General features: G+C 38.0%; 1 protein-coding gene across 2 annotated transcripts; it reads right to left on the bottom strand.

The window, feature by feature from the left end:
• Positions 1-18,972: 18,972 nt before the first annotated feature.
• LOC146005208 (uncharacterized) lies at positions 18,973-58,190 on the bottom strand. Of its 2 annotated transcripts, none has more exons than XM_083144269.1 (3): positions 57,178-58,190; positions 26,957-27,105; positions 18,973-19,637 (listed from the first exon to the last, which is right to left on the bottom strand). In XM_083144269.1, exons 1-3 carry the CDS (start codon positions 58,037-58,039, stop codon positions 19,530-19,532), a joined length of 1,119 nt encoding a protein of 372 aa, XP_083000395.1. In that variant the 5' UTR covers positions 58,040-58,190; the 3' UTR covers positions 18,973-19,529. The 2 variants fall into 2 exon arrangements, with proteins under 2 accessions (XP_083000395.1, XP_083000396.1); XM_083144270.1 differs by lacking the exon at positions 18,973-19,637 and adding an exon at positions 35,304-35,418 and having other exon boundaries at positions 26,982-27,105.
• Between the last annotated feature and the right edge of the window lie 13,899 nt (positions 58,191-72,089).

Raw genomic sequence — 72,089 nt, 5'->3', positions numbered from 1 at the left:
TTTCAAGATGAACCCAATCCAACAAAAGTTGTTCGCGCTCGAAGCACATCGAAACAAATGGTCGCCTGTTTTTTCGGGAAAACTGGTCATGTGGCAACTGTGCCTTTAGAGGAACGTAGAACGGTCAACTCTGAATGGTACACAACAATTTGTTTGCCAGAGGTCTTCGGTCAAATACGGAAAAGAAACAAACGCCGTCGGATCATTCTTCATCAAGACAATGCCAGCTGTCACACATCTCGTCTAACAACAGACTTTATGAACAGTCAAAAAATCGAATTGATGGGTCATCCGCCGTACAGTCCTGATTTGGCACCCAATGACTTCTTCTTGATCCCGAATGTCAAGAATAAATTGCGTGGACAACGATTTTCGTCGGCGGAAGACGCCGTTGATGCGTTCAAAAACCATATTATGGAGGTGTCTCAAGAAGATTGGAAAAACTGCTTTGACAAATGGTTCGAACGAATGCAAAAGTGTATTGACCATAAAGGAGAATACTTCGAAAAACAATAAAGCAGTTTTCAATGCCAAATTCCTGTTTTTTCATTCTTAGGCTCAAAATATAAATAGTGACCCTCGTATTACCCCACCTTCAACACAAGGATTTCCTTTGAGCCACCAACAAAATTTGACAGCGTGTTGAGGACATGAAGACAAATAACTTTTTGCTACTTCAGGACCTGTTTCAGCTTTCTATCAGCCCTCGAAAAAACAAATTTTATCCTGTATGTATGAAGCCATGCACTACAGATTCATCGTTGCAAAAATACATAAGAGCCATGGTAGTCTAGTCGGTAGAGCGTCTGACTGCCACGCCAAAGACCCGGTTTCGATTCCCGCAGTGAAGGTTGAATTTTTCTGGACCTGTCCCTGCATAAAGCCACTCTGGGGCCCCACCCAGCCTGAAATAAATGGACACCTGTGGCAACCCCGGGGATAAAGGCAGCCGGAGCATTGTGCAGATCACATCACCTCCAAAATGGCTGAGATCGAGAATGTATAAGAGCCTACCCCCACATCTCCTAAATGTGCCTTCATGACACAGTGCTATATGCACGGGGAACTTTACCTTTACCTATGGAAGCGTGATTGTGTTGGCAGAAAGACATTCCTGATTTTAACTTTCGTACTGTTGCTTATCGTTCTTTAGTTATGCCTGAAGGCGACCCTTTCCAATCTATCCATAGCATACTAAAGATTTCGTAGTTTTCTGGTAGAAAAATGTGATTTGTGACTGCAAACATATAGGATAAAAATGCTGATTTTTGAGGAGTCGAAAAGTTGAAATGAAACCTCATTGACTTTACATCAACAAAACGTTATCAAGAAAGCCATCCACATTGATGTCCTCTTCATGCTGTGAAAGGTTGTCGGTGGTTCGCAGCAACAGCCCGTGTGTTACTTAAAATCTTTACCAATGCTCTAGGTGCAGTGGGGGGGGGGGGGGGGAAGGGGGTACGAGAGAAAGACATTCCCCAGGTAAGTCCCTCTGCTTATGCAAAGAATCCCCCCTAACTACCCCCAAGACTCGAACAAAATCCCTCACCTAACACTTTCTACTACGTGTGTTGTGGAAGTATAAATATTTAGTATGATATAATTGAGGGAAATTCTTTTCGAGAGCACAATGTAGATTACCTCTCAGATAAAATGTATTCCTCATGTTGTCAATCCCAGGATTCGCCATCCCCTCCTACCCAAGGACAATGGTGTTCACACACATCGTGTCATAATCCTCATAAAGCATTTAATTAAGACAATGTAACTATTTCATAACTGAAATCACTTAGCTTTACACTTTAATTGATCTACCTTCCCCCAAATTCATCATTCCAATCACCTAAAGAACTAAATATGTTTGCACCTGGTAGTAAAAGTGACTTGAAACCAGCTAAAGTAAATGGATTACTAAGAATATACATTCTTATTCCACTGTCCCCCACCTCATTGCACATATTGCAGCATGGTGTCAACTTGGAAACTTTTTTTTACACATTACGATATTAGATATATTTAAGAATAATGTATACTGTTGAATTTTATATTATTTCAAGAAAAAAATCACCCCCAAATACACATATTTGATAATGCGGTCCTCGCCATTATCAACCCACCTCTGTGTGCGCCCTGGTCAATCCCATAATTTAAGTCAAATTTTGACGCCACATAAGTTTCTGTCAATAATCTGGCGAGGGAGGAGAGCCCATTGTGCTATCTGAAAAATTTCCAATGTGAGGAATTTCAGTTAACTGCTCCTGATGCATTGGGACATTATAAAAATTAGAACGTACATTTGCTCCCCTAAGAGCAAAACATTGGCAACCACAGGACAAGGTTCTTCGATCTCTACTTTTCTCCCCCGAAGTGGCGGAAATCAGGTCAGCTTTGACAACAGGGGGGATTGAGAAACCAGAGGGGCAATTTACCCTTATCCACTCTTCAAATACCACCCGGCGTTAACCAAAAGGTTCACTGGCGTAGTGGTAAAATGTACGATATCTGCAAATCCCCGCCCCTTCCTTGGGTGTCAAGGAAGTAGAAATAAAAGTATCTCCAAGAATTTATTTCTATTTAGCTGCGGATCCTTTCACACAAAAGGCAAAATGCTGACCAGGACAAGTTTTCCTGCATGGTCTATGCTCGTCTTGACATTTGTTCTCAATTTACTGACAACATAAATTCTCCATCCTCAAATTTGGGGCCTGGGAGCTCGGTTTCAACACAAAGAATCGCAAGGATGCCTGCACTCTATCGAACAATAGAGTTTATGACAGGGAATCGGTACAAGTTAAGGTTGTAGGTTCGCTGTCCCCGTTTTCGATTTTGGTTTCCTTTTCTATAGTATGACTGCAAATAAAGCTGTATTCCTAATCTTCTCTTTTATCTATTCTAATGTAATCAATCTTTCACAAGAAATGAATGTGAATAAAAGAGTCAATAATATTAAATATCTCGAAGCTCGAGGCCCTGTGCAGTGGCACGCGTCGCACACCCCTAACGGTGGCCCTGACATGAAGACCATGAAGGGCTGCAAATGGTCATCAAGCAGCTGAACATAGTGATTCCCAATCAATGACTGGTTCAATTTAACCATGCCATGTAAATATGCCCCACACCATTATGGAGCCACGACCAGCTTGCACAGTGTCTTGTTGACAACTTGGGTCCATGGCCTCATGGGGGTCTGCATCACACCCGAACCTTACCATCATATAATAGCAACTGGAATCGTGACTCATCTGACCACGCAACATTTTTCCAGTCATATAGGGCAGGTGTCAAACTCAATTCGTAAGTAGGGCCAAATAATGACAATGTCACAACACTTCGGGTTGCACACCTAGAACCACAGGCCCTCCACACTTTTGCCCTCCTCCTCCAAAGACTTCTAAAACCAGCAATAAATATTCAATGAACATGTAGGTAACAGTAAAAACACAAGAAAGGTTACTCTGCCGCCCTCCATGCCAGAATGGTTAGCACAGCTAGAGGTCCCAGGTTTGAATCCCGGTCTAGGTATGGGTGTTTTTTGTGAGTGTCCCCTCATCCATTTCATGATATAACCACTCATCTTTATCTTCGTTTTAGCCAAGTAAAATAAACCGAAGTTAATCATTAAATTAATGAATCATTGCATCCCCGATGGCTGCTGTTGCCTTGTAATCAATGGATCCCAGATTTGATACCCGGTGGAGGCACATAGAGGTTCAGATCCCAGTTCTTTTCCAATTAGCCTATCTGTGCATAAAGTGGACTTGAAATTAACTTCAATGGTCAATAGACATAAATCATCCTCCAAGATGTCTAAAATTAACAACTAACAATAAACAAACAAGGAATTCAGTTGGTGACATCATACGAATTATATTCCACGTGCGAAAATGTTCTTCATCTGTCAAAAACCAGACTGGTATTTGAAAGAATTCCGGTGGGGTGGATTCCACTGATTACTCTTGCAGCATTGCTCTATTATACGATGTGCGTTTCAAAAGAAAGGGCTGATTATTAATAGAAAGTGACTGGCAACAGTGATCGGATCGTGCCTGCACAGTAACATCAACTAGTCCATTGGCGGTCCAGCAATCATATTTTCGCTAATTAGCTGTCAGTTATTCTGTGTTTTAGAGCATGTTAAAATGGCTGCGAGATTACACAATCAAGCCAGTTGAGAAGAACGGTCTGTGATTCAATTTCTTAACGCCAAAGGTCATGATTCTACCTAAATTCACTCCGAATTGTGTGAAGTGTATGATCAGAGTGTAATGAGTGATGGAAAAGTACGGCAATGGTGTTTTAATACACATGCACCAAAGGCGAGAAAGTTCAAACAAACTCCATCTGCACGAAAAGTCATGTCAACTGTGTTCTGGGACCAACAAGGCGTGTTTTTGGTGGTTTTTATTGAGTCGGGAAAAACAATCACATCGCAGGTGTCCTGTGAAACTGTATCAAAACTTGGATGTGTCATACAAAACCAGTGACGTGGAATACTGCACTCAAAAACTGTTCTTATCCATGACAACGCTAGACCACAAACTGTTGCCCTCTGTCTCCAGACGATTGAGAGGTTCGAATGGGAACTTTTTGATCACTCCCCATGTAGTCTGGATCTTGCACCTAGTGACTATCACGTCTTCCTGCACCTCAAAAAGTGGGTTGCATCTCAACAATTTGAAGAAACGGAGGTGTTGAAACGGCAATGTTGTATTGTCTGAAATCCCAGGCAGTGAACTTCTATGCAGAGGGTATAATAAAGCTTGTACCACAGAACCAAAATTGGATATGTGTGTGTTTGTAACCACTAATACAGTGTTGACAAACTTTTTTCCTTCTTTCATATAATCAATCTACCCTTATTTTTTAAATACACCTCGTATAAATTATACACATGTTCCACTTAGTCTACCTTGGTCAAAAACTTTAGTGTACTTAATACAGAAACAAGGCTTAATTGTGTTAACACTTATCAAATGTCTCTTCAATGACAGGGTCTACTATTCTTTCACGGATGATATCTAAAATTGAAAATCTAGTATCAAAACGTTTTCACATTTGTGTTTAGCAAAAAATGTTTATATTCTGACTTTCGAGTATGCCACGTAAAACGATTTGATTTATTTTTTTTACTTCGCGTTTTGTGCCTCTTGGCTAATTTGCGAAGATGGGGATGAGTGATGAAATTATGAAATTGATGAATGGACATTCACAAACAACCAAGCCCGACCGGGATTCGAACCCGGGACCCTTGGCATCACAGCACGATGTGCTAACCACTCGGCCACAGGGTCGGGCACCACGTAAAACGACTTAATGGCTGCTATGCCTGATCATACAGCAAGTCGTGATGTCTTTTGACTAGATAGTGCAGTGGTTCCCAACTTTTATGAAACTGGAGTCTGGTAAATTCTTTCTTTAAACGTCAATGACCCAATCCTTGCAAATTTATTCATAAATATCTATGTTTTTAACTCTATACATCAATACTGGGTGGCCACAATTAAAGTTACCCAACTCAGAAAAAAATAGTTCAATTTTCCACCACGAGGTTGATATGTGACACTGTACTTCCATGATGGGTTGTAATAATGATGTAAATCCAATTGGTTATGGATTTACCTTTACCTTGCAATCTTGCAATAAACGAGATATTATTTTCTCACAACTTCCAGCCACTAACAAATGTTAGAGAATAGTTTGTGGTGAAATATTAGCTAGTTGCGTAACATATAGTTACAGACAAATTGAAGCTTAAATTGTGGATATAAGCATCGTTTTTACTGTAAAAGTGTTCTGTGTCATTACAAGACAGTAAATTTATTGAAACGTAAGTTCATATTAAATAATCTTGTGATTTAGAAGATAAATCAGTATTAAAATCTAGATAGCATGGAAGGCTCTGGGCCATCCAGATAAAGTTTCCTGCTTGTTAGAAATTCAACAAATTTCATTCAAGTAAGGAAATGTCTAGCGAGGAAATAATTAATCAAAACAGAGAGGACGTCCAAATGGGGATGAATGAAGTAGTGGAAGTTAAAAAAGATACGTCTTCAAATAAAGACGGAGAAAATATGGATGTTGAATTCATTGCTAAGCAACCAAAAAGTCAGAACACAAAACGAAATCGAGCAAAAGTTAGTGGAAAGGAGGAATCTATAAATGCTCCAAAAATTTTCAAAGCAAAGGTCTTAGAGTGTACAATGCAATCAAAGGATAATGTGAATAACAATGACTTATACTATCCTGGGCACGAAGGCCCATATATTGTTCTTGTTGAAGGCGTGGAACACAATGCTGGTAGCTTTAGTGCTATTATGTTAGGTAGTCACTTAAGAGAAGCTAGAATTAAGGTGAATTATGTTAAGGCATCGGGTCTTAATCGTGCAAAGGTTTACTTTTTCACATCCAATGATGCAAATGACTTTTAATTGAACAAAGAGTTTCAGAAGAAGTATAAGGTAAATGTCAAAATCCCGAAGAGTCTTTTGCACAGAATGGGACTAATATATGGGTTACCGTTACATATGAATTTAGAAGAAGTACAAGATGAAGCAGAGGCCGAGAGAAATATTCCTATAATCAAAATGGAAAGAATGAAGAAGATGATTTATCAAGAAAATGGGGAATTTGTGTTCAAACCGACCAAATTGATCAGCGTATCATTCAATCACTAAGGTTGCCCTCGCATGTAAGCTACTCAGTAACATATTTCAGGTACAACCTAAAATAAATCTGTGATGCAGTACAGGAATTGTTTCTGTTTCTCTCATACAAAAGATGTTTGTAAGTCCAAAGCGATATGTCCAAGGTGCAGTGATTATGAACATGATGATATATATGCTGCAGTACATAAATGCATAAATTGCTCAGGAAATCATCTTGCAGCTGAGAGGTCGTGCAGTAAGTGGGAAGAGAAAAGAGAAATTCAGAAGGTGATAGCATATGAGGGCTGTTCATATCAAGAAGCAAAGAGAAAAGTTAGTTCTAGTAGTTCATTTATGACTGAAAGAAACGATTATTCTTATGCAAACATACTAGAAGATTTCCCAGTGTTAAAAACAACTAAAGCAGAGTCTTCCTTTGTACAAGCTCAAAGTTCAGCAATTACAACAGGTAACAGATATGAGGTGCTGGCCACTCTAAGAGATGAGGAATCAGGGACATCAAGAAACTTATATTCTTGGAAATCTTTTCAACCTCAACTTTACAACATGAACAATAATTATGCTGATCGAAGACTTGGAATGATATTTAAAAGTAAAGAAGTTATGATAAATAAAGGTATGCAAAATCTAAAGCCGTGTGACAAACCTAAAATCCAAAACGAACAAGACCAGATTATATTTTACTAAATTTCCAAAGCAGTCCAACATAAGTAACAACACCGGAAAATCTAAAATTACAAACTAGCATCCCATAGTATGACTCTCAAAAGCAAATAATGATTAGTTTGTTACAAGTTATGGCGAAACTAACGTCGAACGTAACTGTGGATGATAATCTTCTGAGAATTAAAAATATTCTAGTTGATTGTACAAATATTACTTCACAGTTATTGAAACTAATTGAAGAGCTTGAATCATATGAAGATGCTAAACATTAAATATAATAATCAGTAAGTTATCACATGCAAAATATGTTTTTGTTTGTGCAATGGAATTTATGCTCGTTTCCTTCAAGAAAACTTGGAACTCATGAAACTGATAGAAGAGCATCATCCTCTTATTATATATATGTAATAGCAATAGTAATAGCAACATGGAAGAGTTTCTATGGAAATAAAAAATTATCAAGCTGTACTTAATCAAAAAGGCGGAAAAGGAGTGGGTATATTTGTACATGAAAGTCTGGCATTCCAACCCATATCACTTAATCCCAATTTAGTGATTCTTCGAGAATATGGGGTGGAAGTAGTGGGAACACAAGAGCAAATTTTGAATAAAATATTTACCGTTATCTCAATCTATATACCATCTTTCTTGCATCACAAAAAATGCAGTGAAACATTTAAGGTCTATGATTAGTTCATTCAAGACTCCATTAATCATAACTGGAGATTTCAATTGCCGCCACCCATTGTGGGGTCGACAGGCAGCAGATAAGTTGGGTCGAACTCTTGTTGAATGGATGGAGGCGGAACAGTTAACTATAATAAATGATGGTTCACCTACTCATATGCCTAGAAATGGAAGTAATCCGTCATCTATAGACTTAACATTAATTTCAGAAAAGGTTTGTGCAGACTTTACATGGGAAGCCGACGTGGACTTGAGAACAAGCGATCATTATCCATGTTATTTTTATCTGGCTTATTGCCATGCAACAAATGAAAGAATATTAACTATTCATAAATGGAATGTATTCAAAGCTAATTGGTCTAATTATATCAAACTTTTAAATATTTATTTCTCAGAGGATGATGGATTAAAACCTGATAATATTACATATGAGGAGTTTGTAAAAATCATTTAGGCTGTGATGGACTTGAGTTGTCCCAGGGTGATAAAAAGTAGTAAACAACACTTCCCAAAGATATGTATATTGGTGGACAGAAGAGTGTGCTGAAGCAAAACTACATAGAGTCGAATTAGCAAGAATATACTCACGTCAAACAGTCCAAACAGTTGATTATTCCAATTTTAAAAACAGGCAAGAACCCTCAAGTAGGTAAACCATATAGACCTATAGCTCTGATGTCAGTTATAGGAAAGATATTCGAGAAACTGATACAAAAAAGAATACAATGGTTTTTTGTTTTTAGAAAGCCAAAACATATTTCAGTTCGAACAAAGAGAATTTTGAAAGGGATTAGGATGCCAGGATGGATTAATCACTCTATCCTCTTATATTTTCGACTCACTGAAAATAAACAGAAATGTATTAGCTGCATTCTTAGATGTAAGCGCTGCTTATGATAATATAGATATTAATATCCTAATCGAAACAATACAACAGCTAAAAATACCTCACAACTATGTCTTGATATTACGGAAGTTACTGAGTAAAAGATCTGTATATTTCCACTTCTTCAGTGAAAGTAGAGGACCGTATTCAGCCTGCAAAGGGTTACCTCAAGGAAGTCCTTTAAGTCCTTTGTTATTCAACATATATATGATCGGGATAAAAAGGAAATTAATTCCAACAGTCAATTATCTTCAATATGCAGATAATATCTGTATCTATATATCCACAACACAAATTCATACTGATTTTCCTGTTTTAGAGGAACAAATATTGGAAGTGCAAAAGTGGCTTGAAAGTAAAAAAACTCCCGATTTCAATGGGAAAATCTAATATTACAATTTTTAGTAAAAAGGGAACACCTCCAATAATTCACTCAATGTCTCGAAAAACAAGAATTCCCATTACATCCAGAGTAAAATATTTAGGTATAATCTTGGATGAAAAACTAACTTGGAAGGACCAAATTAAAGAAATACAAGTCAAATCAGAAAAAGTGTTTAATTTGTTCAAAGCAATAGCAAATACTCAGTGAAGATGTCATCCTCGATTTATGATTTTATTTTACAAGAATTATTTTCGGCCAATGGTAGATTATTCTCTATTGGCAATGTGTAACTTGACAGAAGGAAAATTGAATTCCATTGATGTCGTACATAGGAAATTCTTGAGAAGATGTTTAGGCATTATCAACAGCACTCCAAACTTAGTAGTATACATGGAAGCAGGTGAATGTTCCATTTCATGTAGACAGATGTTAGCAGCAAATATGCTCTTCAAAGTGAAATCATATCGTGAGCATCCTTTCAACAATGTACTAAAAAATATGATACACTTACATGAATCAGGAAAAATAACAAACAGAAAGCTGCTATGTGGATACAATTATATCATTTGTTTTGTCAAGAATACCAGGATGTTTTACAGATGCGTTCACGGCCTGTTTTTTCATTAGATTATCCTCAACAGTCTCTGGATAATATTCATTTCCCTCGTTAGTCGCACATATCTGAATATTTTACTCAATGGCCAAGTTTTTATTTCATATACACAGATGGATATAAAAGTGAGTCAGGTGTTGGATGTACAGTGTATGATCCACAACATAAAACAGACCTATTATTTTGGCCTCCACAAGACTGTTCACTATTTACAGCAGAATCTCATGCAATTTACCAAGCTTTAATATATGTCCAAAAATTAAATTTCCGAAAGTACTTACTTTCAGTAAGTATACTTACTGACTCACAAAGTGTATTACAGGTGCTTAAATCTTCTTACAAGAGTCTTTACAAATTATCCACTTATATTATAAATTGTATACAATTTCTTTTTTAAAAAATACTTGTTAAAAATATTGTTACTCTTGTTCTAGCTGATAGAAAAAAATCATCTCTAAAGTAAGAATCACGAACCTTCCGACCCTCTGTAAACAACCGTCTCACTTCGAGTAACGTATCACTCCGTGCCAGCTGTTCGTGAATGGTGCGGCAATTATATGATGCTCACTCGCAACCTTTAATTTTACGTAACATGGATAAACGTATTCTTAATCTACACATTGAAGTACAGGGTGAGGCAAAAAGATGTTAACACTGTATGGGAGACTAAATATTCGAAATGGTGAACATTGAGCCTGACATTCTGTTCATGTTTTCTGACGAAGCAACATTCCACATCAGCGATCGTGTGAACAAGCACAACTGTATCATATAGGCGACTGAGCACCCGAAGGAAGTTCGAGAGCACATGCGGGATTCCCCTAAGGTGAACGTTTGGTGTGCCGTGAGCAAATTGGAGTGATTGGACCGTTCTTTTTTGAAGAACAGACCGTCAGGGGAGAGAATTACCTTGCCATGCTCAGCACGTTCATGGAGGTACCACTTGCCATTCTCCAGCGAGGGTAAACGCTGGATTGGTAGAGGTGGTCCTCTCCCATGGCCAGCACGTTCACCCGACCTGACGCCATGCGATTTTTGGCTGTGGGGCATGGTCAAGGATCGGGTCTACGCCAGCAAACCTCGCAACCTAGACGACCTGAAACACCGCATCACTCACGTCATCCCTGGAATTCCTGCCCAAATGGCCCAGAGGGCCTTACAAACAACAATGAACAGACTCAATGATTGCATTGATAGGGATGGGTGCCAAATTGAAACCCTGTAACCAAATCCCTGCTTGTAATTGAAAGTGATTAAACACCCATTTATTGTTAACATCTTTTTGCCTCACCCTGTATAATAAATTTTCTACAAGTGATTAAATACGTGTTCTTGTTCAAGAATGAATATATTTTTCTACGCCAAAAGTCCCATTTATTTGACATTGGGTTAAAAGATCCCCCTCCCCCCCCTCCTCTCTCAGTATGACAGCGCCAAAGTCATACAAGAGAGAGAGAGAGAGAGAGAGAGAGAGAGAGAGAGATTTGTTTCAGCAAATTCAAGCCTTTTGATTTTATTGCTTTCTCTTCCACCAAATTATTGCCCAACATTGTTGACATGTAGAGTATTGTTTTCTCCTTTGTGCAACAAATATACCGCCAGTTTTAGCAGAAGCTAAACAAAGATAAGCCGGGGAATAAAAAGAGATTGTTTATCTTTCTCTCGGTTTCTCGTGCACAAGAAGACGATAATAAGCACATTATTTACGCACGTCTCATGCAAGTAAGGTATTTTCTTACCTTGATTCAGCAGTTCCTTTTTGAACTTGAGGCATTTTCGGCGCTATACATCATTCTGTCACAGTATGGTCTGTCAAATTTGCTTCCCAAAAAGGAACTCAACGTGACACAAGAGGCGATTTAACGTTGACTGCTAAAATTGGGGAGATCATCATCAATCATCACTATCAACATCTTCCCCACAGTGGACAGGAAGGCTCTTTGATTGAAAAAATACGAAAGCATCTTGCTTTGTATTGCGCTTATTTCAAAATCGGTGTACTTGTTTCTACGAGCAATAACGTGTTTTTTTTCGCGGGACTCACAACTTGACCGGTCGTTTTCCTTTCTTTCACCACACTGAAAACACAAAGACGCAGACACACAATTACACTTGGACACCAACTTCACTGCTTGCTCAGGATAGCACCGACACAACGTCACACAAACGTTAAGAACAACCTGCTTCTTGCCACTTTTCAAACGGCTGTATTTCCGAAAGACTACTGTGAAAACACGGGAGACCTTCCTGCACGCATGGAAGTCGCCATGTTCGAAACTGGCGCTATTTTCTTGCTGTTCACGTGATTGATTGTAATTTATACAATAATCACGTATTATTATTATAAACAGAAACCTTTAATGAAAATATATTTTAAAATGTATAATCCAATGTAAGTTACACGTTTTTCTTCCATTAGCGTACTTTCATAGAACGGACTACATGATGCGGAAGAAATCCGTTATTAGGCTGTTGCCAACCTCAATACTTCTCACTAAGTCAAGTACAGAAACGGAAGTGGTATGTCGAATGTCGGCATATGATAGTGTGATTTCACATTGTCAGTGACGATCCTCCGGGGATGGGGTGGGATGCAGGAGTCGATCTATAATCCAGAGGTGTTTACCATCCAGATTCCGGATGGTGACATCCTCACACTCCGGAATTCTTTTGCGGGTGAAGGAGGGCAGGCCGTAGGGTGAGGGGGGTTGATTTAAAATGAACACCTCTCAACAAGAGTGAAGAAAATGTGACAATATTTAAAAATTCACCCGCAAATATGCATTTTATTTTTTTATATGTACAATAAAATGTGACTGCCTCAAAATATTTCTGTATTCTACAGTCTTCTTTCCCCACTTTTATGCTTCTCTAAGTTGTCCTTTTAGTTTCCCTTGATGTCTTTGCTGCATAATCCAGCATTTTTGAATGGGATGAAAAGGACATACGAGTGTGTTTTTGGATGAAGTAACTTTAGATATGTTGAAGTACACTTTGGAGGATACTGGAATGTGTGACATTGAGGTGTAGATCGACCACGTTGTGACACGCACATTTGTCATTAGTTACGAGACGATGAGGGATACGTGATATTTGAATTCCAAATTAGTTAGCCGCCCCCGTGATGGAGTGGTTAGCACATCGCGCTACTACGCCAGGGGTTCGAATCGTGTCCTGGGCATGAATGTTTGTGAATGTCCATTCATCGATTTCATCATATCATCATCACTCATCCCCATCTTCGCAAATTAGCCATAAGAGGCACAAGAGAGGAAGTAAAATAAAGCAAATCAATCAAACCAAATGAGTTATTTTCATTATTTTTATCTAATTAATAATTATTAATTTAGTCAATCAAATCAAATGTATTAGCTTACTTTCATTATCTATAATAATAAATCATAATACTTTCAAACATCAAATAAATTTAATGAAGAAACCCCGGTTTCAAAACGTAATTTATCTCAATGTGTCACATTCTTCTAGCAAGGTTTTTTTAGTAAAATATGAGAGAAAAATAATAGTTTGGCACGGAACCGTCTTACTCCGGGGGATAAGATGTAAATTTTGTATTTGATTTTTTTAATTTAGCGTCGCTTTTCTTCCACTTTTGGCTAATCCCGACGATGAGAATGAGTGATCGTCAGATGAAATTGATGAAGGGACACTCACAAATAACACCCATGCCGGGATTCGAGCCAGGGAACTTCGGTGATGAGTCTGAAAGTCGGCCATCAGGCAAGATGTACATTTATTTTTCTATACATACATTCAATAACTTTCAACAGGTCATCAGCAATACACTGCTTATTCCGCATCTGTTGACAAATGGAATGTTTTTACACCTTGTAGGCTATGTGGATTATTTTTTTCATAAGTTTGCAACACTGTTAGGGTACACGTGCTTTTGTTTACAGAAGGTCTTAAGTTCTATGATTCTCACTTTAGTAGCTTGTTTTTGTAACCTAGTCTACGAGGGTGTATCCAAAAGAAACCGGAATTTCTTTTTAAAAGCCATGTATTTTTTTTCTTTACAAAACAACCTTATCACCTTCAAAGTACTCTCCATGACACTTAATACATTTGTCCAATCTGTGATTCCATTCTTGGAAACATTTTTAAAACTCATCTGTTGTGATGGCTGACAGCTCCTTCCTCGTTTTTTTCTTCACCTCTTCTACGTCGTCAAATCGCTGTCCCTTCATGTCCCTCTTCATTCGGGGAAACAAAAAAAAAAAAGTCGCACGGAGCAAAGTCAGGTGAGTAAGGGGCATGGGGCAAGAGTGTCATGCTGTTTTTTGCCAAAAACTTGCGCTCGGAGCTCTTCTTTCAAAGCACAGCATGTTTCCACTTGACATTCTTTTTGCTGGTCACTCAGATTCCAAGGCACTGCCATTGTTGCGTTGCTGTGATATTTTAACCGGTCCGTTTGTTTAGTGTTTATTGAATTTAGAGTATTCTTTGTTGTATATAGTGTGTTATTTTTTGTACATAATTTTCTGTGTTCTGCTTTAGTGTGTTGTGACCTTGTGTGAAGAATGTCAAGCACAGGATGCAATACTCGAGATGACAATGTACCAAAGAGGCCATGAACTAAAAGAAAAAGGAATTCTTCTCAAAGGACAAACGCGGGAGATGGTTTGTTCTGAGCGCAAATAATTTGAGCAAGAGAAAAACAATGGGGGTTCAATCATTTTTGTAAATAAAGTTCTGGACAGGACTTCTGCTGCTTTTGGTGTGTCTAAGAACACTATTGTTACCATAGGGAAAGAAAAATATAATGTGGTAGAAATAAATAAATAAATAAATGCGAAGCTTCAAAATTGGAAACCCCAGGAAAGAAGAGGAATATCAGTAAACGCCTGACAAATTTAGATACCTTTCAGCAAGATGCTATTCGTCACCATATTTACTCTTATTATAGCAGGAAAGATCATCCTACTATTGGGAAACTGCACGTTTAGTTGAAAGATTCGGCATTTTTTCAAGGTGGGGAAACATCTTTAAGGACAGTCATAAAATATCAGGGATTCTCATACATAAAAAAATAATGGACGCAAAATAAAGTAAAGTATGGAGGCATATGGGGGATGTGGAGGTAGAGCTCCACACATTCTCGACCTCGACCTAGGCCATATTATGGAGGTGATGCGGTTCACCAACCGCCTTTACCACAGGTTTGCCCCAGGTACTCACTTGGGCTGAGTCGACCCTGGAGCCACTCGGGATATTTGAAAAAGTTCCACAAACCACCGCGGGTCTCATGCGTGAAAGTCAGATGCCCCACCAAAAGGACTTTGTGCAATTCAGTTGTGGTATAATTGAAAGATGGGCAGACTTTAACGGTGACTTCAGAAAGAAATGATTATTGAAAGTGTATATACAGAATTGATTGAAAAGTTAACCTGTAAACAATGTTCCTTTCGTTAATTCGTTCATGTTGTAAGGGAGATGGAAATGAAGAGAAAAAACAATAACACATTCATCATTGTTGTCATCATTGTTATTCCGTTTTCCTCGAAAAACAATAACACATTTCATCATTCTTGTTCCTTTTCATAACACGTTTTCCACGACACAGCGTCAGACGGCTGCACTGCGTACCGTACCGTACCGCATGATATGGCAACACCGTGACGCATGTTCCTTCAGCTCTCAATACCAAACTAATTTTGCGGCAGGTATACCATCCGCCGTGATGCTATAGCAAAACCAGCTGGCGCCAACACCAACGATGCAGCAAGCCATAGAAACCAGCCAATGCCACCACCAAAACACCATCTGTTCCGATCGCCCAACCATTCAACACCCAGCAGTAACGATGAAGAGACGCTCGACGCTTGAGAGATGAGGAACGCCCAGCAGTAAAGACGTAGAGATGCCAGACACTTGAGAGGAAGCAACCTGAGCCGACGCTTCAGAGATGCCCGCCAGATGAAAGTGAGGATCACCAAAACACTAGCTTTTGGAGGCCGACGTCAGAGCGAAGGAGAGATACGCATCGCCAAGAAGAAGGGAAAGTGCCAAGTATCACCACCGCCGGCCATCATCGCTGATATTAACCGAAGGAACATTTTTCGTCACAATGGAACCACGTGTGATTATCCGCACCTAGGAAAGATGGACCACCCGGTGACGTAGCAGTTTGGGTACAGTATTCATCTGTCGATTCGTATCCACGTATGAAGGTATTGTTTTATTTAATCGTCCTACCACAAAAACTGAAGCCATTTTGAGTTGCGGTTTTCGACGTGACTCTGAACGACAAACCTAACTTTCGTGTATTGAAATTGAGTACTGTTATAAAATAGGTAGTTTGTGTTTGTTTTTAATCTGTTTTAAATGTCAGCATTTAAATATAAAGCTTCTTTATTGCGTTAAACTCCATTGTAACTTGTCAAAGTGTGCATCATAGTAAAGCAATCCACTGCCCAGTCGTTTGAATAATTAACCGAGGGTTCACTGTTCTTTTGTATGTTGAATAATATGTGTTAATATTGCCCAGGTCGTGTAAGTGATCTTTTCTTTGTTATAGAGTTGTGAATTAATTTTTGCTCACGCCGAAGGCTAATTGAGATATCCCAGCAGCTAGAGTCTATTTGTGTATTGCATCAAGCAGCAGAGTTGTAATTGTTGAAACGTCGCGACAGGGCTTGTGTGTAATTTGATACTTACTGCTTAGATGCGAATGTTCTTCTCGAACAAAAGGTTCAATCATGCCGATCGTTAATTTTGATAATTGTTTTTATTGAGGGCTGGCACATATTTCATTGTAAGGAGCACAGGAGCTGAGATCAACGACCCAATTCAAAAAATTCATGTTAAAAGAAAGAAAAGGTACATCGATTACATACAAGCCTTGCATGTATAATTTTATGTTTATATATATCCCACGGGAATGAATGTGAGTGTGTGAATGGATGAGTGCTGTGTTTTGTTTTGTATATGTCAGATTCCAATACATATATTTTTACCGTTTGTATGAGTTATCATTTGATGTTTACAGGTACCAGGTGTGTCAGGTACAATGCTATTTGTTATTAATTTTGTGTGCCAACAGGTGTCAGGTAAAATTAAGGTGATATATTTCAAGGTATTACATCTCCATCCCCGCACTGAACCTGGACCATTTGCTATCACATGGACAGCATTTATGCCTATTGGCACGTGGTAGAGATGTGCAATTTGCGCAAAGGCAAACTGTTCAAACATGTCCAGATAATTGTCAGAGTGTACAATGTCTTCACGAAAGAAAAATGAGTCTATAATCTCGTTATGCATCAGTCAGCACCAAATGTTCAGTTTCGGGCTGTCCGTAATGGGCTCCTGAATGACATGTGAGTTCTCTGATCCCCATATGCGAATGTTGTGTTTGTTAACTTTGCCTGACACTTGCAACGTTGCTTCATCTGAGAACATAACCATGTTCAGAAACTCTGTGTTATCATCAACATCGTTTGTAAACTCAGTCCTTTTGGGCTCGTTCACTTTAATTTCTTGACAAATCTGAACTTTGTACACATACAGACGCAGCAGTTTTCGAAGCACTTTATAAACTGTTGAAAGAGGCATTTGCAGTTCTCTTGCGGCTTGCCTGATCGACTTCTGCGGGCTGCAGACTAAACATCACGAACTTGCTCAACTGTATCCTCGGAGATGGCTTCCTCCCCCTGGCTTCTTCAACACACTCCCAGTTTCCAGAAAACTTCTGTACCATGCCCTGATGCTCTTGTCCAATGGTGGCATTTTGTTAGACACATGCCAAAATTTACGCTGCAATTGAAATGACACAAGAAATGAGTCAACTTTAGAGTTCTCATTAAATTTGCCTATGATCATTCCTGTGTATTTGCTATGAATTGCCCAGATTCCCCCTCCCCAAGTCAGTCTGCTGAAAACATGTTATAGTGATTGTTAAAAAGTTCAGTGCTTAAATGGTTTTCATTGAGCCAAGTCCCTGTAATTGCTACAATGCTATAATTGTTACATATGTTTTGAGAACATTTGCATTTTGGTACGCAACCCACGAACATTTTGGTACACTATGCTAAATATTTTGGTCTGAAAACTTACGTGCTTCTGTTTGTGGGAGTTGCTCTTGGGCTGACATTCTTCTTCCGTTGCTGTCACCCTTACCATGCCACTTGAGAGAGGGGTGGGATGTGACAAGGGGTTGGGATTTCCAACCTGCTTCCGAGATTTGGCCACCCTCTTCATTCTCCCATAGAAGCTGCATGCACCTTTCGAAGCTCATGCCCTGGGGGATTTGGATCTGCACGTTCTATCAGCTACAGTTCCAGATACTGGCGATTGTTAACTATGTGAAGGAGTGGGGGGAATCCTGTTGTTTCTGCAGGTCAACATCCTTCTTTCCTGGAGATAAGTGGGGCCTTGGTTTGAAGATATTTTAGTCTTTAGTATTTACTAATTTACAAAAAAAATTACTTATATAAGAATTTGAAACTCAAATGTACCTAATCAAGTTCAAGATATCTTAGTTTGCAATAACTTTCAGTCAGTTAGACAGATTGTTCTGCAAAGGGCACCAACAAAGTTAAGTAACTTAGAGAATTCTGTTTTATTTTCCACCGAGATTTCTTTTCTTTTCATTCCTCGAAAAAAATAAAAGCTAAGCTGTGAAAAACTTGCTTCAGGGCATTAATAAAAATGTATAAATTCAATGTAACTTGGAATAATAAAAGTTTCAATTTCTCATGCCTACGAAGAAAAAATCACAGAGAATTCACACATAATTCCCAGAGCCAATAATTCATCCATAATTCCCAGAATTCAAGGAATGTCCGAACTCTATTTATGACTGCAGGTAAATAAACATTGAGCAAGATATTAGTGAAGAGTTGTGTCAACTGAACACAGTTGCTTCTTGTTGCCAAAATGGCAACAACTCATTAAAAGTGGAAACTTCAAAATTTTACATAGGTTAATTTTGAACACTAATCCCCACTGTTCACGTCTGTAATCTGAATCTCTTTTCATCTGATGGGTCGAAAGAAAACTGGCACACAAAAGCAACAAAGAATTGTTCCTTCAAATATTTTATTTACAGCATATCTATCATCAATTTCTAAAAAAAGAAAGAAAAGAAAGAAAAACAAAATTATCATAACACAATGTGAAGCAAATGCATTTGATTCCTGAGTAAGGAAAGTATTTCTGAATGCATATTACCTAACTGAAATTAACCTAACGTTATCAAAGTAAAATAACTACACATGCAACATTAATTCTCATGCATGCATGGAAAATTTATAAAGGTTTGTCAATAAATTTACAAGTGGTGCAAAATGGGTGTGCATAAGATAGTTACTTTTTTGTCCTATTATTGACTGACTTAGAAAGTAATAAAGAACAAAGCAAGTTAATTTGAAACAAACTTTTTCAGGCTCTTTGGCCACCCTGTAATAAAACATATTTATTTGATTATAATATTATATTTCTCTGATAATTTAAAAAATAATACTGACATTAACAATTAAATATATATACTAAATCACTTTATAAACACATGGCTCCAGAACATATATCACTTTTGTGTACCATAATCCAACACAATGTTTTTAATTAGCTTCATATGTATAATTTCAGGTGATCTTTCTTCAAAACACATCACAAATATCCAAGCTTTTGCAAACATAATTGTGCTACTTCTGCTTTCGCTTCTTTCTTTGTCCTATATAAGTCTTCCGTCACATATGTTTTCCCTTTCACTTTAACCTGTAAGAAAAGAGAAGGGACATTCATGAAATAATTAATCCATTCTCATTCTCTTGCACATAATCAAGGAATACCATATTTTCTCATGTACAGGGTGTATCAGAAGTCTCTTACCATTCCTTGTAAAACCTGCAGGAATGTATTTTCATGGAATTTGATATGGGCGATACAAAATAAGCCTAGAGGGACATCTTTTAGAGGATGTCACGGGGACGGCAGCTATCTTGAATTCAACTTTTTTATTTAAAATGATATGTGGGTCATGTGATACATGACCATAGGCTAGAATTTCATCAGGATGTCAAATCTGAAATCAGATTTCAATAACTTCATTTGGTGAAAAGTTATTGGCAACTGAAAGTGATGTTTACTTGTTACAGAATGTGCTCCACATGTTGTCCGTGCTGGGCAATGCACATGTGCAGACACTTCTCCCAATGTCTGTGGACACCGAGCAACATATCGGCAATAAATGATGGTTGAAGATTAATACCCAATTCATATGTTAAATAGCTTTGGGGTGGCCTCCCCGATGGCGCAGTGGTTGCGTCGTCACCTTGTAATCAAGGGGTCCCGGGTTCGATACCCGGTGGAGGTACAAGTGGTTCGGATCCAACTTTAAACTGTAGGTCCAGTCCCGATTAGCCTTACTGTGCATAAAGTGGACTTAAAACACCAAATCAACCAAATAGCTTTGGGGGAAAGGGGGGAGGGGTAGAATAGACATTTTCAAAATGAACTTGTTAAAGGTGGTAACAATAAATAAATTATTTTGTTATTCCAGTATGTCATACCTTCATATGTACTGGTATATACAAGGGTCGTTCAAGCTTGACCGGGACTTTTATTTCTGCAGAGGAAATAGGTAGCAGAAGAAACACCAAACTATGTCAGTTTTTCAAAGTATTCTCCGTGCGCGCCGAGGCACTGTTGCCATCGTTCTGGCAGCTCCCAAATTCATTTGGCGTAGAAAGAACTTGGTTGTTGTCGTAGCCACTGGAGGACATCGCTCCGCAATGCTTCGTCTGTCATGAATTTCTTCCCTCCCAGATGGTCTTTAAGGGGTGCAAACAAATGATAATCACTGGGGGCTAAATCCGGACTGTAGGGGGGATGGGGCAGAACTTCCCAGCGCATGTCGGCCAGACTTGTTGTTGTCACATTGGGCATGTGAGGGTGGGCATTGTCATGGAGAAGAATGACATTTCCAGACAACATCCCAGGTCTTTTCTTGCGAATGGACTTTCGTACAGCACCACTCAACAATGTGGAGTAATACCGGGCATTAATCGTGCTCCCTTTGTCCAGAAAATCCACATGAATAACGCCCTTCATGTCCCAGAAGACACTTGCCATGATCTTTCCAGCGGACGGCTGCATTTTGCTTTTCTTGGGGGGCGGGGAACCTTTATGCCGCCACTCCATGCTGCATCTTTTGGTCTCTGGGATTCAATTGTGCAACCATGTTTCATCACACGTGATGATGGATTGCAACAATTCATCACCTTCTGCTTGAAACCGATTCAGAAGCTGTTCACAGACTGTCCTGCGTGTCTACTTCTGATCGAATGTCAGCTGGCGGGGAACCCACCTTGAACAGATTTTGCGGAAGCGTAAGTGGTCGTGAATGATTGTCTCAACACTCCCGACACTGATATTTACCTCGGCAGCAATATCCCGCACTGTTACTCGCCGGTTCTCAAGAATCATTTGCTCAACACGTGCGATATTTACTGGTGTGACTGCAGTCAGGCAAATGTGTCCATGCGCTTCATTTGTCACCAGCTCCCGTCCTTCGCGAAACTGCTCACACCATTCGTACACTCTTGTCCGCGACATCGTTTGTTCACCATACTGTGCTTGCAATCGTCTGAAAATCTCAGCTGGTTTCACTTTCTCCTTCACGAGAAATTTGATTACACACCGCTGCTCCACAGCCACAGACACACTTCTTGCCGCCATGTTCGCAGCAACTGCTGCGCTTTCGCGAAATACGTCATGCCGGGCGCTAGTTACTCGCGAAGGAATACATTAAGTCACCCGCACGTTTCATCATGATCCGGCTATTCATCAATTTTTTACGTACGAAAATCCCGGTCAACCTTGAACGACCCTTGTAAATTACCAAAAAAGACAGAACTGATGATAATCCATAGTTTTCAAGAAATGACATGTCAATTGCTGGCAAGTAGTGCATAATTTGGGTGGTTTAGTTTCAAACCAGACTTTTCTAAAGGTTAAAAGTCTCTTAATTCTAAATGTTATAATTATCAAATGAAAAACCCTTTACAATGTCACTATACTTAAGAACTTTTAGAATGTCCCCGTCTCCTGGACCACTTATGCAAGGTGCTACACTCGCTCTCGACCCCTGATTTTTGCTTATAAAAATCAAACTATTGGTCATAATGGAATGAAATTTGCTACGGCCATATTTTGGTGTATGAGAAGCATGTGCAAAAAATTGTCACTGGTATGCCTTTATGAACTCAAGTTTTCCAATACGTGTGAATGATAAACACACACTGTTCCACTGAGTACTAATTCATACTGTACTGCTTCGTTATTGTACTGTAATAACGAACCACTGATTGTAAGCACGAACTTTCAACTGAACACTAACAAACACGAACAACTATCAGGTGCGTCACAACAGCAGGGCCAAGAACTCAGACTGAAAGCACACGCCCATTATGATTGGCATTTAAAGGCAGAATTGCCCAGATGTACGCTCATGCACACGCAAGGACTAGAGAGACTGTGGCACCCTCTCCATCACCATGCTTCTCATACACCAAGGTATGTCCGTAGCAAATTTCATTACATTATGATCAATAGAATGATTTTTATAAGCAAAAATCAGGGACCGAGAGCGAGTGAAGCACACTGTATTGAAAACCACTGGGCTACAGCTGAGTACTGGGTCCGGTATCATTTATAACTGCCCCCGAGAAGTTTTCCTGATTTTTTTTATATTTGACGAGAATAATATGGAACAAGTCCAAAGCTCAGATGCAGGTTGTGTAAATAAAAGATCCAACCCACTTAGTTTTGAACAATGAAGTTACATTGCATAAATATTTTCTCACTGCTGTTTATCCTCCAGCCAGAACCACCTTTTTGAGTCCCAAGGCCATTTTCACATGTAACCCCCTTCGTCCCGAGCCGATTTTGAGCAAAATGCAGAGTTTCAATTAAATGAGTGTAGATCGGAGGCTAATTGCCCTAGAGAGATGAGTGATATACCGTTGTACGCGGAATGAACCAGAGATTCAGACTATATGAAATTTATGCAAATTCAGCATATATGTGGTGGGGGGAGGGGGCTAACTCTCAAAATTCCAAAATTTAGGAAATAAAATGGGGTCCCCCTCCCCCCCAAGAAAAAAGTACATGACAATGTCGACATGCACATGGAAATGATCGCTGACATGTTAAGGAACACAAAAATATTTGCATTATTATCATATGACCAGTGAAACGTGAGTTGTACCCCCAAAAGGAATGGTCGGCCACTGAAACAAGCTTCAAAATGCAGTGGTACCTGGAAATGACTTTAGCTCAGAGACTATTTGCCCTGGAGATATGAACGTACCGTTGTACGCAGAATGAATTACAGATTTAAACGATATATAATTTATGCACATTCGGCGTACATATGGAGGGGGAAAGGGGGGGAAATCCCCTGAAAAATACTTTTTAAAAAAAGGGGGTTCCCCCTTAAAAAAAGGATATGAAAATTTCAAATGCACATAGAAATTATTGCTGGCATGTAAGAAACAGAAAAATATTTGCATCATTGTCATATGACCAATGTAACGCGAGTTGTACCCTTGAAATGAAAGGATTGTACGCCACTGTCTCAAGCTTCGGAATTGAGCAAAATGCAGAGTTACATTGAAATGACTTTAGCTCAGGGACTATTTGCCCTAGAGATATCAAAGATATACCATTGTATGCAGAATGAATCACAGATTCAGACGATATATAATTTATGCAAATTTGACGTACATATGGAGGAGGAAAGGGGGATAATTTTTAAAAAAATGGGGTTTCTCTCCCCCGCCTGCCCAAAAAAAAGGATATGAAAAGTTCAAAATGCAGCAGGCACAAACGACACCAGCACACTTTTCACACCACAAGAAAAACACGTAGATGACAAAAAAGTCCTTGGAAGTCTGTCACTTCACTCAAAAAAATATCCTCGCACTTGGGCACAAAACGACACAAACGTACGCACAACTTTCACGGACGAAAAGCTGGAACGCAGTGAAAAATGAGCGCTGATTCTTGCAGCTGCTTGAAATTCTATTTTTAGACAATGCAGGGTAACCTGTGTTGCAACTTGTGGAACACTTGTGCTCAAAAACAAAGGTTTCCTTCAGCGCGCCTCGAAATTCCATTCTCACAACGCAGATTCAACAACCAGTCTCCCCCACCCCTCCCCCCCACCCCCTGCTTGCGCCTGCACGGAAAACTTTCATTTTGACATCGGATACTGATAAACAAGCTTCCTTCGAATGCAGTTACCAGGCGGGAGTGAAAAGCATTGCTTTAGAACTACAAAGCTGGTCTTCCTTTGTCGGCAAAAATTTTCCCTTGAAAAGAGACGCAAAAGCTAAGTCCCTTTTCCCACCTTTTCCCCTCCATTTTCATGAAGAAAAAAAGTGCAAGAAACATTTCTGTTAAATACATGTGTTAGGAATAATATATAAAAAATCGAAATTCTAGCCAAAAATAGAAAAGTTATAACGTAAAAACTACGACCTTGACACAGCATCTCGATCGAGATGCTTGGGACAGCGAGGGTTACATTTGGGTATCTCGACTGAGATGCTTGGGACCCAAAAGGTTAAAATCAAATTAATAATACAGTTACCAGTTTTCAGAGTATAATATTAGAGTCGTAGATTTCCCAATTCGTATTAACCAGCATTCTTTGGTGTTCAAAATGTAACATGCCACTGAAAATCTGCACTTACCAAATTAATTTAATGATGCTGGTCTGAGGAAACTACTAGAGTTTCATTAGATCGAGTGGTTCACAACTAATTTAAATCTAATTTTATAATTGTCACTAAACCTAAACAAAATTTAATGATTACTCTTCATGATTATGCCATAATTTATTTATTATTTAATTTCAAGTGTACATATAGTAATTAATGTATGAAGTTAAAATGTTACAATATATTTGTGAGTTAAATTACTGGGTCTTGGTTTCATGAAGGTTGGGAACTGTGATTCTTTAGGGTGCGCAGTCCTTGTAGTATCAGCGGTAGGCGAAATCCAACGAAAAATTAGGACAACATGGATTCGCTGTGACAAAAAAAGGTTTATTTTTGGGCTCTGGGAACCATGTCGTCAAATAAACGCTCTACTACAAAAAACAACAATACAAAGAATAAAAAGATTGATTTAAAATTGTTGGGGGTTGGCACATTAGGCCATTTTGAACCCTTCAATGTATATGGGGAAATATCCCCTTATCTAAAATTCTTATTTAAAAATTTTAAAAAGGAGTGTAAAAAGCCCCTTGGGAAAAATGAAAAGTGCAAGGTTGTAAAAGGACCTGAACAAGAGAAACACAAAACATTAAAAAGTAAGAATCAACTAAAAGCTTTCTCACAGACAGTGAAGAGTCAGATGTTTCATAAAACTTAGTCGTCATCTACCAACAGGGATGACAAAAAGTTGGGAACATTAAAAGTTTGCCTGAGAAAAAGCAAATTTGGCACATTCGGTAAGAATATACCGAATATTTAAATCACATTACAAACACAACACATTGAAAAGTCAAGCCCTTGCAGCAAGTGATCATGTGTTAGACGGCTGTGTCCAATACGCAGTCGAGTGAGAAGAACTTCTTCTCGGCGAGAGGGACAGAACGAGGAATGCCATGCACCTATGGTGCTTAATAGTGTGATGCTTGTTCCCTGTTACCGTATCCCAATCTTCCTGCCAAGTGTCAAGAACTCAACAATGAAAAACACCTGCAAGTCCCTAGCTGGCAGAAGGTGAACGAGAACGTCACCCTCTGCTTTAGCAGACTTCAGCTGCTTCGTTCACCTTTATGCCCACGTGACTCGAGACCCAGCAGAAGCAGAGAACAGCCCTGGCAGATGTCGGGAAGTCAGCGATTCCAGATTCTGAAGCACACTTGTCGAATCAATACAGACAAGAACTTTCTTCAGACCATTGACGTCTGTCCAGTGCCTTTAGGATAGCATACAACTCAGCTGTATAGATGGAACAGGCAGGATGTAAAGAGTAACTGGGAACTTTCACAGTCTATGAGGAAGGTGTAACCAACTGATTCAACTTACTAGGACACATCTGTAAAAAAATGTTAAAATTGGATTACTGCATTCTCTAAAAACCACTGCTGGTATTCAACCATTGGTGTTTCTGCCTTTGGGAGGGCAGTTAAAGACAAATCGATGAAAGATGCAGGAAATCCCCAATTTGGGAGAGGCGACATGAGTGGAGAAACGCCAGGCAGATCACTATCAACAATAAGTGCCGACAGGATCTCATCTGCTCAAACACTGAAAAGAAACAGGTTATGTTTTCTTGCGTAGAGATGTGACAACTTCATCGCCCAGTGACGTGTTCACTGCAGTTTGTCAACCAACAGAGTGAAATGGTCAACATTTTGTTCTGTTGGGATTTACAGAGCTGTCCTGTCATGGCTCTATGAGCATCCCACAATCGGCAGAAGTGGGGTATGGTTGGTGGACTACAATGTGATCCTCCCAGCTAGATCCGAGGGATCGGCTGACCAACGACAGGTGCGATCCTCCATTCATATTGGGGGTTAGGCGTAGAGCTGACAACCCTGCACTGTAAAAAGACATGTCAAGAAACAGCAACATGAGGCCATGGATGTTCCCAAGGTAAAATATTCCAGAGGTAAAATAGTCCCCCATTTGGATCTTTGGGTGGGGACTACTTTGGGAGGTCCCTGGACTAAGGATAAATGGAAGACCTGTGTTGCTGCAGCCATGAACCTTCGGGTTTAAGAAGGCTAGAGAGTTAGTTAGTGAGTTAGTTAGTGAGTTAGTTAGTTAGTTAATGTTTTCTTGCAATAGAACAAGATTAGTGTTACATTTCATTTCTTTGTTTCCTAGTAAAGGGTTAATTTGTCGCTATATTTCAATTTAATTTTTACTCAAGATAATATCTTACTTATTTTTTTGCCAATATAATATTATTCAAACCCTAAATTTGGTTGTTATAAGGATAAATGATGATTAGATGTGACACACTCAAATTATCATCCCAATTGATAAATCTCATGTGAATCATGACCAGCCTACCTGCATTTGAAATAGTTTTGAATGTGGCTCTCCTTTCTCTTGAACAAGTTTAAATTGTGGACAATGCCATTCCATCCTTGAACACAGCTCCGACAGTCCCATAACAGGATGTTTGCCCTTGATATTGAGATAAGCACTGTATATTTCACCTGGAAGCAAAGAAAAACACACAATAAGAAGTGTACATGCAAACCTCACGAACACTGAAGAAATTATAATAAAACATGCTACCACTGTTCAGCTTTCCAGTCCCTCCATACATATTTCACTCACCATGTTCACATGAACTTCTAAATGCAGGAATTTGATTTCTTTCTTATACATTACCATGTTTCACACTGTACAAATATCATACCATATGCATTTCAGAAGTAGGGACCAATTAGTTGTAAAAAGTGACTGGCAACAAAGATCAGACTTGCACATTAGCGGCAAATAAATGTGTGATGCAAATATTTCTTCTTATAGTTATTCACTGTACACCATATCCTTCAAAACATCTAATGTCTCCATGCCACTTCACCTTCCATTTGCAGCACTTCATAAGACATCGGTACCTGGCTATACTGCGCTCGCGAACACAATTCAATTTGTGTTACCAGCTGGTGCTGTCTGCATAGAGAAAAAATGTTCCCTCTTCTAGCTTGTCATAGAAACACTCGCACCGAGCTGTGCATCTACACTCATGTGCTGAAATGTACTGTTGCAATCCCGTTCCATTTGAGACAGTGGGCACTTTCCAGAATCCAACAATGCACGGGTAAATTACACCATGGCAAATTGAGAGATTTTTTTTAAAAGGGGAAATTCAATAGTACGAGGGTCGTTCAAGGAAAAAGTTTCCTTTTTTTTTTTTTTTTTTTTGGAGAAAGTACGAGCTTGTATTCTTTCGTCTTTCCTCTACATTTACACACAATGCAATGTTCATGCGACCTACCACGCATGCGTGGCACATGATTAGCGTGAGTCATGCAGTGAGAAACGTGCCCTGGCCATAAGGAGTAGCGAGTCATGGAGGAACATGTTTTGGTGGTGTGGAGTAAAGAAGAGATTCGATCTGTGATACGGTATGAGTGGGCACAGGAAGCTGGTTGTTGTTTATGGAGACACTGTAATGTCAGTGTCAGTCAGGTTTCATCGCGTTGGGTCCCACGACAACTCACTGCAGAACATCTCACGACGCGTATGACATGTTGCCTGGATTCTCTGACCTGGTACCACAATAAAGGGAACAACTTTCTCTGCCGTATTGTGACTCTGGATGAGAGCTTCTTTCATCACTACTCCAGAATTCAAACGGACGTCAATGGAATGGAAACAGCAGTGAAAAGTGTTCTTCGTTCCCTGGACCCCGAATTATTTGCAGATCGCTTTCAAAAACTTGTGCAACGATAGGAAAAATGCTTGTGCTGCCTTGGAAATTACGTTGAAAAGTGAGAAAGGACCATGCTACTTGGTGCAACTTGATTTTTGTTGTAACTTAAGAAATAATTTTTTTGCAACATAGGGAAACTATTTTCCTTGAACGACCCTCATATCATTGCCATCTCATTCTACTTCGAGCATAGCAGGGGCAAGAAAGAGGGGGGTGGGGACAACTGCAAGCAAAACCTGTCTTTTGCATTGTAGACAGAGTGAAGCAAGGGAGGAAAGTTAGCTACAAATTGTGAAACGACTGCAGTAATAATATAGATATGGCAGAAGGGAAAGGCAAATTGTAAAGTACGAAGATGGCCAGCATGGACTGAGTACTCTTCTGTGTATATAGTATATGTGTGTGTATCATTTTCTTGGTATTGCTTTATAGTGTTGGTTCATTCAGTTGAAAAAGAACAACTTCTAGATGACAAATTCCACATCAAATCAACTAGGCCATGCAACCCATTTTTTCATAAAACTTGGGTGTATTTGTTAATACATGCAAAATCTTTCTTGTGTACACCTCATAGTTACTGAGAAACAGGAGGCTAAAGTTTCAGAATTTTGAATGGATCAGTCATTGCCGAGGCCATGGCAGTAGGCTGCAGTGCTTAACAGAAAAAGTTATATCTCAGAGTCAAATCGATATATCACTTTGAATGTTTCATCTAGAGTTCATACATATACTCCATTTAAAAAGTTGTCACTAAGATTCCTTTGCACTGAGAGCCAGAAAAAATTATTGTATTGTAAATAATGTTGATTTTTTGGTGTCAAAGTCTGACGTTACTAAAATTGCATTATCACTAAAAGACACTGCAGTTATACTGACATTTTTTTTTTCAAACTGAAGCTTAAAGTATGTTCTAAAAGACTATAAAATAAAATTAGTGGCTTTTTCACTGCTTCCATTAATAAACCTTCATTAAAACAAATTTCATGTACATTCATATGAGTTATTCCATGCCAAATCATCACAAAAAATGAATTTTCCAATCCAACCATTTCAGATTTTCATGAAATTTGGTAGGATGGTAGAAGACATGGTCACTTACATATGTAAAATTTAGCCCTCAGTGATACAAGTTACTCATACAGCAGGGTTGCAAACCTTATAACAAATGTAAAATTTAAGTGCTTACAAGGTCAAATAAAACAATTCATAACTTAGTTTCCAATTATGGGATAACTTTCATCTTGGGCTTGTTTTGAAATTAAAGAAGCATAGTTTTCATAAAAAAAATATTTATATGAAAATACTGAAATTTTCACTTCAAGGTTACATGTGATCTTTGACCATGCATATATAAAGATATGTATGTTAAATTTTGTGGGGAATATAGTATGTTACGCTGTTAAATGCAATCTCTGTTTGGTGTAAGTTTCATTTTGGGATGAGCAAGAGTAAATGGGTTCTGGAATGTAAAGAACCTTTTTATCTGTAAAATACTTCAAATTAAGTCCAGGAACCTTTTTTCAATAAAATAATACGAGACTTGGGCCAAATTTAAATTACGTGAGAAAAAGGTCCCGGTCCTGTTGCATGGAACCCAATAGAATGAATTAAAATTTTTTTGGGTTCCTGGATCTTAGACAACCCTGTTCACAATGAAGAGAGGAGTGGTGAGCCTAGTGTTCAAACCAATGACATTGTTCAGCATGGATTATCAGAAAGTGTGTGCACAAAAGGATAGTGCTGGTCTCATTAATACATAGTTACAAGAAACATTGATTTTTTTTTTCCGGTAATGGGCAAAAAAAATTTACAATACTTGAAATAATTATTAAAGCTTTCCTGGCAGTGCAGGATGAATACATTCACCATAGATGAATCAATAGATGAATAGGGATTGTGAGCAATTGAAGATAAGAGTGAAGTTACCTCTTGAAACCTTGGAAGTGTATCCAGAACTAATATGGCTGATATCACTGGTCGACATTTTTTCAAAAGTTGAACGATGTTTTGAAATGAATAGGTGACTCTGAAAGTATTTTTCATGCTGAATTCAAATTTGAAAACCGTTTTGCTCCATCACGTCACAATTTTTCACAAATCGTGAAAACTGAATAGCATATAGGGGTCTATTATGGTATTATTGGGATAATTTGGGGTTTATATAATCATATTACAGACACATAGAATAAATAATTTTTGTAAATATAGTAATCAGTGGGACATAGATTGTAAAATCTATATTATATACTATATTCATGTACATTTTCATTTACACATGTCTAGAAAGAGGTATAACATAGTGCATTTCGAATTACTGAGACTCAGGATCAAACTTCATTCTTTTTGACTTCTGCCTTCCCCGACACCCGAAGTAGGAACACCTCGTTTTAACATCCAACAAAAATCTGCCATCATGGAAACAGTCCATCGTCCCCGGTATCTCCGTTCCATCTCTGCTATGTCCTTGTGAAATATTTCCCCGTGCTCCTCGCTGAAGTGTCCGAGATTATTCGGAAAGAAATCTAGATGTGAGTTAAGGAAATACAATTTGAGGCTCATTTTACAACCAAGTTTACATAAATTCGTTAGCAGATTTTTCACAAAATGTTCATAGTTAACGTGTTTTTCATTGCCCAGAAAATGGGCAACCACCATTTTGAAACTTACCTAGGCATCCCTTTCCGTAGCAGTCATTATTTCTTCAAAATCTGCATCCAACATCAGTTTCCGTATCTGAGGGCCAACAAAAATACCCTCTTTGAGCTTACCCTCAGTGACGGATGGAAATTTCCTGGCAATGTATTTAAAGCATTCGCCGTCTTTGCCTAACACTTTCACAAACTGTTTCATTATCCCTAACTTAATATGCAATGGAGGAAGCAGTATTTTAGACGACTGAATTAATTGCCGTTGTGTCACATTCTTCTTCCCTGGAGAGAGAGATTCTCTACTTGGCCACGTCTTCACTTTCCAATGAATCTCCCTGTCCCGACTGTCCCATTCGCACAAGAAGCAGGGGAATTTTGTGTTCCCAGCCTGGAGACCCAAGAACAAAGCTATCACTTTGAAATGTCCACAGACAGACCAACCATGTTCTTCATATTTCACTTTCAGTAGCATGAACCTCAAAGTTTCATAAGTTTCCTTACGTGACACAGAATATGCAACTGGAATCGATGGGAATACATTACAGTTATTTAACAGAACACCCTTCAGACTAGTCTGTGATGCATCAATGAAAAGTCTCCATTCACTTACATTGTAAGAAATACCATACAATTCTATGACTTTCCTTATGTTGTTACAATAAACAATGTTTTCGTCTTCAGTAAAGTATGGGAGTAGCTCTGTCTCTCGATGCCTGTACCATGAGAAATGTGTTCCTGGAGACAACAGGTTTTTCTTACTCAGTCGGGAACCAAGAAGTTGGGCACTCTCCTTTGGTAAATTTAGGTCTCTTACGAGATCATTCAGTTCATGTTGTGTGAAAGGTTGCGGAGTGCCTGTACTTGTACCAGGACAGAAATTGTCACTGTCATCATAGTGTGCACGTTCAACTTCAGTGTCACTTGAAGTGCTGCAATTATCACTACTCGTACGTGGTACAGGTACAGGTACATCTGGCCCATGAGGCACGGGCCTAATGGCCGATTGTATGTTGTTGGGATAGCTCACATTGCTTTTGTTCTTAGCACTGAAACCGCTAACATCTATAGCACAGAAATAGCAGTCATCAATGTGATTTTTTGGTTCCCGCCATACCACTGGTATTCCAAATGGCAATGCTTTCCTCTTGCCACACTTCCACATCGCAAAGCTTCCACACATGTTTTGCAAACTTCATGCGGGGCCCAGTTTTTGTCCTGATCACCTACTTTAATACGAAAATATTCGTGGTAAGCAGACCTCACAAATGTGGTGATACGTTGTCTTTGCCTCTTCACTACATAGCTTCGACAAATGTAACAGAATACATGGGGCGAGTTCAAACACTTCCTGGAAGACGACGACATTGTCTCTTGACACAACACAGCACGAACTATCGACAATGACGAAAACTTTATCAAATATTTTGCATTCCCTACTGCTATTTACATATATAATATCTACAATACACTTAACTAAGGTTTTCGGATCACGTAACCTTATACACGGTAAATAAATTAAAAACTGTACTTTTTGCATTAGTTGGTATCGAATAACAAAACTTAGAAACAAATTTATTGAATCATTCATTGTTTGATTGATTGATTTGGTGTTTTAAGTCCACTTTATGCACAGTAAGGCTAATCGGGACTGGACCTACAGTTTAAAGTGGGATCCGAACCACTATGTGCCTCCACCGGGTATCGAACCCGGGATCCCTTGATTACAAGGCGACGACGCTACCACTGCGCCATCGGGGAGGCCCAATCATTCATTGTTACTAGGCATCTTCAGCAATTTTGTTAATCATATAATGTAATAAGAGGTGCACTGCCATCTATCGGGAATATTATTAACTTCTAATTTCTGGGCAGGAATTACGATTTATACAACAATGAAGATTTCTAAATAACTGAGGGTGATACAACAAAAACAAGGTCACTTCTGAAATCAGCATCAAATGTAGTTTCAGAAACCACAATTAGTTTCCAAACATCAGAACCCATGTCGACCAGTGTATCCCAAGAGAATCCATTTAACAAATCCTTTTATGTACACTTCAAGAGTAATGAAAAAAATTGTGGTTGGTGAAATTAAAATGATGCCTGCAGTGTTTGCATCATTTCTTATGAATTTTGGGATGTTAAATTCGAAAAAACGTGATGAAACAATTCCACCATGTCATGTATTCCTCAAACTCAGTATTATCATTATTACATAGTGGTATACTGCAAGGAAAACTTGTGATTTGCAATTCCAGAAATGAGGCAAATAGATACTGTCTATTCTGTAATGATATTGGTATCAAATATTCGAGAGGGTTTAAGGCAGAGGCCTACAATTTCATAAAAACATCCAGCAGAAGAGACCAGAGCTAGTGAATAGAAAGGGCACTGCACTCCACCAAGACATGTGTTTTTAATCACTTGTAGAAAATTGAGGAAGTTATGCTGGGATGTCTTACCCCATACACCATATTCACCGGACATTGCATCATCCAACTTCAGACATCCTTGAACGGAATATCATTCCAAGGCTCCTTGCAACATCAAGTGTGTTTTCTTTATTATGAAAAAAACTGCTCAGACTCCCCAGAAAACAAAATACATTTTAAATGTAGGCTACCTTTTGTCTTGCAATTTCTTAATTTCCCAATTCCAAATATATTTTGTCTCTCACGTTCAAAGGCGCCATGCTTTGGGCTCTGTGCACAGGTTCGAGTCACGGCGTCCTTTACTTCTTCTCTAAGCCTCCGCTGCTTCTTTCATGTTCTGCAGTACAAACGCACCAATCTGGCTAGGAGAATATTCTTTGTTATCAGTTGTTTTAACCCTTTCATCACCACTTTTTCTGGGGGAAGCATAACAATTTTTTGGCCTGTGTACGGGATGAGTGGCCACCCACCATCGTGAGGAAATTGGGAAGCTACGTAACCAGGTCATGAAAACATACGACGACGACTGGAGGTTCGTTGTGCTGACCAGACGTCACCCCGCAACTGGTTGGATGATCTACCACCTTGGGTGATTGTGTAAGAAGGATCAGGAGGGAGTGAGGCTGGCAGTTGGTACGTAGGCACAAGCCCTCCTCAGTGCGCTGTTGCACCATGGGTTATTAAATGTGTTTTATTTAGGAAAATTTTTTCAATGTACAGTTAGCTTGCAACTGGAAGTATGGAGGCAATTATCTTAACCTTACACCCTTAAAATTCCACAAAGGGTGTATTTTGAAGTAGAGAGAAAAATAAATACTGTAAAACAAGAAAAGTGCTATTAAACAATGCATGAAATACTGAAAGTCTTTTTCAGGTGTTTAGGGACATTTTTACCATAAGTCATATTGCAAAGACAGTTTTTTGTAAAATTCAGGCCACGAGGAACTGTAGTCATTTGATCCTGGTGTTTTAGCCGGTACGATTTGCCCTTTCCAATTGATGTGCTCTTTCCCTGAAACTTTTGCTATTTTAATTACATTCCTTCTGTACATTTCTAAGTTCAAGACACCTTTCCGTTTCTTAACTACTTTTCCTTCGTCGGCAGAGGTGCTCATTTTCTGAAATCACAATATGATTCACAATCAACGAAGAGAAAACACTGCAATCAATGTCCACACCGAGGGTTTGAGCTGTACTGTCAAAGAACAGAGCGAAGTTTGTAAACTGGCCACCTTAGCGCCACTACGAAATCTCATTTACTGCAGACAGGGAACTAGTCCAGGACAAGTTCCCTTTCTGCAGTAAACGGAAAATTGAAGGTGTTGCCATGCCCATTGTTACCGAGCAGACAGGTGTCATTTCTGCAGTAAACGATCCATTGAGCTATAACAAACCATTATCGTCACACAAAAGGCAATGTGTAAATATTGGACTAGTTGCCTTGCTGCAGTGAGCGATTCATATACAGAAATGAAAATTTCTCAACGAAAAAAGCCAAGCAAAAAATGTTTTTTTCTCAAAAAGATCAGTTTTCTCTCACCACTATACTCAAAACAAGTTTTCCTAATGAAAACAAATTGTTAAAAAAATTTACCCAACAACATGAAATTACTATTGCCATCGAATATAACACTGCTTACCAAACAATAATTTCAAATAACAATAAAAATATGTAATTTGAGAAACTACATACCTTAAAAATATGCACTTTTTGCTGTTTTCAAGGGTGAATTGCATCAAGTGGTGCACGGATCATTTTAACGGTTCAGATTGTTTTATATTTTTTCCAAATTCTCCTAGCAGAAAGCCTAATCATCATATAATATTGGCATTCACTTCCTTAAAGTCATAAGCAGTGTTTGGAATTTGGAAAAAAACAACTTAATAATTACCTTATGCAAGCTTACGTGCTCCCCATGGACAAGGCATTCTCCACTGATAGAAGCGACAACAAGTATTGTAGAATAATGGGAATGAACGTAGAAGCAATTTGGAACCTTCCTGAAACTAATCAGGACAGTTTTCATTTTAAAAAAGTCCAATTTATGGGTAAAATAAGATGTTAGAATTACTTTGCGCAAAACTCCCCATTTCCCACGCTTGACGCATCACACAGACTACCACCTACGAAAGCATTTAGGGATATTACGTTAATGCTAAGAGAACTAAACCTGACCTGCCTAACCTAACCACAAAAGCATGTAGTTATTATTAAAATTCTAAGGAAACTAAACCTGGCCCTCCTAACCAAACTATGAAAGAATGTATTGAACAAAATCTTAGAACATTTTAACTAACTAACTCTCTAGCCTTCTTGAACCCGAAGGTTCATTTTTGCGGCAACACAGGACTTCCATCTGTCCCTATCCTGAGCAAGATCTATATACTCCATTCCGTCCCTACCAATTTCCCTTAGGTCCATCTCAACGTTGTCCTTCCATCTTCGTCATGGCCTTCCTACTGGTCTCTTACCATCAGATTTCCCAACAAGAATCCTGTAAACTCCTCTTTCCTCTCCCATTCGTGCCACATGGCCTGCCCACCTAAGTCTTCTTGATTTAATCATTCCAATAATATCTGGACATGAATACAAATTATGTAGTTCTAAATTATGTAACCTTCTCCACTCACCTGTCTCCTCGTCCCTTTTAGGCCCAAATATTTTCCTAAGGATCAAATTTTCAAACACTCTCAATTTATGTTCCTCTTTCAATGTAAGGGACCAAGTTTCGAATCCATATATTACAGGTAAAATTACTGTTTTGTATATTTTAACTTAGTTTCTTAGATATTAAATGAGGAGACAAAAGTTTATGAAGAGAAAAGTAACATGCATTTCCTGAATTAAGCTTGATTTTTATTTCCTCCTTAATATAATTTTCATTTGTTAATATTACTCCTAAGTATTTGAATTTGAAAACTGGTTCAAACGAGTTGTTATCAATAATTAGATTTTGATAATTACCTAACATTTGGTTTCGGCCTGTAAGCATTTATTTAGTTTTCTCTGTGCTAACTTCCAAATCTATCTCTTTAGCTGCTTTGAAAAATATTTTAGCATTATTCTTAATTGTATTTACATCATCCCCCAGTAAGTCTACATCATCTGCGTATACTAACAGCTGAGTCACACCGTTTAATTTTAGTCCTTCGTTAGTTTCTTTTACCTTCCTAACAGTGTATTCTAAGGCAAAATTAAAGAGCAATGGAGATAATGCATCTCCTTATTTTAACCCATCATGAATTTAGAACATTTTGGTGGAAAGAATTATACGGAAGTGAAAAACCAGTGTCAAGGAAAAATGCAGTAAGTAATCGCTAAAACTCTGTAGTATGTGTTAACAGATGTAAGAAATTGAACCATGTAAAAAATGCACACGTAACATGAATAAATCGCAATAAAACAAAAGGAACTTGGGTCACTACAAACACTACACATACACCAAAACATTGTGTGCAGTACTTCCAACACCCACAGAGGTCACACCAGGATTTCTAACTTTCGATATCTGATACTTCCAATACCACCACTCTACATAACCACAAATACAGGGTGAACCAAAAGTCATGTTACATAGGTAAAATGTAGTCTTTTCTCTTTTTTTTGCAGGTTTCTGACATGTTAACTAAAGATGAAAGAGTGGAACTGGTTTTACACACACCAGGCAGGATCCACTGATTTCGTCTTCCATTATGTTCAGTGATTAAGCCATTTTTTTCATTAATGGCGAAGTCAATAAGTCAAACTGGTGGTATTGGAGTGATACGAACCCCAATTGGATTGATCCGTGCAAAATGAAAGGGGCAGGAAAGTTGATGGTTTGGTGTGGCATACGGGGGAACAACAGTCATTGAGCCTTTTTTCATGGAAGGTAATCTCAATGCTTCAAGAGAGTGTTTTCTCAAGCATCCTTAATTAACAAGGGAGCTTTCCCGGCATGTTCCAACATGACTGTGTCCCACCGCATTACGATATCGTTGCTCGTACGTGGTTGAACTAACAGTTTCCAAGAAGGTGGATAGGTCGTAGAGGCCCTGTTGAATGGCCAGCATGGTCACCAGACCTAACACCCCTGGATTATCATCTATGGGCCACGTAAAGGCCATGGTGTTCGCCGAGAAGATTAACAACATGACCACCTCAAAGAGAGGATCACAGAAGCCATTTCACAAATCACTCATACCATACTTATAGACGTCTTACGGAACTGGGAGAATCGAATTGAAGCATGCTATCAAGCAGCCGATGATCATATTGAACACATACTGTAACTTTCATTTTGCTGTAAGTAACCTGACTTTTGGTCCACCCTGTATAACATAACATTTCAACGTCTACTCATATGCATTCCCAGTACACTTGACCCCCTGTACCCCCTGAAAATCAACATTTTCAAATAAAAGACTGAAAAAGTTGAAAAAATCAGTGTTAAATCCAAATTCATCTAAAAATGACCCTCGATTGCCATTTTTGAGAGTGGAAAGTTTTTAATATACTAAATATCCTATTGTGTATGCCAGCCCCACTACAAAGCAGCCACCTTTACAATTAATTCTGTGTACGCCAGTGGCTGTTCATGAAAGTTTTCAGCAGTTTTTAGCTTGCGGAAATGTGTTATTGTGAAGAAAAGTACATATCTTACCTTAGCATGAAACAGAACAGACCGAAAGCTTCGCACAAGTGAATATAGCACCAAACACGACATTAAACAAAAGCAGCTAAAATTTTAAGTTGTTAGCTTAGGAATGTTAGGTTTGGAGCTGATAGCAATTTCAAACGTATTCTTTCGTTACTTTAGTGTACATACAAACAAATGTTACTAATAAAAAGCTGCGAAAATACTCCAAGATGGCAGCTTTTTACGTACGCATGCCATACTTTGGCATAATTTTTCTCAGTAATTTGAGTTTTCTGCAGGCTGGAAAAAATTACATTATGTAAAGCATCAAAATCTGTGAATTTTTTTTAAAAAATGACATGTGTTTCTCAAGGGGGTTTAGTGGGTCAACAGTCCCTATTTCCCATTCTTTCGTTAAGTCCTCATGACTTTCAAAACCAATATTGGGTCATTCCAAGCGACATCACTCAGAGCAGGTTGTTTCAGTCATGGATTAACTTCCATTTTTTTTACTGATAGATACTTGGTTCAATATGACAAATATGTAATATTAGACTTGTCCAAAAAATATAATGAAAGTTACAAATTTTTGAAAATTTGAAGATTTTCAGAAACTGGATGGATGAACAAATGATGTGACACAAAATATGTCATATCTCAGAAACTACGTGAAGTATTGATATTGTAGGAGAGGAGAAGGACAATCCTAACAGAAAATAACGGTGTTAGAGCTCGCACACTTTCGGAAGTTCTCTGGCATATGGATGAAAGCTGGTCAACGAGCCTCAGCAAAGGTTCGAGCTGGCGCGAGGTAGGGGAGGGGAGAGGAGAAAAGCATGAGTCAGAATATTGTTGTCGTGGGCGGCCAGGCAGGAACAAGTTGGAAATCGGTTGTTTATCTTCACGCGGGTGCTGTTAATTTCACATTCGTTTCTTCGTTCGTTTCAAGGGAAACAAGCCTCCCGTTCATTCTAAGGTTTTCTGCAGGACGATTCGTGGGCAAACACGGGAAGTTGTGGCAAACGTGCTGCAATTCATGCAAAGGGAAGCCGATGAAAATGGATGTACCATTCCACTAAAGAAAGTATATGAACGTGTTTCTGCTGCTACCGGTGTGTCTTTGAAAATTATAAAATCTGTAAAAAAAGAAATGGAAAAGGTGGAAGAAGGCACATCAACCAGTTATGATACACCGCGCAGAAATCAGAACCGACCGCGACGGTGCATAAATTTGGACGAATTTGATCTCTGTGTAGTGCGAAGAACAATTAATGAATTTTATATTCAGGAAAAGAGAATTCCTACCTTGAAATCCGTGTTGCTGAAATTGCGCCAAGATATTGGATATGAAGGTCAATCATCTAGCTTAAGAAAAATATTTCGAAAACTGGGGTTTCGCTGGAAAAAGGTTCAAAGCAACAGACAGCTGCTCATTGAAAGAAGTGACATACGCAATACACGTATAGCTTACTTGAGAGCCATTACCAGATTTCGTCGGGAAGGGCGACCGATAATATACAGTGATGAAACGTACATACATAGTTCGCACACAAATCCCAAAGCATGGTGCGATGATAGCGTAAAAGGTATGAAAGTGCCTGTTTCAAAGGGACAGCGTCTCATTATCGTACATGCCGGCAGTGAAAAAGGTTTCATTCCCAACGCGTTGTTGATTTTCAAATCGAATCAAGCAACCGGAGATTACCACAGAGAAATGAATTCTGAGAATTACATTCGCTGGGTTAAAGAAATGCTCCTACCCAATTTGCCACCTACCTCTGTTTTAGTAATAGATAATGCTTCTTACCACAATGTTCAGTACGAGAAATGCCCAACCTCAAATAGTAGGAAGCAAGACATGCAAAATTGGTTGTTACAAAACAATATTCCCTTCGGTGATGGTATGTATAAACTGAACTCTACGAACTCATAAAGTTGCATAAGGGCAAAGCCAAAAAGTTCGTTTTAGATCAAATTCTAGCTGAATATGGTCACACGGTCCTACGTTTACCACCTTATCATCCAGATTTGAACAGCATTGAGAAGATATGGGGCAACGTAAAACAATGGGTTGGACAACACAATGTCACTTTCAAATTAATTGATGTGTGGGAGCTGTGTAAAAGAAGATTTTCGGAGATTGGGGCGAAAGAATGGAGTGTTGTCTGCCGTCATGTGCAAGATGTTGAAGAATATTATATCAAAACTGAAGGTTTGTTGGAGCCTGAAATAGAGCACCTCACTATCAGGGTTAACAGCAACAGCAGCAGTAGTGACAGTGAAATATGCAGTGATAGTTCCAGTGACTCAGAAGCAGAAGATTCCTCCATAAGCGACATCGAAAGATTGAATTAAAGAGCCGCAATGTCGCCATCACACATCTGTTCCAGTTCCACCACGTAAGTTTCCACCTTTTACTAATTACTTATTCTCGTTAGGATATTCACTTTCGCATACGTCTCATACTGGATTACAAATGATTTGTTACCTTTAAATGCACTGCTGTATTACTAGTATTCTACTTTGTCCCTCTCCAACTCTCGCTGTTACAAGCATTCTAGCAGAACAGCTGATGATCGTAAGCACATGTGCCGAGGCACTTGGTGCTGATTGGCTGTGACATTCGCGCCCACTCACTTCCCCTCTCCCGGGAACCTCCGTGCGGAGTGTTAGACTCGAAACGACGCTGTGCATTAGAAACGCCAGAGAACTTCCGAACGTGCGCGAGCTCTACCACACTCAAATTTGGGTAATTGTGGACAGAGAATCCCGGGTTTTACCACAATGAAAATTGTTACAAGGCATAATCAATACATGTGGCCCGACCCTGTGGCCGAGTGGTTAGCACGTCGCACTGCGACGCCAAAGGTCCCGGGTTCGAATCCCGGTCAGGCTTGGTTGTTTGTGAATGTCCATTCATCAATTTCATCATTTCATCACTCATCCCCATCTTCGCAAATTAGCCAAGAGGCACAAAAACACGAAGTAAAATAAACTAAATCAATCAATACATGTGAAACACAATATTAAAAAATCAGAAAGGTATTATTTTTCATAGTAAAAACATCACAGGTTTCAATATTGGGTGTATGAACTAGGGATGGCCAGATCCAGATCCTGGCGGATCCGAAATCCGGATCCGGTTGGTTCCGGATCCTAAGGATCCAGATCCTAAAATTTTTCGGATCCGGAATTTTCAGATCCGGATCCGGTACTGTTGCATCTGGATCCAGTACTGTCGGATCCGGATCCAGTACTGTTGGATCCGGATCGAGAACTTTCGGATCCGGATCCAGTACTGTCGGATCCGGATCCGGTACTTTCGGATCCGGATCCAGATCCAGAACTTTCGGATCCGGATCCCTTTTGCCATCCCACATGCGCTTCTTTGGAAAGTAAGAATGTGTTTATAACATATTGTTACCCGCTACACATATATAGTGTGTGTGTGTGCGCGACTTGTAATTAATTAATACACTTACAAGGGAGGTCTAAGTCTCCCCCTCCGATTTCCATGAAACTTGGCAGGTGTATAGAGGGGCCCAAAAGAAGAAATACCTGTTTTTGTGTTTCAGCTAAAAAACTGTTTTAGGGGGCAATCCCCCCCCCCCCCATCAAATGTCAAGATGAGGAGAAATTGAAGTGGGGATCTGACCGCGAAACTACGTAAATATGGCATAGGAAGAAACAGGGGGCATAGAGCCTCTCTATACACCTGCCAAATTTCATGGAAATCGGAGGGCGGACAAAGAGGTCAGATGATCCCCACGTCAATTTGTTCTCGTCTTGACATTTGAGGCGGGTTTTGCACCCTAAAACAGTTTTTTAGCCGAAACAAAAAACACGTATTTCTTCCTTTGGGACCCTCTATACACCTGCGAAGTTTCATGAAAATCGGAGGGGGATACGGAGGTCAAATGCCTACTTAAATTTGTCCTCATATTGACATTTGAAGGGGGGTTGCCCTCTAAAACAGTTTTTAGCCGAAAAAAAAAAACACGTATTTCTTCCTTTGGGCCCGTTTATTCACACACCTGCCAAGTATCATGGAAATCGGAGGGGGACACAGGGGTCAGATCCTCACTTCAATTTGTCCTCATCTTGACATTTGAGGGGGTTTTGCCCCTAAGACAGTATTTTAGCTGAAACAAAAAATACGTATTTCTTCCATTGGGCTCTACTATACACCTGCCAAGTTTCATGGAAATCGGAGGGGAACACTTAGATAACCTCCCTTGTTAGTCTTATACTTTGTAATTATATAACACTGCATATATCAATTTGTAAAACTGTAACTGTAGAAAAATTGTATAATTTTTGTATAACATTTCTATCTTGTTATATGCATTAAAGGTTTCATCCTGGAATGGAATGTCTCACATTTATGTTTGTTTCCATTTCTAATACATTCGAATGAATACATATTCGTTTCAATGGCATTTACAAAATCACCTCTGACATTTTATGTTAAACAAGTAAGATTATTTTTGTGCACGTGTGTGTTAGCCGATGCGTAGCAAAGTATTTTAGGAACAACACTTGAAAAAAATTATTGTAGGACTAACTAATGAAAAATTTCTTTGTAATCGAAGATCATAATACCTTTTAAGGTGTGGTAATATTATAATGGGATTGAGATACGAAACTCTCGGATCCGGATCCGGAACTATCGGATCTGGATCCAGATCCGGAACTTTTGGATCCAGATCCGGAATTTTCGGATCCGGATCCAGATCTGGTATTTTCGGATCCGGATCCAGATCCGTAACTTTTGGATCCGGATCCGGATTTTTCGAATCCGGATCCGTTTGGCCATCCCTAGTATGAACCAATGTTTCCACTGGCATACAGCTACAATTTCGACAAAAGGCCCTAAAACACTCAGAAATTACCACTAATATGAGTAAACATAATACTGTTAGAAATGTTGAATAAGTGGGAGAAGCATTACTATGATGTTTATCATGGACAGTGCTACGGAGGGGTTGAAGGCCTCCCAAAGAGAGGTCTAAGCTCCCCTGCACTACCCTAGACTTTTTGTTGAACGGTAGATGCATTTTGACCGAAAATTTAGAAAGCAGAAGTTTACATTTTTCATTATAAAACTTCCATTAGGGCAAGTGCAATGTTCGACTACATTTTCTAGTAGTTCAATTAGATCACAAGGTTACTTTATTATGATGTGTTCTAAAATCAGGGGGGACAGCTGATATATGCCTGGATAACAGTGGCCACTGATCATTTTTATACTAAATAATTGGCCAAATCAAGAGTCAACAAACTTGCTACGAAATCTGTTGGCTGTCTTGTAGGTGAAGTATTCAGTGACTGGTAGATTGTTCTTTAATTGTTGTCATATACAGCTAGCTGTGTACAATTACTAGCCTCTGCAAATTGTATCACTATATTTCGGAATCAGTCTAACAGGTGTGACACATGAATTTTTATAAGTAGGATGACGTTCAAAATCTATTACTTTTCTGTTTGTTAGTTCCTCATTCAAGTACCGACAAATGCATGAGTGTTAGCGATGTTCTCGCATTGGTTTCATCATTATATCTAGCCTTATCACTGCAAATATTTGAGAGGGAGAAACACAATGTTAAAGAATCAAAGAGTACACAGAGAACCTAATTATTAAATGCTAAGAATTGGAAAGATTAAAATTGGGCTCCCAACCCATATCTAGTGATCACACTGCTGCCTTGATCTCAAGGGGTCCTGGGTTCGATCCCCGGTGGCGATATTTCACTAGAAGCTGTAGCTCTTGTCCCGATTAGTCTCTGTGCATATGGTGGACCATAATACAAATCAGTTAACAAATGATTGCAATATGGTGTAAAAATTAGCATACTTCGGAAATTTTATTGCTTGCAGTCCTAGTCCTACATGTTAAATTTTCTTTAACCAAAATGCTCAGAGCAAGAGTTGCAACTATATTCATTGCTTTTATGCCAATGTATTTCTCTCCTTCTGGAGGTGAATTTGTAGTGAAAATATATGTTCCTTGAGAGTGGCACCTCCTAAGTGAGTGGTATTTCTCGCATCCTCCCCATTTTTAGCTCTAAGTTCTCACTTCCAGTCGCTGAACAAGAAAATGTAAGATATTTAATAATGGTATCGAACGTCCGGGCAGTCAAGCTCTCCTTTCTTTGTTGGACATTTGGCATGTGTGTTCTGGGTGGCGAAAACACAACATGTACACACACACACATATCCTCCCAAAAATTATTTTCAAAATAAATTGTGACCGATTTTGAATCAGGTGCAACACAAACAGCATTGGAGATATTGAATTTGTTGAATCGGTAGAGAAAACCCGATTTGCAGGTTGTAAACTTCTATTGGCTCCCGAGCATTTCGTGTGTATAAATACAACTCCCCCAATTTTTTATAATTCTCTAGGCATTGAATTAATAATGGAGGTTAGATTATTGAATCTTTCACCTGAAATTCATTATAAAATTTTAAAATTAATTCTTAATGATTTATTGATTTGGTGTTTTAAGTCCACTTTATGCACAGTAAGGCTAATCGGAACTGGACCAGGCATGGAACCTGGGATCCCTTGATTACAAGGCGATGACACTACCACTGTGCCATCGAGGATGCCCAATTTTATAACAGAAGTAACAGGCCCATAGCAAGAAATAGGCTAGGGGGCTAAAGGCTACGGCGACATGCACAGCAAAGATGGAATAAGCGATGAAGAAATTTGCACTTGGCAGAGGTAAGGATAGAAGGAAATCATCCAAAATGGTATTCGACCCTTGTTTCCCCTCCCATTGAAGAATTTTCAAATGGTTACCCCCTAGATACTTCCTATGGGGTGTCTCATTCAACTATTTTCATGGTGTTTTTCTTATTCAACTACATCACGAAAAGATCTCTAAAATAAATAATTTTTGATTATGAGGTTGGTTTTACATCATACTTGAGACTTTCTCAAATTGCCCCGAAATGCTTCTCTCTCTGACCCCTTGTTACGTCCTTGCATATTTTCGTAACATTTATGGACATATTACGGGCGGGGGGGTTCAATGGGTTCAAACCCTCCCACTGCATGTGGTGCATCTACGCACAAGGGACTCTACTATATAACTATGTGAGAGCATAGAGACGATTTGCATCGCCTCCATAAATAACCGAGACTATGAATATGTAGAGAGCCACCAACACCCACCCACCAATATGCCTTCAAAACACATTGCATAATGCAGGTGGGTGGCTTTACAAATTCTTTTCAAATACAAGTAGCTAATTATAGTAACAAAACGTCTTTTTATACATAATTGGATTTTTCAAAATTACAATAAAATAAAAAAGCAACCCATTTTTTTTGTAATTCTATAAAGAACAAGTTAACATAGGCCAGAATTGGTAAACTTCCCATTCGGACAAATATCGCAGTTGAAGTAGTGGTCTAACCAGGTAAGAAACTGCTTACTGACACGTAATCTGACTTAAATTTGGCATAAAGCAGTCTATTTTATAGTTTCAAAGGCCTTGTGACATTTGTCGAGCCAGGATGAAGTTCTAATGGGATAAAAAAAAGGACTTATTATGCCATTCTCATGATGTAATTAATAAATACAATAACTCTAATTAAATGATTATTAAAAAGCAAACATTTCTTTTTAAATAATAATGTAAAATGCCTGTTTTTGACCAATCCCTCCCCTATTGCAGGTTTGTTATCCATGAAATATCAATCTGGAAATTTTGTTTCACAGGTGCCTGTCATACAGTAATCTTTATGTTGTAAATATAATTTTTTAGCTCCCCCATTGGAAACATCTGGGCTCAAAATTTTAAAAAAGAGAATCAAGAAACGATCAAAGACCTATAACAGTAATTCAGCCGAAATATTTTCTGCAATTTTTTTATGTATTGTTTCCTCTAATATATATATATATATATATATATATATATATATATATATATATATATATTACATAACTTCCCTAACAAAAAAATCCTAAACTATGAATTTTGGTCAAAATCAAAATGTTGGAAAAAATACACGAAACATAAAATGTAGCTTGAAATATACTGAAAACAATGTTGTTTTTTTTACCCAAGCTATAATTTTTCTTAGATGAGTTATCATAATTAACACAACTGTCTACAAAGGCTAAAAATGCCACAAATCATAAGTCAAACATAGCCGCAATTTTTAAACAGTCAAATTTAGGGAAATACTACCCTTGCATAGGGGTTACAACAACAATATATAGAACAAGGAAAAAGTTGACCTTTTGTCAATTATTATCTTTTTGGACCACATGGTATTAAATAACCATATTTTGCCTTAGACCTAATATTCATTAAGATATGCAAGTTTTACTTTTTGATTAAATTAGTGCATATATAGTGTATCAGTGAAAGTTTTATAAAAATAGATCAAATACATTCACAGAGATTGGATTAACCCCAGAGTCGGTTTTATGCAAGGATAATGTTTGAAAAATTTCCGCTTGAAATCATTCACAAGAATCGAACCTGGGTTTACTACGTGGCAGTCCGATGTCATATTTTCTGTTTTTCTCATATATCAGTTTTAACTCAGTTCTATATTTTTTCACATTCACAACATAAACATCCATGTCTTACTCAGGTTCGAACCTAGGACCCCTGCTGTCGTAGCACGCTGTGCTAACTACCTTGCCCCGGAGGTCAAATACTAGACTACTGGGACTCCTTATTCTTTGAAGAGAAGCTTTCACAATTATGTATGTTATAAGCCACATATTGTTGCTGCAGGACTCCATATTATAGTATGGATTTTGACACAAAATGGTAAGATCAGCTTTTGGCAATGAAGGTGCCAATCGACCCAAACAGCAAAACCTAGGACATGTATGAGGAAAGAAATTCCAGAGACAAGGGGTTTACGACCTGTCAATCACTAATTGTCCAGGTACCGGAGGAGGCATGTTCTTGAGGAGCCTCGCCAAAAGGGCCTGGACAAAACATCTGGTGTTGTAAATGCTGTGCGCTCTCTACTGGCAAGAGGAAGGCGAATTCGGGAAAGGCCTTTCCATGATATACAGTCTTAAGTAAATACCTTTAGTCCAGTATTAGTTAGCCCAATTAGAATTTAACTCCGAAACCTATAGCCCCCCACCCCCTCCCCAACTTATTTCAAGGTGGCGCCATCATTGATGTTTATCCGCTTTTAGTTCACAGCAATTGTGCTAAGACTCGAGTGTTTGTCCAGAATGCATATGAGTCAGTCCACAAATGGTCCAGCATTGGTTGCTTGACCATTTTCAAAATTTTCACTGTTTCTGTTGTTCTAACCTCTATGCAGGGATAGTTCAAAGCAGGCATTATTTTTCTGAAACTTGGTTTTGTTTAAAAATGGTGGTGATTTTTTTTGCTTCATGACTTCAGGTAATTTTGGCCTTTGCAGACAGTAGCGATAATTATGACAACTCAGCTAAGAAAAATTATAGAAAACAACATTGTTTTCAGTACATTTCAAGCTTTATTTTATTTTCTGTGCATTCTTTCACCATCTCTAATGAAAATGGCTGAAATTTAAGGCCAAAATTCATATTCAATTTTGAACAAAAATCAAAGTTTAGGATTTTTTTTTTTTGTGAAGTAATATAATATCAGAGCTATAATTTTTCTTAGAGGAAACATATATATTCAAAGTTTTGGCGGAAAATATTTGAACTGTCCTACTGTTTTTTTTTTCATTTAGTTATAGCTCTTTGAAAATGCTCGATTTTCATTATCTTTAAAAATTGGAACCCCTGCAACTCGAATGGGGGACCTAATAAAATTTATATTTACATCATAAAGTGTACTCTGAGAAGTACCGGACAATAAAAATTTGACTGATATTCCGTGGATAACAAAGTTACAACATGGGGAAGTTAGTCAAAATCCTTCAAATTTATGTAATTAGTTACAAAGCAATATTTACTGTTTAATAAACTACGTATCATGTAATTATAATTATTGTATTTATTAATTACATAATGCGAATTGCATAGTAAGTCTGTTAGTAACTATTATGAATGAAAACGTGCGTAAGGCAGAGGTTTGTCTGAACAGGATAAGACATGAAATTGGAGATCATTAATGGAAAGCTGCAACTACTCCAATAGCCATTCTTGATCCTTTGATTGATCTGAATTGTTCCAAGTGCAGTAAATTTCCAAATTAACGTTTTTTGGCAGGACTAGCAAAAAATATTAGGGTCTGGAAAAACATGAAGTATGACTTTTCACAACATAATTTTGTGCTTGTATACACAAAACATGTTTCCAATGAAAATATAAACTACGCTTAAAGTCAAGAGAATTAATAATCCCTTTACCGTCATTACTCGACCCCCCCCCCTCCCATGGAATTCTATATCACTCCACTAGATTTATGTCATCCTTCAAACTGTCAGTGATACCCAGCTTTGAAAGTAAGCAACACACCTACATCTGTTTGGTATTTCTAGTTGTGAAAGAGAGGAAGGGATTCTCTTGCTGCCATCCACAGATGTTAATATTGTCACTCGGGTCATTACATTCCCTTCAATTGTACAAATTCCTTGTTTTAATTCTAAATGAAATGTAAAAACAAACAAAATTCCTATCTTTTTTTTCGAAATGTTACTTTTCTTACATAAAAAAAAAAGGATTTAAAAGAGAGAAAGGATGCTAGCACAAGAGGGAGGAAATGAAGCACTAGTGCATGTGTTAACCTGTTCAGACAAACCTCTGCCTTACACATATTTTCAATCATAATAGTTACCAAAGGACTTACTATGGCATTTGCATTATGTAATTAATAAATACAATAATTTTCAATGCATGATAGCTTATTAAATGGAAATATTTATTTGTAACCAATAACATAAATTTTACTTTTTTGACAAAATTCCCCATTATACATAGAATATCAATGTCAAATTCTTTTTACAGGTACTTCTCAGAGTACACTCTATGCTGTAAATATACAATTTCTATTAGGTCCCCCATCAGAGATATAAGGGGGTAAAATTTTGAAAAAAAAATAATAATGAAAAACTAACATTTTCAAAGAGCTAGAACTAAAAGAGGAAACCTGTAGTAGAACTCAAATATTTTTTGCCAAAGCTTTGGATGTATATGTATGTGCAATCGATGATGCTTCCCTCAGGAGCTACATCGACTCCCCTTACGATACCCTCAGGGGTTGCGCAAGGAAGTATTTTAGGCCCTTTTCTATATTCCCTCTTCACCGCCGACCTACCCCTAAATGTACGACACAGTGTACCTCATTGTTATGCAGATGACATGCAGCTGATGATGCCAGTAGACCCCAAAAATGCAAAACCAGCAATTGGTCTCCTGAACCGTGACCTTCATGCTATTTATAAATGGTGTAAACGTAATGGTCTTGTAATCAACCGTTCTAAATGCTGCTTTACATTAATTGGTTCTAGCGCTGCCTTAAATAAAATTCAAATAAATGGGTTATCAATTAATATTAATGATGAGAGGGTCCCACACTGCACAACTGTTAAGAACTTAGGTGTGATATTTAATGAGAAACTTGACTGGCAAAACCACGTAACGTCTCAGAGTTCAAAAGCTTATGGTATACTTAGATCACTCTATAAATCATCGCACTTACTTTCGGCTGATGTTAAATTGCACCTTATGCAAACTCTAGTTCTTCCAATTTTCGATTACTGTGACGTTGTTTACGGTGTTAATTTAACAAAAAAGAATGCTAAAATTCCACAAAAAGTACAGAATTCTTGTATACGTTTTGCATTTAGCTTGAAATGAAGGGATCACATACTGCCTTACTTAAATGACGTTAATTGGCTGAATATGACACGACGCAGAAAACTTCATCTGGCCTGCACAATATTCAAAATTCTGCAAACAAAAACACCCACATACTTATACGACAGACTCCAATTTAGACACGACATACACAACTACACGACTCGACACTAAGAAACTTAATCTGGACAGATTCTCAAAATCCATATTCCTGTCATCCTTCAAAGTTGCTTCTGCATATTGTTGGAATGCTCTGCCACCAGATGTTACCTCGTGTGCGACATATAACAGCTTTAAAAGGGCAGTAACAAAAGTACTTCTACATGAGCAAGGACAAATCCTCAGTACACATGACCAGATTCAGCATGCTTACGTTGAAATCAAAACAAAAAATGAGCAGATTCGAACCCAAGATGAACATTTTGATGTGTGTGAATGAGAAAAATTGTTTTTTTATCTTTTTAGTGTGTTAATTACTGAAATATTTAGAAGTGAAAATGTAATGGAATTCGTATGTTATAGTAGTAATTGTATTTTGTTTGTTTTATTGTAGTAGATTTTGCGGGTTAAGTGCTAGAGCAGCCACAGGCTGAACTTCACCCATGAATAAAGAAATTCTAAATTCTAAATATGTTTCCTCTAAAAGAATTATAGCTCTGATATTTATTACTTCCCTACTAAAAAAATCCTGTTCAAAATTGAACATCAATTTTGGCCTTATATTTCAGACATTTTCATTCAAGATCGTGAAAAAATGCACAGAACATAAAATAAAGCTTGAAATGTACTGAAAACATTGTTTACCACAGCTTTCTATCATTTTACTTAACTGAGTTATCATAATTATCACAACTGACAAAATTCTAGCCTATGGTCATGTATCACATGACCAACCTATCATTTTAAATAAAAAAAGTTGAATTCAAGATGGCGGCCGTCCATGTGACATACTCCAAAAGGTGTCCCCCTAGGCCTATTATGTATTGCCCATATCAAATTTCATGAAAATACATCACTGCGGATTTTACAAGGGGTGGTAAGGGACTTCTGATACACCCTGTATAGCTGTATGCCTGTGGAAACATTGGTTCATACAGCCAATACTGAAACCTGTCATATTTTTACTATAAAAAATACTACCTTTGACTGATTCCATGTCAAATCACCTAGGCCATGCATCCCATTGATTCAGCTTTTCATGAAACTTGGTGTATTTGATAATACTAACAAGGTATGAACACATGCAAAATATTTCTTGTGTACACCTCATAGTTATTGAGAAACAGGAGGCTAAAGTTTCAGAATTTTGAATGGATCGGTCATTGCCGAGGCCATGGTAGTGGGCTGCAGTGTTTAACAGTTATATCTCAGAGTCAAATCAATGTATCACTTGGAATTATTTTTCTAAATTTCATATACATGTAAATTCCATTCAAATAGTTGTTGCTAAGGTTCTTTTGCATTGTCAGAAAAAAATTAATGTACTGGAAATAATGTTGATTTTTTTGGTGTCAACATCTGATGTTACTAAAATTGCAATATCACTAAAAGGCACCACAGTTATCACGCAATTTTCTTTTTCAAATTGAATCTTAAAGCATGCTCTAAAAGGCTATAAAATAAAATTAGTGGCTCTCACTGCTTCATTCAAGCAGTGTATGTTATTGTTTAATGCAAATTAAAGATAACTAGGTGGAGGATCAAAAATCTATAGACTTTAAAAAGACATTAGTTTAGTATTAAATTAACATGTTAATGCTAAGGTGGAGGAACAAAAATCTATAGACTTTAAGAAGACAATAGTTTCCTATTAAATTAACATGTAAGTGCTATGTTTTATTCCTGACGAAAGGAGGAGAAATAACAAGTCTGTCTAATTTCTGTGTTCCAGGGGCTTAGGGTGGCAATGGCAACCCATTTCAAACTAGTCCAATTTGATATAATTTTAAAATCTTTATGAATGTAGAAGTATATTTTAACTTCATGCTGTTACCAGCCCTAAAGAAAGAGAAAGAGAGAGAGAGAGAGAGAGAGAGAGAGAGAGAACAAGAGATGTATGCACCATTCACACACAGACGGACATCATTCTTTGTTCTTCCTTCTTTGTATGTGTTTATATTTTTCTTACTAAAGTACATTTGATGTCAAAACTAATCGCTTATTTTTGTTGTTATAACACAAAATTGTACCGTTGGAAAATTTTGATTGGGGGGAGGGGATTTTAATAGAACAAGAACGTTGGTGGGGAGGTCGGAGATCCACCTTCCACCATGGGAATTGGTACACTGAATGTGACCACCAATGCTATGGAATGATCCTTATAATGAAGAACATGTCTGAATGTGAACTAACCAAAGAATAGGACATTTTCTCATCAAGACTACAGTTCAAAAAAAGTCAATAGGGAGTAAAAATGGTGAACTGTCCCGACCAAATTGGAACATTTGGTAGCTTCGCATAAATGGTTATAAAACTAAAATTACTAAATATAGTAGACTGCAGAGTTCTGTAGTCTTCCTCTCTCCTGAAACAACACGTTCATTTACAAAAGAAGAAAATCGCAATTCTTGCAAAATCTTAAAAATCGTCCATAGTGGGAGGAGGCACATAGTGGGATCCGAACCACTATGTGCCTCCACCAGGTATCAAACAAGGCGATGACGCTACCACTGCGCCATGGGGAAGGTCACACCCCTATCAAAGAATTACACAAAATTGAATGTCTTTTTTCATTACAACAAATTACTTTATTTAAAGATATTTCTACTTTATGAGCAGGTAAGAGTGGTAACATAGTTATTTTCTGTAAGGACTGTCCTTCTCTTCTCCAACATTACCTAAATCATCACAATACTTCACATAGTTTCGGAGATATGACATGTTTTGTGTCACATGGTGCGTTCATTCGTCCACCCAATTTCTGAAAATTTTTAAATTTTTGAAGATTTGTAACTTTCAACATATTTGTTGCACAAGTCTAATATTACATATTTGTCATATTGAACAAAGTATCTATCAGTAAAAAAAATTAGAAGCAAGTCCATGACAATGAAGCAACTCTTTGTCTTTCAGTTGGGTGCATAATTCTACATATATAGTTCATATCACAGGGAGTTTGTCAACATTGAAAATTGCATAAGTAGTACCACAAAATAAAATATACTCCACTATAATATCTCTTCGCAAGACAAAAACTAATATACGAGGGACGTTCAAGTCGATCGGGGACTTTATTTTTTCCAGGTTTAAATAGATGCCTAGGCTGGAGGTTTTGTATGCAGTAGGAACTGGCAACTGCGTGCTGTTACTGGTAGGCGACACTCATTTTCCGCGCTTCTGCATAGACCGTTATTCAAGATGACGGATAACAGTGTGAACGTCTACATGGAACAGCGTGTTCTGATGAAGTTTTTAGTGAACAAGGACAGAAAACCTGCTGAAATTTACAGAAGACTTCAGGCTCAGTACGGTGATGAGACACTCTGTCACAGTAAGACATTTGAATGGTGTAAGTGCTTCAAAAATGACCGTATGTCTATTACTGACGATCCCGGTCGTGGTGGATCACAGCCCACGTCAGTCATTCCTGGGAACATTCAGCGCATGGAGCAGCTGATCCTGGACAATCGTCACATAACCTGTCGTGAAATTGCAAGGGTGTGTAATCTGTCCTTAGGAACATTGAACACAATAATTCATGATCATTTGTTGTTCCGAAAAGTGAGTGCACGCTGGGTCCCAAAGGAGCTGTCCGCTTTAGACAGACACAGAAGAGTTGAAGTCTGCAGAGAACATGGAGGAAAACATTTCATCACTGATGATGAAGTGAAGAATGCTGTCCTACAATGGTTCCACCGTAATGACAAATCTATGCCGAAGCATTCCAGGCGTTGGTTAACGCTGGGATTAGTGTATAATTGTATGGATCATAATATTCACAACAAAAAATTTCACTTTGTAGTATGTGGGCTATGGAGAGTTAAGAGCACCCAACAGTATTTGCTGTTACATGTTTTACCTAAGGGTGCAAGTTCTGCTGTACAAGTTCCCATGCTATAAGCAAAGCAAAAGCATTATTGCAATTTTTTTAAAAAAAGTTTTTTGAAGATTGTCTCCTTCCTTTTCAGAAAAATCATTAAGATAGTACAGTTTATATTTGTATTTCGGTAACTGTTAGATCTCCGCCGAACGGATTTCATCATTTTTACAGAAGAAACTAGGCTACTTACGTAAATGAGTTTTCAAAGTTCGTGGAGGTATTTTCTTCCATAGTGGAATCTATTTGACTGGGAATTGATGTATTTTTGTAGAAAAATATCTCTCCAATGCACAATTGTTGTTGCTTTTACTTGCTTTCTCGAAGTGAACCGGATGTTGCGTACATTTGATGACGTAACCCCCTGTCAGTGTTTCCAACCATGCAGTTTTTTTTTTGCAAGAAGATGAAAAAAAAAAAGAAATATACATTCCAGATATTACTAAGAAAACAAATTTTAACTATGTTTGCCTAACCTAACCTTACCGTGAATGGTTTGTGAGGCTATGTGTCAATGGTTTTTTGGGCTGTGCGTGAATGGTTTGTGGGGCATTTTTTGGTTAAGAAGGTTGGAAACACTGCATACCCACTTATGATCCACGACGGGACTCAAGCTGTGCCCGCCATATTGTGTGTTACGGAAGTGAAAAAAGGAAGAACAATAATTACTGTTAATGTGAAAAATTGAAATTATTTTCGTGAAAAAAGCAAAATGACACCTTAAAGAACCTTTCGCAATGCAGAATTGGTAAGTGTGAATGTTAAAAATGACTAAATAAATCAGTGAGAGGTGTTCGGTGGAGATCGAATAGGTACCTGTATTTCTTTACAAACACAAAATGTATTTGAGATGTGCTATGCATACAAAAATAATGTTTGTCAGAAATACCTACATTGCAAGTCATGGGGCCATAGACCCACTGTACCCCCTCGAGAATTTGTCCATTTTTTTTTAATCAACAGATTTTAATGTTTTACGTAATATAAAAGTGATTCTAGTGTTAGGAAAGCACAAATAATGGAGATATTTGATCCCAAAGTATGGCCCAAGTAAGTTAAAACATGCAATTTCAGAGTATTTCTGCTGCTTTTGGTTAGTCAAAACTGTTTGTATGCACACTAAAATAGCGAAAGAACACGTCGAAAATAACTATCAGTACCAAACCTAGCAATCGTAACCTATGTAAAATTATAGCTGCTGTTGTGGAAAATTTTGGGTGCTATATTCTCTTGCACAAAGCCTTTAGGCTGTTCTGCTACACCGTAAAGTAACACGCTAATGTAACAGATGTACTTCACAATAACACATTTCCCCAAGCAAAAAACAACTGAAAATATTCATAACAACAAAATCTTCATAAACCATTTCACTTTCTCCTGGGGATGCAGAGGGTCAAGGGTACCCAAGTCATCACAAAACTGCAAGTTAGAGTGATCCCAGGTTAATACTCGCTGTTTCCACACACTTCACCTGTGTCCTTGTCAAATGTTATGAACAGAAACCAAGGACACATGTGAAATGTGTCAAATGTACAGTATGAAAAGATTTGGTAATAGTTCCGTATATCGGAGACACATTTCTTCATTTTTACAGAAGAAACTACTCACGGTAATAAGTTCCTGTAGCATTGTTTAACATCTGGAAGGTGTTTTGTGTGATGTAACGGATTTCTTCAAATTTAAAAGTTTGGGGCTCATTTGGGGGCAGGTGACTCCGGCCAATTTCTAACATGCCTTTAACAGGGACTCTATAGATAAAGCCGGAAAGCCGGAGGCGGGGCCACGTTAGCGGTTGGGGGCGGTAGGTTAATTACCCCAGGGGCAGAGCCCGGAATCGGTGGGAAATTTGGACTCAAAAATTTCAAACAAAAATATTTTTTTAGTTTAAATTTCCCACCGATTCCGGGACGACAAACGTGAATACACCTTAAAGAATGTTCCACGAAGCAGATAGGTAAGTACAAATGTCAAAAATTGACAAAACGAATAAGTTCTATGTCAAAAATTGACAAAACGAATAAGTTATAGGTGTCCGGGGAATATCAGATTGTTACCAAACAAACTACTTACGGAATAAGGCTTCCGTTTGTCGATGTACTTTCTTTCATCGTGTAATCTATTTGACCGGGAAATAATGTATTTTTCAAAAGAAATATCTCACCGACGCACAATTGGCATAGTTTTAATTTGCTAACCAGATGCTGCGTACGTTTGATGATGTAACCACCTGTCAATGTTTCAACCTTTTTTTTTTTCTTTTTTAACTATGCTTGCCTAACCTAACCAAACCTTATCGGAAATGGTTCGTGGGGCTATCCGTTAGCTTCCCGTGCATAATGTACAATTTGCACACGTGACGAACACCATAGTAGGTATTTTTCGGTGAAGAAGGTTGGAAACACTGATATTCGAAAACAAAAGTAGCGATATCGCAACGTTACATGCATTCGGTAGTACTTAGAAAAATGCCTTATTTTAGTAGAAAAGGTGTTTGTTTTAGTGTAAAAAGCATAATGGCACCTTGAACTATGTTCTGCAATACACAATTGGTAAGTAAGAACCATGCGAAACACAAAATATACGATTTTAATGTGTCTCCAATATACGGAACTGGCTAAATATCTTATCTCCGGAAAACGGATTTCTTCAAATTTACAGGAGAAATTACTTACCGAATGTAGTTTCTTTATAGTTGTGGAAGTTCGGAGAAGTGTTTTCTCGCATCGTTCCTTGAATTTTGCCGGTAAATCATGTATTTTTCGATATAAATGTGACCGATGCAGGAAAGCTCTTGCATCCATTTACTTCTAGGTGGATGTAGCCTGTGTGTGATGACGTAATCCCGGTCGGGGTTTCCAAATACGTGTTTTTGTAACTGAAGAAGGTACGTTTCCGCAAATAGTGTGGGGCGCTATGCATATTTTTCTCTAAACCTAATTTTCACTATTGTAACCTAAATGTGACCCTACCTAACCTTACCGGAAATGGTTCGTGGGGCTATGCGTCAATGGTTTGTGGGCTACGTAGGTATTTTTGGGTGCAGTGGGGTGGAAACACTGCATGCCGAGTATGGTAGTGAAACTGTGACCGCCATTTTGCATGTTACCGAAGGCAAAAAGAAACGAAGAAAACTTACTCGATATGTCGCAAATAGAGCTTATTTCCGTGAATTAAGCGAAATGCCACGTTCAGCAATGTTTCTCAATGCAGAATACGTAAGTACGAATATTGAAATTAAATGAACTAGCAAATTTCAGCAGTTTTCCGGAGATAAGAAATTTACCTGGAACGGTTACCAAAGATTTATCTGCAAAAATTTAAAATATACCTTTTGAAGGACCAGCTTGTTGCCATTTGTCTTCATTTTCACCACACTCTTCCTCCTGCCAGTACTCAATTTTTTCATATTGATATTCAATTTCTCCTGTACTATTTTCAAAAGTCTTGTAACACACAGCTTTTGAACTAATCCTAGACTGCTTCCCTCTCTCCTGTGATGAATCTGAACTACTGCTGTACCTTCTTCTCTTCTTCTTCTGTTCCCTGTCTCTTGAAGATTTCCTTCTGTCAGAGCTACTTGATAAACGGTGTCTTTTTCTGTGTTTTCGGATAGCAACTGTCCGATGTTTCTTTCGATTTTTTCTTTCTCTAGATTTAGATTTGTGTTTGTGTTTCCTTTTATGCGTATGTTTATTACTACTATTGTCACTTTCACTAAGTTGTTTTTCCTCTGAAGATTTAAGTACATTGTAGAGTTCTAATTGCATATTCTCACTTACATTCTCTTCATTCTGTTCCCGACATTTCACAGCTGCCCTTAGTTCTTGGCCATTTTTAATCACATCATCGTCTTTAGCCCTCACCCATTTCTGAAACGTGGGGTGATAGAATTCGAAAACTATTAATTGTAAGTCGCTTTCTTGTGCAAATCGTGGAAACTCGCTTGTTTTAATGATATCCATGAAACTGTTCTTAATATGCAACATTCGGTCACTATCTCCAAATTTAACAATGTAATTTTCATCACAAAAATTAATTAGGACCTCATTATTTTTCACAACGTCAGGAAGCAATTCTCCTTCTTCAAATGTTGGATCAAATTCAAGTTCAGGAAGTTCGAATTCCTCATCTCTGAACACAGTTGAATCAGAATCATGCGAGTCGTCTTCCTCTATTTTTATCTTCAACATTTTAATAACTTCAACTACCTTCACCTCGCAGGGAGTGCTACAAAAAACCTAATGATTTTTCTTCTCTTCTCCTTTCATTTGGGTCGGCGTGAAATAACTTCCAAGATATTCGTCATGTTGGGCTCCCGCCTTTCGCTCGCGGTTCGCTTCGTTTCCATTCGTTCCGTACACTTCTTGTTCTTCTAGATGATCGTCTGTTCTTCTTCTTCTTTCTTTTATATGACCCTACCAACAATATCCTCTGAGAAAAAGAGATAGAAAAGACATTTTTGTTGGCAATACAATTAAAACATGCTGTTTTTATCTGGGCCTTATCTGGGCAGTGTCTGCTGCCACGTTCTTTTTCTGCTGGAACCTCAAAAAAGATGCGCGTGGCAGCAGACTCGGTCTTTGTTTTATCGTGATTTCATCATGCTATGTATGCAATTACGTCTGTAACACATACTGTGAAGTTGTAGCGATTACTTTCACAAAAATGTTTTAAGATTATGTCCCTCAGCATTCTTCTAATAATAAACCTAAATGCTCTCGTAGTTAGGTTAAGTTCTGTTAGCATTAAAATAATATCGCTAAATGCATTCTAAAGAAAAATATTCTAAATTACCTGTACATTCATTCCCACTAATCATAAACTTGCATTTCTCTCGTCTTTATCTGTTCTTAAGATTTGTAACATCCTCCTAGCAGACGAATTACGTGGCAGCAGCAAATTTGACGCTTATTCTTACTGCTGACACGTGCGTGGCAGCAGACTCGGCCTTTTATCTGGCTTTAAATTCTAGTTAAACCTGTGATTAAACGTGAATACTTATTTATTTATTTTTATTTATTTATTTATTTAATAGAAGATTCCAAATACAGCGTTAGCCATTTTACATTGGAACGTTTTTTATAGAACATAAGGACAAAAAAATAATAACATAATACATCAAAAATAATAACATAAAAAAAAATTACATGTGGTTAAAAGACTTACATATTTTTTGCTAACTTTCTTTTAAAACTGTTCAGATTTTCAAAAATGTCTATTTGGCTTCCTAGATTATTATATTCACTGGGCAGTCTATGGAACAGAGAGCGCTGGATGAGACACAATCTCGGCTTCTGAGAAGCAAAAAGTTGAGTGCTTCTTGTTGAACGGGCAGGCACACGAAAGTGAATTTCCTGAAGAATTTCGTGAAGTCATGAGCGTAACATACAGGCGGGCAGGCTCTAAGCCTTAGGGGACCCGAAAAAAGTAAAAATTATTGCTGCATTTCTCATGTCTGCTTGGATTTTCACCCATTCATTCTTTTTCACACTTTGTCTTGTCCTTTCTTCTTTCTCTTGACCTTGCACTCCCGAAACGGTTATAAGAATAAAGCACCTCAAACTGCCACGAAGCAAGTGTGAGACATTTAATTGTTTGCGTTGTTTTTAACTCAAAGAGGGCAGGGCATGGATTAGTAGTTCGGCCATCCTTGCTGCCAAGCGCCTGTCAGTAGTAAGAATAAGCGTCAATTTTACTCCTGCCACGTAACACGTCTGCTAACCAATAGGGTGACCAGACGTTCTCTTTTATCCGGACATGCCCTCCTTTTTAGGTGTTTGCCTGGCCATAGAATATGGTCTGGCGTCCGGGCGGATTTTTTAGAAATCGGCAAATGTCCTCCTTTTTTTTTTGAAAGAGTTTAGCATCGACCATAGCACATGTGCTGCATCAAAAATGCTTTCACTCATAACGATCATCATATCATGTTACTAAAAGTTAGCGTCTGCGCTTCATTCAGTGATATAAACCAATGAATCGTATCGCAAGGGGGAAAAATTCACGTCATGATCAAAATCACGCATTGTGTATTCAGATATTAGTTTCCAGCTTCCACCAGTCTCAAACTTACAGGACGGTACGAAACAAAGAACTGAGAAGTTTCGATTTCTACAGTAAAGCACGGGTCCTTCTTGTCACACAACGTTCTGCTACTTTGTGCATACATAGCTAGCCTGCCTAACCTAACAACGTAAGCATTTAGCCTAAAATTAAAAAGCTTTCTCCCGTGACGTCAGAACATTAAGGTTGCTCAAGTGTTGTGCGATAAGTGAGACCCGTAAGCATGGATTAATTGACACAGATTCAATGAAAAGACAGGGTTGCCAAACAAAAAATTATCACAGACTATAAAATATCATGTACCAAAATGTGTTTTAAACACTTCTAAAAATACATGTTTAAAACACATTATTTTAAACGTTTAAAACATTTATAAAAAAAACAAAGCCGTGTGTTTCAAACGTTTAAAATTAAGTGTTTTAAACACTTTTGTTTTAAACATGACAAGCCTGCACAAACATGAGATGTGCAAAATATCTCGGCGATATTTGTTTTGGTTCTCGAGAAACAAGGCTTCAAACACCGCTGAAATTCACCTCCTACGTCACTGATTTGAAAACATCGGTGGCCAGTAGATGGCGCGGCCGTCTTCTTTTGCTGTTTCCAGCACAAATTGGGGGGAGAGCTCTTTCGGTGACAGTCACGTGGGTTTCAAACGTCCTTATTGGTCAGATCTCTTGTATCCCAGCAAGGCTGTTACCAATGGCAAGGGCTTTCTTTTTCGCTGGTTCCCTTCCAAGCACCGCTGTTAGGGGTGGGGTGAAGAGATGGGATGGGTGATGCGTTTCCGCCACCGCAAAGTTCTTCGGAATCTTTTACTCGAAAGTAAGGTTGCCTTTCCTATGCAATTAACAGATTCTTTGAGTGTTTATTTGAAGGCGAAATTGGGAATGTAAAATGAAGGCATTTTCAACTGGCGCCTGAATTTTCAAATTCAGTTCTCAAAAAAAATTTTTTTAAAAATATTTCAACTTCGCTTGTGGAAATTTCCATTACCACTTTTGAAATAACGAGTACAGTTTGTGGGCCTCCCCGATGGCGCAGTGGTAGCGTCGTCGCCTTGTAATCAAGGGGTTCCGGGTTCGATACCCGGTGGAGCTACAAGTGGTTCGGATCCCACTTTAAACTGTAGGTCTAGTCCCGATTGGCCTGAGCAAAAAGAAAAAAATAATAACTCATAACTGAAGTAAGTAGTATAATTGATGCTATAATGAGCACACTTATAGCGTAGAAAAGAAGAGCTCATATGATTAAACAATCCGATTTGGCTATACTTAAAACAATGCCAAGAGGGGCTTATACCCCAATTCTTCAAGTGTGATATGCTCTTAATTTTAAGAATTTTGAATCCTAGTGTAGAAAAGAAGAAGCCACAACAGACAGATTTGCCTACACTTAAAACTATGCCAAGTTCCCATATGATCTTATTGTTTACAGTGTGTTTTTCTGTCAAAATCCCAGGAATCTTGAATTCTAGTGTAGAAATGATGAGCCCCCCCTCAGATTGATTCTGCCATGTGTACAAAGGCTGAATCTCTCAGTTTGTTGTCTATAAGCTTGTCAAAAATATGCCCCCCCCTTGATATTGTTTTGGCTACACTTGAAAATGCTCAGATCAATACAATAGGACAAGAGCAGGCTGTTTCATGTTTTTTCTAATCTTTTGATCAGTTCCATGTCCCGGCCAGCAATAAATTATGCACGCCTGGGAGATTATATCTGCTGGCATGCAAGAGATATAATCTACACTGTGCCCTTTCAGGGAAAATTGCATGCCATCCATCATGTCATTAACTCCAAGGGAAATTCTTAGTAAAGACAATATTGGCTTCTTGCATGACAACAAGGCAAGCCTGAATTGGCCTTGTTGTGTTAATATAAACCCGAGTGTGTAACTTACAGAATATTCATTGCATATTTCTGTGTTTGAGCTTTCCTGCAAATAGCAGAAGTGCTGTGTTTTTTTAGCTTTCCTGCAAATAGCAGAAGTGCAGTGTTTTTTGAGCTTTCCTGCAAGTAGCAGAAGTGCTGTGTTTTTTGAGCTTTCCTGCAAATTGCAGAAGTGCTGTGTTTTTTTAGTTTTCCTGCAAAATGCAGAAGTGCTGTATTTGAGCTTTCCTGCAAAATGCAGAAGTGCTGTATTTGAGCTTTCCTGCAAAATGCAGAAGTGCTGTATTTGAGCTTTCCTGCAAAAAGCAGAAGTGCTGTAGACATAGTTCCATGGCTTATATGTTTTCAAAAGCCCCCCCCCCCCCAGGTTTCAAACCTGGTAGAGTGTGTGGGCCTCCCTGACGGCAAAATGTTGGTATTATTGCCAAGAGGCTTCTGTGTTTGAGTCGGCCCTCTAGAATTGCTCTGTGACTCTCTCATTTCTTACATCATAAACATATGATTTTTCACCTATGAGAATAACACTACATATGGTGTCATCGGGGAGTGTATCGTGGAATTCACAGATAATTTTAATGTTTGTCCTGAAATTAACCACAACTTGTTTTCTTTTTGAAGTGTTGATGACAAACATGGGTCTCTGTGCTTTGAATTCATCTGGTGTGTAATACATGTTAGTATTGCCAGTAGTGACCCTTTTGTATGATGTAAATGCCTCATATAATTTAAGGAAATCATCCTTGGACATGTCTAAATTATAATTTTCTCTAGGAAAGACCTCATTTCTGCCATTTTTAAGATAAATGTTCTTGATGTTGCAGTTATCAAATTTACTTGAATTTTTTTCTTGATTATTGTGTCTTCCAGTCTGAAACAGTACCACCACAAAATCTGGCATGTCATATTGTATACTGGAGAATGAATTTGTAGCATCAAACTCATAATAGGTACCAGATGCAGGCTTCCGTACACATTGATATGTATAAAATTGTAAAGGAATCTGTGGATTTTTTAGAATATCAGCTTTGTATTTAAGAGCATAACTGGCTTCATACTCAACAACCGGGATTCTTAGCTCCATAGTCTGAATAATGCATTTGCCTTCATCAGGTAGGGTATTAGGCAGAGCTTCCCCTGTAGAATTTAATGTACTGTACCTCATCAAAGCATTATTATCATTTGCAGCTCTTCTAAATGTAATTCTTAAACCACCCTTCCACATAATATCTTTGTAATCTGAGAAGAATCCTGGCAACAGGCGCATAGGGAACAGCACTGTGTGGTTTTTAGATAATATCTTATCACCAGCCTCAAATCCACCTATTTTGTAGTAAGAAGCCTCGGTTTTGGATAATTTTAGTGTGGCCAAAGCTGTGGAGGTAATGCCGGGGTAATCCACTCTGTTTATAACAACACCATGCTTTCTGATCTCAATTTCAGAGAACAGATGCGGCACAAAATTGTCCACCAATCTTATATTTGAATTTGCCGGATAATCTGTACCATCGAGTTTTACAACATCAAATTTGATGTATAGATCAGCTCTGTGGGGGTGTATAAAGCCATCCCCTACATCAAGATCAACCTCAATCTCTGTGTTGGGTTGATTTAAATTTGCAAATGTCCTCCTGTTTGGGGGGAATGATTGTAGCTCATAACTCTCAATATTTTCCATTTTTTTCTTGTATGTATTTTTATTTAAATATTAATTTCTATGATAGCAGTTGTTGTGGCTCCAGCAAAATCAACTAATTCTTCTTTTTCATTAGTGACCATCAACTCAATGTAATCTATTCTGTTGTGGCACACAGGAAAATATAATGTTGGGGATGGAGTGTAGATGATTGGGTCCATAAATTCAGAATTAGGTTTGAATGTTGCAATGATGCCAGTTTGTTTGGGAGTGCCTATGCCATTTGATTTGGTGATCATACCCTCGGCCACATTACAGTGAATATTCAGAGTCTCTATGGCTAAGAATTTAGGTATATTAATAGCAGTGTGTTTGATGGCCGCTTCAAGTTTTGTGTTGTTCTCAAAGCCTAACAGCTCTCCTATAGTACCCAGATCCACTGTTTCTGTAGCAGATACAATCTCTACTCTGTGAGTGACAGAATTTTGAGTTAATACTATACCTCTGGGTAATTGAGCATTTAGAGTGGACAGATTATACTGCCCTGGAGTGATGACAATTTTTTGATCCCCAACTGCAATTGTGTTGTTGTGGTGTGTAATATTAGGGATCAAGTACATGCCATAAAATGCTCTGAGAGCTATTGTTTTGGGATACACTATGTCATCATGTAATCTGAGTTTCAATATTGAATTTTGGCTGGTGAGATGGAATACCCCCATGATGTTTCAGATACCACAGGGGTTTTTGAAAATTTTCAATTGATGGTTTATTTATTTGAGACATATATCTAAGAACAGATAAACACAGATGTCCGCAATTAACATCTTTGAAATTTTGAACACGGGCATTATTGTAATAAAGATTAGCTGAATTTAGATATTTTATTAAATTTTCAGGTGGAACACCTCCAAATGAATCAAACACAAATGCCTCATTTTTTAAATATTTAAGATAACAGATCCAGTGAGTGCCCTGATTTTTGTACTTATCCAAATTAACAATGCCACACTCTTTGTTGAGTGGTTGTTCTGGCAAAGAATCAGACATGTATACACCTCTAAAATTTTTGATGCCCAGTGGCTTGATTAAAGCTTCAATATCTTGGTTTGTAAGCGGCTCTTGTTTTTTTTAAACTTATTCATGGCTTTCTTAACACCTTTGCCTTGTTTCTCCATGGCCAGGTTATGGCGCCTCTGCTCATCTAATTCTGCCTTATTCTTCTTGGCATCTATTACTGTTTTTGCTATGGCAGCTGATCCCCCAGCCAAGCTCCCCACAGCCCCGAGAGCAGCTAAGATAGCTGGGATAGTAAATATAAATCCCCCCACATGTGATTTTTTTCTAGATTGCTGTAATTTTTTTTAATTGGGGGGTGCTGAGTAATAATTTCATACCATGGCCCTTGGCAATACAAGAATTTTTTTTCTTGCGCTGCTTTTTGGTTAAAAGACTATCAATAGTTTTAAGAGATTTGAGACCTGCATAAGGTATCTGATACATAACACCCTTGGCCTTCATGGTAGGTTTATTATATATATATTCACAACCCCCACCCCAGTTTTTGTTTGGTGTTCATAGCTATGGTGGTACCCAATGCTGCTATTCTTTCACTTAAAGAAGCATTTTTGCTTACAAATCTACCAAATGCAGCCTCTTCTAATTTCTTGTCTGCAACATGTCTCTTGTCAAGATCAGAATGTGTGTTGTATGCTATGTCATGGTCTCTACAAGCAGCATCTAGGGGATTAACACCAGGGTCCCCTCTGTTTAATCTATGGTCCAATTTTGTGCCTGGACCACAATACTGATAGCCTGGAATGTGTAGTTCAAATGGCAGCTTGTTTATAATGTCATTAACCAGCCCCCGACCCTCAGAAATATTATAAAATTTAGGTGGTAGAGTATTAATAATTTTTATAAGATATCCAATCCCCTTAGTGTCATTCACTATAAAATTAGACAATTTTGTGCTTATCATGTCCATAATTCCAACCTTTTCATTGTAAAAATTGTGGTTGCCAGCATTTTCCTCCCCAGCTATCACCAATAACCTATCTACAAGTTTCCTGACATCATCAACCCAGACAAATTCTTTAGGCAGGGTGTTGTATTGATTGATTCCACTGCCAGTCTTGATCTGTGACCATATGGGCTTGATTAAATTGTTGTATTTTGCTCCACTGCACGACTTGACTCTTTTTTGTGTGGGATCATTGTTCTGGTATAGAGCATCTGATTTTTTTAATATTTCTTTGTAATCCTCATAATCTTGATCTGTATAGCTGCCAGGTCTCTTCCTAGTCATCAGTTCCCACAATCCAGGTGTTCCGAGATATTTAACAAAACCACCTTTTTCTCCAAGATGAGATTCTGAATATACAATTATATCATCTCCCATAAATGTTACTCTGAATTTGCCAATTCTATGTATGATGCTACCATCACGCTCTGTGTCAGCATATAAGCCAAAAACCTCATCTTTGTTGTCTTTAGGTGTGCTTAAATATTTTTGAGCAAGATGACCCAATTCAATAGGATCCTGAGTAGCTTCAATTCTTCGAGGAGCAACAGGACTAGGTGTATGAATACTAGAAAGTGGGGTGAATGGATAATCTAATATGTTCCTAGCAGCTACAGGTACAAGCTCTGTGATCAAATTTTGATTTTGCTCTGTAACAGTTTTGATATTTTTACCTAATTCACTAATAGCATCAATAATAGGCTGTTCTGTTTGTTTGTGTTGTTCATAAATTCCTCGGTTCTCTGATTTCCATCCCTTAAATCTTGTTACAAGATAATTTCTTAATTTAAGATCATCAATAATTGGCCTTTTCATGGTTATTTATATATGTTTCAATGTCTAGAAAATTGTTAATTTTATTTCTATATTTACCAGTATTAGGTGTTCTTGTCATATCAATTGTGACAAACCCATAACTATCCTGGTTCCAGCACCTACTGCAAAACTTGGAAAAATCATTGTAGCTCAAGTCCCCACCTACATATTCATCATGTATGTGTTTGAGGTTGGTATGATCTTGATGAAACACACATATAAAATTGCTGTTGTCTCGGATCAGCTACTTCGGTATTTTAGAAAAAGTCTGTGCCAGGTAGAAACAATCTATGTTTTTGTGTCGGCCCTGTGTAAAAAAAAATTCTAACCTTGTTTTGATTATCCAGTATAATGTAATCAAACACAACAACAGAATTATCGAGACATTCATGGAGTGGCTTAACATCTGATTCAAAAGTGGCAATATCCAGTCCATCATATAGCTTCATCAGCTGCTGATATTTTAATTGTTCCAAGCTCTTAGAGAAGGTATAGAAGTGCCTGTTTTTCCAGTCTAACCAGTTGGGTGCCAATAAAAAATTATCAATCATTAGTGTAGTTTTACCACAAACCGATGGCCCAACAATAAGACATCTAATATTTTCAGGCAGCAACTTGCCATTTCTCTTAATCTGCTGTTCAGGTTCTGGCAGCCTCTTTATAACATCCCAGGTGCTCATATTATCACTTTGTCTGCATCGATCCAGCTGTGTTCTGGAAGTCCTAGCCATTTGACAAATAAGACAAATAACTTGTTGCCTTCTCAGGCTGTTTAGTTTTGGTGAGTTCTTCTTCATAGAACCTGCCTTTGAGAATTTCTCCTCGGTGGTCTTTTATTATATATGTGTTAAGGGTCCCAGGTTTAACTTGAACCACTGTAAATAATTCAGTGCTCCAGTTTCTTGTAAAGCCTCTTTTGAATAAGTGCTTATATTTGCTGATTCTTACTTGATCACCCACCTTGTATTTGGCTTTTCTTGTTGTTGGCTGATATTTAGGATAATAAACATTACTGATCAATTTTGGCTCATCAGATGAAGTTACTTCAGAGGGTTTCATGTTGATTGTGGAATGGACCGAGTTGTTATATTTATGTAGAAGTTCTGGAAGAATACTGAACCATTTATAATTACCTTGAAGTGTAAATTGTTTATACATAAGATTTTTTAGGGTTTTGTTGAATCTCTCTACAATTGAGGCCTTGAGATTACTGTAACTCGAATAATGTTGTATTGCCTGGCTTTTAATAAATTGTTGAAACACTGAATTATAAAATTCTTTGCCATTATCTGTTTGCAAATAGCGCGGTGATCTTCCACTCTGATTGATGATTGTCCTGAAGGCTTCTGTAACACATTTTCCAGTCTTGGATTTGAGTGGCACAGCCCAGGCAAATTTTGAAAATGTATCTATTACAGTGAGTAGATACTTGTAGCCCTTGTTGATTTTGTCTAAATTTTTCAGCTGTCCACTTGCCATCTCAATCAAGTCGCTCTGCCATAAATCATATATGCCTTTTGTGACTACTGGCAGTCTCTTATAATTATGTCTGGCTTGTCTGTGTAATTCATCAACAATAATTTGTCTAGACATAATATGAAAACAAGAATATTGCAACTATGGGGTGTTCAGCAGATGATACTACAGGATTTTCTAAATACAGTTTGTCTCCTATTTGTGTATGAAATTCCAGAGAGCCATCATCTTCAACATAGGCTGTTTCTAATGTATTGGGGTCTGTAAAATCCTCTAACTCTACACTGGAGATTTTTGCTTTGTTGTCAGCATTTGTTATAGATAAGGTAGGGTAGTGGTGTGCCTGTGGTTGTAGCTAATATTTGATCTTGATTGGTCTCAGTGTGCCCCCAACAAAAAACTGATAATAAAATTGTGCAGGGGACAGCATATATATTTTGCCACCTGGTGTAAATGGTGAATCATATTCTTTGTTGGGGATGCTGTACAATTCAAGAATTACTGTATGTTTAGGATTTTCAATTATGCCGGTTATTTCTTTTTCTGCTGCAAGCAATCTACTTGTTACAGATTCAAGGTGCTCATTGATAGTCCTAACAACATCATCATGGCCTGGCTTGATTTTTATGTCCACAACAAGTTTTTTGTATTGTTGCACAATCTCTTGTAGCTGGGTGGCAAAAACAGACAGAGCATTTGCTTGATTGGATTCCATGGTCCCTAGCTGTTGCTTGATATTAGCTACAATTTGCTGTAAATTTTCAACAACTGCCAATTTTGAATTTTGAGCAGTAAGATCATGGACTTGTCTTCTGATATCCTCAAACAGGGCATGCAGTTCATTAATATGTTGATTGGTTGGTAGAGTGGCCACTGTCTGAGTAAGTTGTTTGATCTCTGTCTGGATATTCTTGATATCTTCTGATTTCAATATGCGATTCACTGCTCTCTTAATATTTTTAAGTTCCTGTGATGTAGGCAGATTTGATACAGTATTTTGCAAAAATTCAAGTGCCAATTTCACATCATTTAATTCAGAAGCATCAGCCACACCACGCATAGCATCTTGGAGCAGGGCTATATCTGCCTGAGAGGGTGTTGATTGTTGTAAAATTTCAAGCGTTGTTTGGATATCATCAATCAAATGATGAAAATGAGATAGCTCAGATTCAGTGTTGAGGTTTTCAAGCTTTGTGATCTGTTGCTGGACACTAACAAGGGTATCTACAATCCCAGGCAAGCGGGATTATAGAGTTTCTTGTACATTTGCCAAATCACTTTGCACTGCTGCTATTGTACCCTCAAGATGGGTTATGGTACTTTGAATTTTTCCAAAATCTTCATATGTTTCAAGTTGCAGCTTAATATTGGCAACACTCCGAGTTATTGCACTCAAAGCATCAGAAGATGGCAAGTTGTTCATAAAATTTTCAAGTGTCTCAATTTTTTCTTTAACCTCGGCTATGGCATTGTTCAAGAGGTCCAGATTAGGTATCTGGAGTGACTGAATCTGTTCCTTTAGAGTGGAAATCACTAGATCAAAATCTTCTTGTGATTTTATGCTTTTGACAATTGTTTGGAGCTGTGCCTGGACATTATTTATTTGCTCTTCCAATTGTTGTTTCAATTGCTCAGAGTTGGTGGCCTGGGTCTTAAATTTGACTTGAAGAGCTGCTACAGCTTCTTCTAAACTTTGAAAATTATCCAATGTGGCCAAATCAGTATATTTCTGAAGCAACAATTTGAGTTCAGAATCAATTTTAAGAAGAGGGTCCATGCATTGTGATTGCAAATTTGTAATTTCTAGTTGAAGACTGGCATTCAGTGTGGTTTGTAAAGCTTGTAAATTTCTTCTTAATTTCTTGACTCTGACATCAAGCATCAGAATCTCATCACTGTGATCTTCATGTCTTGTATGGCCAAATATATCATTAGGCATTTTTGTTTTAGTGGTTATTTACTATTGAATATCTAATTCTTAATTCTATATAAAAAGGTATAAGCTTGTCATATGATCCCGGGACTTCAATATATAAGCAGTCACCAGCAGAAACAGTATATACAGTGCCAGAAATCATGTTTGAGTGCTTAATTGTATAAATATTTCTCCCTATTGAAATCTTGACATTACCCTCAGGGGTTGTAATAAATTGCAATTGACCACCTACAGGTAATTGGTAATGATTTAAATTATTGTTAAATATGTACAATGTTTTACCTGTTTCATCATCAACATCTGTAAGTATGCTGTTCAGGTGAATAATTAACAAAGCACTTAGTTTAGATATTATATCAGAAGAGGGTTGTGGTGTTGGCGGGTCCATAATAGCCTGTTTTTTGAACCCAAATAAGTTCATAGGCATGTTTATTTATTTCAAATCATGCTCTGTAATTGGGCATTGATTGCCATTTTTCAAATCACAATGACCCCATGGTAGAGTATGTATGCCACATGATAAAATGCATCTCTTATCATCATGTGGGTCCAGAGCCACTTTTCTTACAATATTTGTAGTCAACAAGTGATCCACACTCTGAATTCTGGATTCTGATGTTCTGATTGTGCTACATGATTTGAGACAATTTTTGTAATCTTCAAATTCAAGCTCTTTGTCTACAGTCACTCTGCCAATGCCCTTGGCCTTTTTGGCAACAACAACACTACATGTTTCAAAACTGTACATCTTGGCCCTTAACCCAGCAAATGCCACAATAACATCACCAAGTGTCTCATTTTTTAACTTGCCAGGCACCTTTTTGTTGTGGGGTTTAATTTTTGAATGTTCAGTGGTATCAAAATATTTAAACAATTCAGGCTGTGTTATATCTTGATGAACATCTTCTGTTTGAATATCAAGAACAAAACTATCTGTGTCCATGTACATCAATTTTACACTATCACCATAAAAAGGTTTCAGCACATCATAATACAATTTTAACATGTGTAATTTGGCCAATTCCAATATCACAGCCCCTACATAAATAGGTTTATCAAACTTAATCTTTGTTTTTTTCATGTTGAAAAGTGCCATGTTTTCATCATAAATTCTTCTGTACTTGAAATTAGGCTTTGCAATCAATTTTTTGCTCCGGCTGGGGTCAGTAATTATTTTAACATCAAATGTTTTCTGACATTTTCAATTGTTTTGCCATACACTGAATTGACCATCAATTTAAACAAGGTCTTATCAAATTGGCTCATTGCAGATGTTCGAAGCTCTGTGTTTGTATCAATATATGGCTTCAACCATCTTGAGTACCTGAACCTCAAAATTTTACCTACTTTGCTCACTTGAACACCATGATTCATCAGGAACTGGAGGTTTTTGTAATATATGACATAACCCTGTTTTGGCTCTAGAGTCATCATCAATTTCTTCTGTTTAGAGCCAGATGAGCACTCAACCTCAGGAATTGGGGGCAGATCAGAAAATATGTTGTGTAAATTATCTAGAATTTTCAGATCAACCTCTAAGAACAGGCCATAGTTACTCTCATCAAAATCCTGGAGATCTTCAATATTGAAATCTTCAACCCACTCAAGCCCTGCATATGGCAATTTATCCATCATAGCATAACCATAGAGGCTGTTGGCATCTACATACAGTATATAATTTGATGGCAGTGCTGGATCATAATCAGGAATATATTTGTTATTTGCTCTGGCATATCTCTGAGAGCATTGCACCATGCCCCCTCTTATACATTGCTCCATAAACAGGTACATATCTTGATCCTGGATCAGATCCAATAGCATTTTAGTGTTCAAAAACATTGCAGACCATGCTAGCCCCGGAGCACTGTAAAAATACATTGGATCCAGCTTATAATTTTGCATGGAAGATTTTCTGAATGCCTGAAGTATATCAGCCAAGAGAGTAACATCAAGTTTTAAATATGCCTTGTGATAATCACCAAATTTCTGGCATTTTAAATTGTTCCACATCAACTGGGCATGGTGATAATCATCATCAGTGATTCCAGATCCTCTGATTTTGCTGTAAAATGCTTGTTGTGGTGGCAGAGCACACTCATCAAATTTAGAAAAATCTGTAACATAGTCATATGGATATACACCCTTCCGCCTAATTAATTTCAGGTCCTGATTTGGAAACAAAGCACATGTGATTTTGAATTGATCATCAGATAATTGAGTGGCCAGTGTAGCCAGGCTAGCCGATAAAATTCTGTATGAATCAAGAAATCTTAAGTGAATAGGAACACCATTAACTTTAATTATTTTGCTAATAGCAATATATTTCTCATTATTTTCAGCTAAAATATTTAAATTCTGCTTGTCAAACCCCTCGTATCTGATCAAATGATGAAAATCATAATTGGA

This window comes from Lepisma saccharinum, chromosome 23 (genome assembly GCF_977018435.1).
Source record: "Lepisma saccharinum chromosome 23, izLepSacc3.1, whole genome shotgun sequence".
NCBI lineage: Eukaryota > Metazoa > Arthropoda > Insecta > Zygentoma > Lepismatidae > Lepisma > Lepisma saccharinum.
The sequence above is the reverse complement of the archived record's forward strand: the minus strand, read 5'-3'. Positions and strand labels throughout refer to the sequence as shown.

Bases quoted from the DNA above. Each gene is read 5' to 3' on its own strand.
- LOC146005208 (XM_083144269.1), bottom strand. From the start codon at position 58,039: ATGTTGAAGATAAAAATAGAGGAAGACGACTCGCATGATTCTGATTCA. The intron at 27,106-57,177 runs GTATATTTTAAA...CTTTGCTTCCAG, and splicing joins ACAAGCTGGTCCTTCAAAAG to GTGAAATATACAGTGCTTAT. The intron at 19,638-26,956 runs GTAGGCTGGTCA...CTTTTCTTACAG, and splicing joins CAAAACTATTTCAAATGCAG to GTTAAAGTGAAAGGGAAAAC.